Consider the following 72,089-nt stretch of genomic DNA (forward strand, 5'->3'; position numbering starts at 1 on the left):
CCCATCCCTTTTAGCCAGTAGTTCAATAATTGCAGCATCTTCTGATATACAGAAGACTGGGTTCAGTTATTGCTTTTCCTGTGGGAAGTCAGGTAAGTCTCCTGCACTTCCCAGGATAACGTCCTACCAAGGAATAGCAGCAGGAGAAGGGTTTTTTTTGTTGCATCATTAGGGAAAGAAAGAGGGGAGCAGTTCACTGGCTACCCTCAGGGCCTCATGGCACCAGTTTCTGCAGGTCTCACTGAGACTGGGTTCATCAGCAGCATGGCAGTAAGACAAGAGGGACACAGAGTGCAAGGCCGTGGTGTGGTTGAACCTGTGGGAAGCAAGATGCACCTGGCTGTAAGGATTAGTTTTCCTTTTCACATTAAACACTCTTGAAGGAAATGTATGTCCCCCTTTGGGATGCATCACCCAGGCTTCCACTTGCAATGCTATGAACAGAAGGAAAGACCCTCCCCGGGCTGTTCTTGGAGGAAAGAAGCCTCCAAACTGTGAAGGGAGGAAGGTGTTTCCTTGCAGCTCAGGCTAAAACTTGGGATTTCAAATCCACCTCCATGTTGGTTACTACTTCCCAGCTAGCAGGGCTTCTCTACTGACACAGCGAAACGGGTGTAGGGCAGGAGTTAGGAGGCAGGAGGCCTGGTGGTTTCCTCGGCACTTGCCCTTTCCCTTGTTTATCTTCCATCCTTTGCTAGCACCACATTTGCCAGTGTAGTGGCTTTGCCTGCCTTTTTGTGATAGGAATGTCTATTCCAAATGCTAAAGGTTGTGGATTCCAAAGGAATCTTGCTCCATGTGGACACAGGGCCAGGGTTAGGCCGGTGCTTGTGGAGAGGCTGCAGGAGTTGAGCTGCTCTGCAGTGTCAGGGTGCCAAGATGAGGGAGCTGAAGCAGCCTGGACATTGTACCATGCCGTGCTGTGTTGTGTTGTGCCTTTCTGTGCCATGCCATGCTGTGCCATGCCGTGCCACCTCCCAGCTGCCTACCCCTTCCCAGCCAACAATTCCCTTCCAGTGGCCGCCTCAACCCTAACTTTGTATCTGTTAAACCTCAGGTAATTGCTTTTAGATGGGTGTAATTAAGAAGCCATTAGTGTAAAGTTTCATTTCAGTTTATGCTTTGGTCTCCATTTGAGCAGAGAAATATGAAATTAAGGTATTAGCTCCTTTCAGAGAGATGAGTCATGAGCTAATAAGTTTCAAGAGCTGTTTCTCAGCTGTAATGATTCTGCTTTTCTCTTTCCAAATCTTCTCCTCCTAAATTCTTGTTTCTGGAGAATTCATTTTTTTTAAAAATAAAAGGGGGAGGGAAGACGTGGAGTGAGGGATCACTACCATGCTGGCAGCTGGAGAGACAGCAGCATTTCCCTGTGGAATCTCCCCGCCACAGCCGGGGATGCACGTGGGGGCAGCACGTAGGCAGGGCTGTGACATACCAAGCGTGCAGGGGACACGGGGCACACACCATGCAGGGTCAACCTCTGCTTTTGGCTGGGAAGGAGGGAAGCAATGAGTGGCCAAAATGTCCAAGGAGAGAACATGGAAGGCGTCTGGGCTTTCCGAAGTAGAATATAGAAATAGAGAAGGGGAACATGAGTTTGCCCAGGAAAACTAAAGGTCCTTGGGGGATGAGGCCAGCCAAGTGCTGGCGTGCACAGCTCCCAAGGAGAGCGATGTGCCCCCAGGGCTGCAAGCTGGGAAGTTCATGATGGGCTGAGCACTGACCCAAACCCATGGGTTATTTGGGAACATTTTTCCTGTCACTGGCCTGAGCCAGCAGCTGGTGGCCCTGCTCACCTCCTCTCCCTGCAGCCTCAGGCCCTTTGAAGCTGAAGAAATGCCTCCTTTTCTCTGCTCTCTGCTTGCTGCCTGCCTCATCCCTGCTCTCCCCTGTGGAGCACCAGCTGGGCACGTCCATCCAGCTGTGCAGCAGCACTCGAGCTGCCCAGACAGATGGATCCCAGCGAAAAACAGCAGGACAGATGTGCACTGGCCTGACAGATGTGCACTGGCCAGACAGATGCGCCCCAGCAAGCACCACGAGCTCGCAGCCACGGTGTTTGCACAACGAAATCAGTGGCAGTCAGAATTGCATATACAGCTAATCACGGCTTAATTAGACTGTTCAGACTGCGCGAAGGGTGCTGCATACAAGGAAGGGAGAAAGGGGAGAGGTGTCCTTAGTTTGAGACTGTGAAATGCTACTGAGCATCAATAATGCATCGCAGTAATGTTCCTGTATGAATTGGAAATGCCAAGCAATCAAAGGCCATATGTATTTAGCTTAGATCCACATGATGTCCATGTATTTTTAATAGTGTGGCATCTTTGAAGTGTGTTTATGAAGCACAGCGTTCCTCTCTGTAGCCGTGGAGGAAAGAAATGGCCCCTGGCTGGCAGGCACACGCTTCCTCCCCTCCGCGGGCTGCCCGGACTCCCAGGCAGGGATGTTCCTTCCTCCTGACAATATTCTGGCTTGGTAGGAGCAGGTGTAAAATTAGCAGGCAAGGGGGAAAGGATGGATGATTTCTAATAACCTAATCTAATCCAACCTCTGTCTTCTGTCGGCTTTGTCATTTCCAGTGTGTTTTCAGAGTGGGTTTTGTACCCTTGTTTTGTATCTGGCAGGGAGATGGGTGGCTGGGGATCGGAATCTGAGTCCAGGAGCGTTCATCTGCAGGTGGGCGTCCTGGGCTGGCAGCTGCACTTACCCGCACTGAAACTGGGAAGGAGAGGGGAAAAAAAAGGAAAAGAAATGAAAAGAAAAAGCAAGTCACATGCTTGGTTAGCAGGGCTCTTAAAACATTAGGCCGGCTAAGAAGGGAAGTGGTGGGATGCTGAAGCTTTTAAATGAAGTCTAAAGGCCTTTTTTAAAAGATGTGTTCTCATTCATCTGGGAATTTTTGCAGCATTGCCAGCTTGTGTCTTTAAAATGAAGAACTAAATGCTTTAAGTTTATGTGAGAGCTGGCAAGTTTGGGATGAAACTGAAATCCACACGGTTCCCGCAGCTGGCTTGTTTTCTACTTTGCTTGTTTGTTTTGTGCTGCTGGTGTTGTGTTGTTGTCAGCTTGTTGTAGGTATTGCTGGGGAAAGCCTTAACCTTTGCTGAGAGGTGTATTTGATTATCCTGCGATCTTTTAAAATCCCTCGGTGTTTCTGGGAGTGTGTCTGCCTGGCTCTGGGATGCAGGAAAGGTGCAGACACGGAGCGGTCCCAGTTCTCCCCGCTCCGTGGTCCTGCACCCAGCTCTGCTGCTCTGGGGGGCACCCAGTGGCTCCAGCAGAACTCAGGGCTATGCCAAAGGCAGAGAAACTCCCAAAGACTGCAGATCCCTAATTCTAGCAGAGGCTTTTGAGGATGTTGATAAAAGCCAGGCTGTCTTTGTAAAGCAGAAAGCATTCTCTCACCTTGATTAAGGCCCCGTGCCCTGCCCAGCCCTGCAAGGCACAAAGGGGCAGGATGCTCCGGGGGCCCAGCCAAACATAAAGGGGATGGCAGAGGGGGGGTGGAGAGAAGGTGCGCTGACACAAAACTAATTCTCCTTCCATTTTAGTTTGTGAACCCGCTGAATTGCCTGTTGGGTTACATAAGGGAAATCATCGTGCTGGTGCTGAAAGGGCAGCCTTGGGGATGCAGCATGAATGCTGAGCGGCTGGCGAGAGGCAGGAGGAGGCACCCAGTCGAGCACCCCGTGCGACTTCCCTGCACATGGGTGCAGTGTGGGGGGACACAGGTCTCCAACCAGGGCTGTGCTGGTGCCCGCATCCCCCCCTCTTATCCTCCCATCCCATCCCTTACCTCCGAATCGCGCACACCCTTGCTGCCGGCGCTAGGGGAAAATTAGCAAACAGGCTATAAATTTTGCATGAGTTCCTGAGACCAGAGAGAAATTAATTTGATGTTGTCTTTTGATAAAGATGTAACCCCCTTTCTCTGACTTCAATTTGTTGTCTTCCCCCCCCCGCCCCCAGCTTCGCAAACACTTTTTCTTGAAGGTTGCCATTTGGTTCTTGTGATAATAGAAGTGCATAAATAAATGAATAACCCACTTCAAATAACCCCCAGCTTGTAAGTAGGAGCCGATAGAACACCACCCACGGAAAAACAAAACAGGAAAAATAATAGTAATCAAATCAAGTCAAATCACAGGCCGGTCGCTTCTGGTTTGGATTAGCTGGGTTTATTGTGTGCACAAGCCTCGGTCGGTCCCGTGCGAGTGCCCCAAGCCCTCGGTTTGCTCGACGCAGCGCAGGGGCATGAAGGACGGAGCAAACACGGGGACCTCTGAGAGCATCACAGCTGCCTTCGGAAGGGGGAGGCCAAGCTGTTGAGGAGAGAGCTTGAGGCCATCACCTGGTGTTTTGTGCAGAGAAGTGCTACCTGAGGTTTCGTTTCTTTCCTAAAGAGGCAGGGGATGGTATTTAAATCTGCCTTTAAATCCGCGCTGGAGTTTGGGAGATCACGTGCAGGGTGTGCAGACAGGGTTGAGAATTGAGGTCTGCTGTGAACTGGTTGTAGTGCTTGGGTGGAAGCTCACATAAGAATTCATCCCTCAGACTTACCCAGGCCCTTTGGCCATTTTGTTAATGGTGTCTCAGCTGTTTCAAGTCCTGTACAAACAATGGTTAGCACCGTATATTTTTCCAGGAGCTATCAGTGGTTAGAGCTGAGTTAAGAATGTTTCTTTTTAGATTAAAAAAAAAGCTAAAAAAAAGTGTTACAGGTCAAAACCCATTTCAAATCAAATAATTTAGAGTTTGAAAATATATTTGAAAGGAGAATGAAAAGAAAAGAAACAATTGAAAGAAAACTCCAAGCCCATGTTTAATCTGGAGCATTACATTTGCTTAAGAAATGAAGTTCTCTTCTCAAAAGTATTTAACCTCTTCACCTATTTTTCCCTTAAGCTGATTTTTAAAATTAAAATTCTCAATATGAAACAAAGAAAAGCTTAGTATAAGAAAAACTTCTGAAAAAGCTTTTAACAAAAGTTCTAAATTGCTTAATTCAAAAAAATCCCTTCAGCTCCCCTGTTTTGGTCCAAAACTCCTCACCAAATTTGATCCCAATTCACACAGAATTTTAGTTCATTGAAACCAAATGTTCCCGTTGATGTTTCCGTCATTTTTCAAAGTGTGCCTAGGTCATGCCAAGGCTTTCTATGGCAGTGGTGGGCTATGCTCTGTCTCTGCCATTTTAGCACACATGCAACTTCCACCAACAGGTTTTCTTCTTTTCTTATTTTTTTCACTTACCCCTTCTCTCTACATACCACGTGTTCACAGATTTTGCCAAATGGATGTTCTTGTGTCTTCTCTCCTTACATGCCTCCATTCTGTGTTTTGTGTTTTGTTTTGTTTTTCCATGGTGCCTGAACTTGTGGCACCAGAACTAAGTCCTTGGATCCAGCTTTAAGGGACTTGGTCATGGATGTTGGATGGACTTTGCTGCTCTCAGGATTTCCTCTGGCAAAGAGGTCCCAGTCCAGAAGCTGCCCCTCCAAATATTACACTTCGTATATAGTTTTCTTCTCGAGACAGCCACATAACCACTGTAAATCAGGTTTTGTAGATATTTTTAGGAGCAGAGTTTAGAGGCCACTTTGCAAGGCGAGAAAAGATAAGAGCGTGTAACAGAATCGTGTGACATCTGCCTCTCTCTTGGAGACTTTGCTTTGATTTTTCTTGAATTGTTTTTTGTCTGAATTTTTAATGGAAGGAGTTAGGCAGCTTGTCACTCTTCATGTATGGAAAACATAATGCTCTTTGATGTTCTCAGTTACTGTGTCATGTTTATGTGCTCTGACAGTCTTTGAACCGTGGCTCACTGCAGACAATGGGAAGGGAGCCTCGGAGTGAGGAAAGGACTTTGAAAGAGCCCCGTCTTCTCCTCCAGAAATGGCAGCGTTTCACCACCATCCACACTGGTGTCCAGCGCCTTCAAAACATGAAAATTTTAGACTGGAAAAGCTGCATGACTGAGCCAACAGTGTGCGATATCTCTCTGGGCTATGTCAACACTGAGAGGTTTTAGGAAGCTTTAGAGCTTTTCAGAAACTTCCAATAATTTGACATAAAGACAAACTTCTGGAGCTTTGTAGAATTATTTTTAGTTTTATAGAAATAAAATTCAATGAAACTAAAAATTCATATTTCATCCAAGCACTGATCACACTGACAGGAACTGCTAGTAAAATAAATACATCCTTTCTGTAAGTTTTTCGTAGCTATCCAAGAACATAAAAGTGACAGGCAGTTGTTGCGAGGAAATTAGGTGCGAACAAGCCCAGATCTATTCCAGCTGCATACTAAATAAACACCTGAGATCCCTGATGATGCTGCCCAGAAGCTGCCCTCTTTACTTCTGATCAGCACGATGACACTTAAAAAGAAAAATCACAGTGCAGTGTTCTGTAGATCACTTTGCATGGCTTAGCGCGTTATTTAATGAGCTTCAGGGCACAATGCAAAGTGTGTTAGTTCACACAGGTCTTTCATTAAAAACTACAGCCAGACCTTTTATTTAGTCATTTAAATGGGCTGCTTCTCTTCAGAGATTCTTTTAAGGTTTGTTTTAAAAACTGCCCAGATTCAGCTGCAAAGCAAACGGATCAAAACACACATTATGTTGTTATTCCAGGAACAGCAGCAGGTAGAAGACACCGCCGCAGTCATGGCACTGCCGTGCTGGATGCCAGGAACAGGGAGCAGCACGAGGCAGAAAAGCTTGCTGCTTCGCATGCACCAGCACGCCGAGACACAGCAACACACATGAAATTTGTCTTTTTCCTCCCCTTACCATGTTTTTGGGACTCTGTGATCACCTGGGGTCGCTACTCCTGAGCATCCCTGGCCCTGTTGGTTTGGGAGAGAAGTGGAGGTGAATTGGGTTCTGATCCCAGGGGTGGCAAGCAGCGATGCCTTCCTCTCTGTCCCCGTCCTTGCCATCTCCCCTGCTCTACACCGCGTGGCAGAGACCCTCCAGGTCCTCCTCAAAAGCCAATTTAGAAACCTGGCAGGGAGACCAAGCAGTCAATTCCATTTTCTTCTCCTTCTTCTTCCGAGCACGAAGCCTAGCAGACCCCTTCAGAAAAGACTCCCTGTCACAGGAAAGGGCTCCTTTGTATGCGAGTTGCAGCGTCTATTTTTCAAGATAACCTTTATTTCATGTAGTGAGTGTTAGCTTTGCTGAAAAAGAGAAAAGCCAAGATAACTCCTTCACCTGTGGAACATTATTACGCTTTCTGGAAAAAAGAAGAATGAGTCGTTCTGGTGCATGATAATGGAGGTGGAACAAATCAGGCAGAAACAGGTGCCGAATGGCACCTCTCTCTATTTCTCCCCACCCGTCTATCTTTGCAATCTCACTCTCTTTTCTCTGTCTGTCTTCCCGTCTCCAACACAGGCTGACTTTTCTCTCTCCCTTCTCTCATTACCTACAAATTCTCCATTTTTCTTATGCACAATATAAGAGCCTCCGGGACTCATCAGCAAAAGCTGCGACCGACAGCTCTATTATTTGGGCTGTCTGTTGAGGTGGTGGCTGGGCTCCTGCCCTGCTGTGCTCGGTGCTGTACAACCGAAGCACAAAGTACTGGCTTCTGCAGCAAAAGGTTTCCAGCCTAAAAATTTTGCGGTTTGCATTTGGCTGCAAATTGGTCTGTGGGAACATTTTCCCCTGGGGAAAAGGCTGTTCTTTGGGTAATAGGTAAAATGTGAATGCTTCATTGGAGTACTCTAATTCCAATGACATTTCAAAGGCAAAATATTGAATCAATTTGAAATCAAAATGGATTTTAAATTTTTTATTATTTTGGCTGCTTCCTGCTCCATTTCCCACTTGTTTTCACTTCTATATTAGAATCTTAATTTTATTCTGTTGCATATCTATATAGCATCCAGTATTGCAATACTAAACTGAGCCTCAATAATATCAAAATGAAGCATTTCAGTAGGTGGTGGCATAACTTCTGAAGAGACATACTTCAAAACCGCATTTTCTGACTTGGTCCTGTCTGAGACATAAAGAAATGTTTAGTTGCTAGATTTCTCTGGAGACAGAATGCCTGTTTTCTCATCAACTTTAATGATGAGCCCTAAGAAAACCTGGGTTTGATCAGACAGAACAAGGCACATTCGAACGCGTCTTCGGAATTGGATGCTGATATTGCAGTGTGACAGTGATGTATGGAAGAGGTTTCCCTGTCCCTCAGCGTACCCCATCCTCCCTGTGAAAACGTGAATCATGCCTTCAGCTCCCAGCTGTCTGCTTAACTCCTGATTTGAGCAATGATTGCAGTAGAGGAAGGAGGCTGGTTGTGCCTCGGCTCCAAACCGGACAGCAGCCAGTGTACGTCCCCCAGTCCCAGCATCCCCACGGAAAGCCATCGCCACGGGGTGCAAGAGTCAGGGTCTGCTGCATGCACCTTGAAAGGGAAGGAGGACATCCCACCTGGGATTAGAATTTTAAATGAAAACCAGAAATAAAATTAATGATGTGGGAAGAGCATCTTAGTCATTTATCCTATTGCTATGGAGCAGGGCCGGTGGGAAGCCCGGCTGGCTTTATGCTCTAATCAGGGCAATGTGTTTGCAGAGCTGGCGATTTCGCATCGGCTGGATCCTACTGGCAGGGGAAAAGTTCTGCAGCACACGCCTGGGTGAGCTCCGTGCACATATAGCAGCTCTAAAAGTTGCTACACAGAGTCCGTGCTGCACCATAAATTACAGGGTAGTTATTTCTTAGTTATTTAGCAGTTACAGTGTAATTAGTTCCACTTAATGTCAACTTTTGTCAATACGTCTTCCATTAGCCAGAAAATTATAGCTGGGTTTGAAAGCAATGGCAATACATGAGTTTCTCTGAGCATGGAGTCGGAGAGGGGAGGAGGAAATGTGCTGCGGGGAGGGACAGGGCTGCTGGGTGAACGCCGAGCCAGTCTCATCTCTGCATTCCTACAGGCGCGCTCGTCCTCGCATCCCCACGCACACAAAGCACACATCTCCTCTCCAGGATCGATATTCCAGCCCAGGCTGCAGAGAGGAATCAAACAGGTCCCTGGAGAAGTTTGCTTTGGCTGCTCAGAAACAAACAGGCAAGCAGGCAAGCAAATAAAACCCAAGATCTGCCTTAAGATAGCATTTGTTGCCTGTATTTCATGGGAGAATCTAATTAAGAAGTATGCCTTCGATTTTGGGGATCCCAAAATCTTTCGTTCAAAGAGGGCTTAATTTCCAGCTGCTCTATTCTTGGTCATTGCAGGAAGTCCATCTGTTCCCACACCCAGAAATTTAAAAAAAGGAAAAAAATAAAAGTGTTGACTCCTTTTTATTTGTTTGTTTTGCTTTTGAAACTGTAGATGTCATGAAAGGGTTGAGATATCTGAGTTTTGCCATTGCTTTGAATAGGGCCAGTATTCTGGTCCTTAGTCCAAAAATGGTGAAAACTGGGGAACTCGGCTTTAGGAAAAGCGTTATCTTATAAAAGATATTATAGTGTGTCACAATAGTCTGCATGGTGAAGGGTGAGGCAAGCTATCCGTCCTCCTACAAGAGCTTCCACTTTAGGGCGTCATCAGCATTTGGGAGCACTTTTAGTATGAAACAGTCTTTTACCTGTTTCACATTTCAAAACCACGTGGCAGCAGATTGCACAATGTGACTATTGACTGAAGTGCTAATGATGGAATGATTGGAAAATATCAAAACAAAATCTATTAAGATTACTTTGTAATGAAGCAGATCCATATAATTCTCTCTTTGTTTGTGTGACTAAACCAGGTCTCCTGTTATATGCCTAGAAGCAGAAAAGAGTCAGCATGGGTCCTTTTTTTTTTTTCTAATAGCTTTCATAATTCCAGCCTCCAATAGTCCCCTCCATATAATTTTCCTCTATGAGTATGCTGTGTTGATTTCACACAGGGCCCTGCATATGCTAAATCTGGTCCTTGAAGAAGAATTAAGTATTCAGTTCAGGAAAAAAATATCAGTCAGAAGGAATGTAACGGTACTGTTGGTATTAATACATCCTCCAAACATATAATGAAGTTCCTTCAGTTGTCTTGCACCCCTCTGTGTCCACCAGGAGGCCAGGGACAATGGGGCTCCTCCTGCTATTATAGAATAAACAATAATAACAACAACAGCAATAAACATTTGCACCACAGATTTTTTTTTCCTGACAAATATGAATTTCAAAATTAATGTGCACAGCTATACAGTGGTGATTGCAACTTCCTACTATTATCGATAATAAGACCGGGGCATGTAAGTCAACGAGCCCATTGCAGCTGAAGCACTGAGACCAACTAAAAGCTCTTCTGAGAAATCCTTGGAGATTTATGTATACATATATATATATACATATATATATACAAAAATCCCCAACCATGTTTGCATAATGAAGTACTGTAAGAAAGAATCATGATCTGAGAAATTCCATAAGCAAAAATAGAAGGTGAATTCCTCTGATAAATAATGCACTGTAGAATACTCACTGAGCTGAGTCCATTCCACCTTGCAGTTTCCCATCCATATGGAGTTTCCTTCTCTCTGTGGGCAACCTCATCCTGAATACACTTAAATGCAATATATGCAGACATTTATGTCTGTTCTCTTGAATATTTCAGGCCACGTTAGATAATTCTGCCCCACAAAACTCCCTTGCTTTAGCAATCCAGGGAAAAAGAATAGGCTGTGTTAATGGTCAATACTAATATCCTAAAGTACCGCAGAAGCAGCAGGGGTTGGAACCTGTGGAATTTTGACTTATGGGTCAGGTGTTGGTTGGGAAACTGCACAGAGGTGAGCTGAGCCTCAGTCCTCATGGGGAAGAGAGGATCTCAAACAAGGCAGAAGGGCTGGTGCTTCTGTCCAGCTCTAGGGTCATGGTGGTCACTTTAGCAGAAGTCAGACTGAGGAAGCAGAGCAGAGGAGGGCCTGGTCAGCACCAGCTGTGGGGGCTCTGATGTTTGACATAGCCTGGGGGAAGAGGTCCCCTAAAACCTGCTCCAAGGCTGACTGGGGTTGGCCATGTCCCACCCAACCTTCCTCACGAGGACGAGGGTACCCAGCTGGGGCTGGGGGCTGCGAGACATGGCACCCAGGCCCAGCCTCGCCTCCCACCACACCAGGGCACTCATTCAGTGCCTCGAACCCCCTGGCTTAGCACACTCAGTGCCTGTATGGGAGGTGATTATTATGGGATGCCACCACTTCTGCAAAGAGCCCTGCTGCCCACACTGCTTCCTCTCATTGACTGCTGAGGTATTTTTGCCTGGGGTGAAGCCTGAGGGCCTGCCAGCCCTGCCCCAGCCTCCTGCCACCCTGAGCCCCACCGGCCAAGCAGCAGGAGGGAGGATGAAGGGAATGACAAAGTTATGACAAGCACTTTGACAAGTGTTGACATGGGAAGGAGAAACCATCACAAACAACTGTGGGCCTGAGATAATTTCAGCCTCAGGGCAGAGTCTGGAAGGTCCTCAATGACGTCAGGAGAGTTTCTAATGGCATCAAGTATTTGTCATCTCCTTTTGCCTCTCTCCTACACATACCCGTGTCTACCAATATTGAACCTACATCCGAGCTTTGCTGTTCCAAATCTGGAAGGTGTTGGCTGATCAAGGGGAGGATGCACTGAGTCAGGTGCCCCATGTTGCATCCGTAACTTCTGGAGCTCCGTGATGGAGACAAAAAACAGCTACCACCCACAAAAGCCATGTGGCGGATGCTAGAGAGTCACAGCCCAGGCCTGTCTGTGAGGCTGGTGGGCTGTGAAACACTCCACAGCCTCCTCATTGCTTGGAAATGCAGTTTGGCCATGAGGGGTTGGAAGTCAGTTCGGTGGGAGTGGGGACATCTTGGCTGGTTGGCAGGGAGCTCACTGGGGACAGTCTTCCAGGGTTACTCAGAAATACATTTTGCTTCATCCACATACGTGGCCCAACAGATTCAGTGTCTGCTCTTTTGCCAAACATGCAGCTGAATAAGTTTTGCAGGCTGGCCAAATAGGAAGTTTCTGGTAACTGCAGATCTCTGCTGTAGCCATAATTTGGGACTCTGGAAAGGATAGGGAAGACCTGCCACCTCTGATTGTATAAGAAAGAGAGAAGAGGTAGGAGAGAGCAAGATGCAATAGAGAAGATCAGCAAAAATGGGGAGCAGAGACTGTGTGCTCTTAAAGAATCAACAATACGCATAGAAAAGGGAATTACCCAGGGGAGTGAAGTGTGTGTGCGGAGCTGTGAGAAATGTTATGGAAGAAAGATATTAAGGCGAAGCAACTGATATTTGAAATGTTATTTGAAGAGAAGTTTTAATCTGATAGGGCGCAGACAGAGAATTAATGGATTTTCAATGAGTTGCATAGCGCTTTGGGACAGTGTAGGGAACAAAGCGAAGTTCCGCTGCTGGAGGTCAATGCCACATCCCTGGCACAGAGCAAGCCGTCAGAGAAGAAATCAAAAAAGCAATTGAGAAATAAAGTCTGCTGAATTCCTCTGAGATGAGCAGGAGTTTAAAAAAACAAAACCAAAGCCCATAACTCCCATATCTGCTTTCCTTTTAATTACCCAAGAGTTCAGGTTGGATGGCTAGAATCAGCGATAGGTATGTAAGCAGAGAAAAACAGGTAACTGTGAGGCTTCTTACAAGTCCTTCAGAGTAAGAATAGCTCACAGAGAAGATTTGTGCATCAGCAGGCGTGTGGGAGGGCCACGGAGGGACTGGCTGGGGTGCCAGCAGGAACAGTACTGGGGAAAACTCATCACAATCCACAGCCTGATTGTCAACGTTGGGCTCGAACCACTGGATCTCCCTTTCACCCCCAGGCCTGCATGACTCAGTAGCCCTTCTGGAGGGCAGGAGACCTCATTTTGAAGGCATTGCTTCAAAATGTCTTTTGGAAGGGAAAAAAGAGGAAGTAGAGCCAAGAAAAAGAAGGGATGAAAAACGGTGCTCTTGGATGACAGAGCAGGAAGATCCTTATTCAGATAAACACCAGTGTCTTGGGTCTGAAAGAAACTCCCTGGGCAATCTAGAAATCTTATCAGCTCTACAGCTCTTCTTTTTTTTTTTTTTTTTTTTTTTTCTCATCTGTTTTAGTCTATCTTGATTTCTCCTTATTTCTTCATCTCTATTTCTTATTCCATTATTCCATTCTTCTAATATGATCAGAGGCTGTAGATATCTTGTGTTTCCCAGAATCCCAGTTTAGGTCTTGTTGGCATCTGGAGGGCAGAAAGTGGTGGGGGTCATGAAGGCAATGAAGCAGCAAGTTGAATCATTGCTATTATTTAAGTATTTCTAGGAAATGCAGACCATTTGTGTTGGTCTTTCTGTTTTTTTTTTAGCCCCCAAATTTCTTTTCACCTAGGGAGATTGGGTTTAGGTCAAATCCCTGAAAAGAAAATGATCGCAGTTTGCTTCGTTTTTCTGGAGTCAGGCAGCTGGATAGAATTGAGAGACTCTGAAGATCCTTCTGAAAAGGGAAGCTGCAGCGTGAGGTCCAGGACTTTCACAGAAGAAAAACTCTATAGGGAAAGAGCTATTTTAGAAAAGCCCCATCAACCAGCCATTCAACTGGTATTTGCAATCAGTCATGAGACACAAATGCATCAAAAAGAGGCGTCCTTATTTCTTAATTCTTGTTTCATATATTGATGCCATCAGTAATATTATGTATAACCAATTAAAAAGAATAATGGCTCTCAGCAGCAGGCTGAATTCTTCACTGCATCTGATTCAGTACTAAACCATCCCAAGAATTCTTCTGAGGCTGCATTTCTCTCAGTGTATTATGGAAATGCAGTGCACCTTTTAATCAGGAGGGACATCTCTACTTAGGCGGCAGACTGGAAAATTTCTTCTGTGCAAAATGCTGTGTTCTTACCTGACTGAAACCTGAGATTAAACTCCAGCTGATGTCATGGTTTCGGGAACAAGCAGATAATGCACTTCTAAAACTTGGAACTGAGTAATGCATTTTCTTTGCATTTAGATTTTTTTACCCATTTTCTTATAAACGGAACTACACCCCTCCTCCCCCCAGTTAACAAATGGAAATTGGTTATGTCTGGAGGATGGCATTAGGACTAAAGTACTCTGCTGGGACACTCCACTGGGGATTTCCTGGCTCCTCTGCAGCTGTGATCAGTCTTGTAGAGCTGCAAGTCAGCGTCCTTGGGAGCTGAGCTGGGGTCAAGAGGAGCACCACGGCCTCAGGGTACTGACGTGCCCAAAGGAGACCATACATTTTTTCAGGATTGCCATTTGTGCCTCTGAACTAGGTACCTAAAAATGGGAAATGGACAGGGACAGGTTATCCAATGGCTCAACCACCCACACTCAAAGTAGTCATCTAAAATAGCCACATCCCTTACAGTCAGTGCAAAGACTGCCCCCTCCAGTGTACAATTTGGAAGCCGAAGAAATAATAGCTTTATTGAAATTGTCACAATATGAGCACTAATTCTAATGTGTCCCTGATTCGTGGTTCCTCATATGCAGAAAGCAATCTTCCTTTTTTACTACCTTTTCTAATCAGAGTATATGTTCTTTCAAGGCAGAAATCTCATCTTTCATTTTGCCAATGTGCAGCATCTTAACACATTTTCATCATAGCTGGGCCCCAAAGACTCTCTCTCGGTATAAATGACCGATACCAATGAGCTCTTATCATATTACAGTAATGCAAAAGCAAAGAAGGAGCTTCAGCTTAGATGCAAATTTCAGTCCTGCCCAAACAAACCACCTTGATTTAATGATGCAGAGCATGGAAGAATTACATATACATCATCCCATCAGGATGAGCTTCACCTTCCTCCTCTGCTGCTTATTCCTGTTTCAGGAAGGAGATTGAATTTAAGTCATGGAGAAAGGTGGATCTGTTCTGCAGTGCAAAGAATATGTAAAGCCCCAAATCTGGAAATAATAGCAATTCCCATTTCTGTATCTTTTCTGAAAAAAGACATTTACAAGTAGCTTTTCTTGGAATAGTAAAGATTTTTCTCTTTTTCTTCTTCTTTTTTTATTTTACTATAGTGAAATCTTTAACAAATAATCATTTCACACTGTACAGTTCATCAATAGAAGCAATAACACCAGGTTATGTAATAAATTAAATATGATTTGCAGTTGAAAGTAATCGTGCTTTCAGGCATCAGCTTCTTGTCACATTAAGGGCTCTGGCAAACAGGTTTAATATTCGAGGAATGAACAGAATTATTGACAAGCAGAGGAGGAACTAGACAGCAAGTGAGCATCGTATTAATTTTTCAGAGACCGATATTGCTTTTCCTGCTGACATTGCAACAAACTTTCAGGGCTGGCTTTTGCTGTGGAGGGTTTTGGTAGCGGTAGTCATGGCTCGTTTTTTCTTGAATTTTTTTTCTGCCATTCTGTTCATGCCTGTTTGGGAGGCAGAAGGAAACAGGGAGAAAAATAGCGGTGGCTCACGGACAGCAAGGGCAGCTTTACTTCTGGGTTTATTCTCCCAGAAAACTCAATTCAAGGTTAACTGAGATTAGCTCCAGTTCTGCCTTTCATTATACCAATGGGCATCTCTCTTGCTTTTGAACAATGGCATACAATTCCCATCATGTTTCTAGAACATACAAAGATTTAGGGACTTCCACTGTTTTTTGGCTTAGAGGGAGATTCTGATGGTTGAAATATTGGAGCTCATCTAGGACAGAGTTTCTCAGTATAACAGTGAAATTAAAGTCCAAGCTACAAAGCCTGGCTGGAGTATCTGAGTTTCCTGGTATTTGTAACTTCTGGGTGTCACAATGGAATGGAAATTGAAAAGCCAAACTTCCACATGTCCAACCGGTCCAGTTTCCCAGAGATGAGTGTTGAAAGTGATGACAATTCACCTTTTTACCTATGTTTCCAAAGTGCTACAGACACAGCTGAAGGGGGAAAAAAAAAGTAAGAAAAAGTGTGAATGGCCACTCTGAGGCTTGTGTTTTGTCTAAGGCAGAGGTAAAAATAGCCACTGACATTTTTCTTGTCTCAGATTTGAACTCTAAGCACCACACCCTTCCTCTATATGTCTCATGCAATTTGTCACTCCAGGAAGATGGAAAAAATGTGTTAAATAAAAATAACTAAAGTGCCTTTCAGTTGATGCAATATGGAGAGGCAGAAGAGAAGATTTGTGTGGTGTCGTGGTCAGTGGCTGTTCAGATCAGAGGTATCTGATAGGAATTGTCATTGGAGGTCCTCACAGAGAGCAAGTGTCTAGAGATTTCTGTATCCCTAGGAGAAAAGCTGCCCAAAGCAGCTCCCTGCACTGCATTTACATTGTGGAAGGGATGGATTCATGTCCGTCTTTGGCATTTGTGAGACAATGGATGGGATATCCAATCCCTTAGGCATTTAAACACAAGAATCCTCACAGGAGGTAGTTTGGGAATACTCCCCCTCGTCTACCCCACGGTGGTCAACCCTGTGCTTTTGAGCCTTTTTCACATTCCTTGGAACATGGGGAGGAGAGGATGAGGGCAAGAGACAGCTCTAGGCTGGTTGGTGATGCTTTCACGGGCTCTGTTCAACCCTTTCTCTCCACTCTCTCATCACTGCCCAAAGCTCTGAGCGCATTAATATGGCTGGCAAGGCAGGCAGTGCTGCAATGAGCCGGGCAGGCTTTGCAGGTTGGCAGCACCATCACTTGGTGGGCCAGAAAACAGCTATTTTAGAAGGGGAACTGTATTGCAGGCCCCATCAAGTAACACTCAGGTCTGGCTTGTTCGTCACGTTAAGCTTTCATAGGCTGACCTTGGCATATGTGGCCAAATTTTCAGTAATGACCTTGGGTCTCTGTGAAAATCCATATAACTGGAGATGGCCCTGGCCATGGTCTCCATTCAGCCATGAAATGTGCCGGCTACCTTACTCCAAAATACCCCGGAATGACCTCATTTCTCCAAATAAACGTCAGAGTGCAAGAGAGCCAAGAGAGGAGAGGGGAGAGAGGAGAGCTGTTTGTCCTAATCAGGATCAGACCCAGCCTCCCCACCCAGTCCAACAGATGAAATCAAATCAAGACTCTGATAAGAGCAGGATTTTCTTTTTCAATGAAAGGTGATGGAAAATGCAGGCTTCAGATCTCATGTCTCTTACTGGAAAGCTGGTAAACTGATGAATGTCGTCAGCTTTCAGATTTGCCTTTGTGGTGTTCCTTACTGCTGTCCTGGGACTTGTTTTAAGGACTTATTTGATTGTGTGCAAGACTGGATAGACCACTGGGCTGAGCAAGTCTGCCTAAAAATTAGAGTGGGGTGGTCTCAAGAATAATAAAGACAACACCCCTTTGAGGTTATGAGCAAATTTGACTGTTTTATCCCCTCTATGTGGAAAAAGAACCAGAAGTGAGAGATATTAAAGCACCATTGAAGAGGTATTGAGTTGCACCTGGAGGTCTGGGACAAAAGTGTGAGAAAGAGGCAAAGTTTCAAGAGAAATGCTAGCGTATGAGCACCCTTCTTGTAATAAGCTGTTTCTCAAAATGTGGAAAATGTTAAAATTTTGAGCCTCAGCTGCATGTCCTAATGGTGTATTAACAACCTAATATACCTTGGAAAATGTTGTTAGAGGCAAGTAGCAGAATAAATACAGGAGAAGCATGAAGCCATTTGTACCCGAGGCAGAACCTGTCTGCAAAGTGCTACAGGGTTGGAAAAGGGATCTGGATAAGGATTGCAGCATCCAGGACAGGAACTTGTGCTCACATCCAGGCCATTTCTTAAGAGAAGGTGGGAAGGAAATTTCCTGTCCTTATAGTGAGAGAAAGCAGAAAGCACCCTGATGAATGTGGTGACCCTGTGGGACTGCCACAGCACAGCAAAAGCTAGTTGATTCAGAAGAGCTCTGTGTTCTTCAGAATAGGGCTGAGAGAGTCAAAGTAGTAGCTGCAAGGGGAGTCTTCAAAATCCAGTCTCAAATACTGATCATGAGGATTGCAAATAAGGTCTCTGAATTATTGTGGATGGCGACCCTGCCCCAACAAGCGCCTGTCTTGGCCCAACATGCGCCCATCTCCCTCCCTGCAATGAGAGTCAGGGGGACAAAGTCAAAAGCCTGGATTGTCGTGGGGGAAAAGTAGAGAGACTTGGCTGTGGGGTTGGTTGTTTGTTGTGTGTTTTTTTTTTTGTTGTTGTTGTTGTTTCTGTTCCCAAGCTTCTTCAAAGCTAGTGTTTACACCAGTCTTTGAAGCTTCTCTGATTTCCGTCAGTCCTCTGTCTAAGCATTTCACTGGCCCTTTTTCCATGGGAGCTGAGGAAATCCTGCCATCCCTGTTGTACAGATAAAGACCAGTGATGCAGAGGGAGAAATACGTGCAAAGAAATGTGAGTGCGGCTGCCAGGCTCTGAAGTACATCTGAGAGTCCCATCCTACGTGCCTAACTACCCATAAAGAGCTGAGACTATTTGATTGCCCCAGAAGTCAAGGGAAGATAAGAACGGGAGCTGGGTTCCTGATGTCACTGGGCATCCTCTTTAAGATCCATTCTCTCTGACTGGTGAATGGAAAGGAGCTGCGCTCTTTCTCTTACAGAGATTAGAATTAGAAATAGATTTGTTAAAGCAAAGCAAAACAAAGCACAATCCTTTGTGTTAAGTCTTGCACAAGAAGTACTTCTGGGTTTCTTCCAGATTTAGATATATTATTGTTAAAATAAAGTAATATTTATTCTTATCCTCACACTTCGCCCTTTCTATTTAACCAAGTTGCTATTTTTGAGTTGAAAGCATACACACAAAAAAATGCAAATCCCAAATTTCAAAGGCACCTTCCACTTGGAATTGGATCTATTTTCATCCCTGTGACTATCTTGAACAGCTCTAATTGTCATGCCCCACTCTGAAATCCACAGTGTGCTCCTCTCACCAGCATATTTTTGGATTATTGTTCATTGTGATCAGCCTTTTGTGTTCCTTTTGATATGGGCCAAATTTCGACATGAGGTACTGAGTCATGCATAATGTGGATCTTATTTGTGTCTCAAAGAAACCTTCCTTTTTCTATTCCCATGTACCTGGGCCAACACCTGGCAGAGTTTCCTGCATTTCCCAGACAGACAAGGAAAAAAGCACCTGAAACCCAGCAAAGCGCAGAGCATTCAAAACAATTCATTTAATTATTATTACAAAATGTTGGGAGTGCCAACTTTGTATTGTAGTTTCTGCGCTCCTGTGTTTTGTCCAAAAACTGAACAGTGACAAAATGTCCCAAAGAGAAAAGGAAGAAAAAAAAGTTCTGTTGCAACCAAAGACTTGGTGGTGACAAATTTAGTTTCTGTACACCAGAACTAAAATCAAAAAGGAGTGAACAAAAGTGACTAGGAGATTATGATTGATTTTCTAAAGGCAAATTATGTGTTTTAAGCACTTTTAGGGAGTAATGAAGAAGTGGAAGGGCACTTGGTGTAATGGTGTGGAAAATCCAAATATTCCCATTTGTGCTGTTTTTTGTGGAGTGCTTTCCCCACGTCCATACTGCTTTGTGGCACTTGTACTACAGGCTGCCCGCACGCCTATGTAGCATCACCGCTATGGACTGGGCTTCCCTGGATCCTTTTAAGTCCCCTGCAGCTTTTTCTGTCTCTTTTAGTTTCTTCCCTGATGCCTAGTCAACATATATAAGCACCATTTGATGTGTTACCAAAAGGAGGGATGCTTTTTCACTGGGTAATGCAGAAAAAAGATTGCAGGCAGAATCTGCAACAGTCTCTGCAATAAATAGCATCCTTAATGTTGCGTGCCCTCCCTTTCTCTGCACGCACCTCTGTGAGTGGCTTTTCTCATCCTGAATCTTGGGATGCTGAGTTCAACATGCCTGATATTGGTGCTACTGCTTTATGTCCCAGCTCTCTGCCCAGAAAATTCCCCTGACCTTCATGCCTAGGTTTGTTGAGGCAGGTGAACCAAGCAGGGGCTCCTCCTTGCCTGCACTGTAACCCGCAAGCCAGGCTGCCCAGGGAACCCATGCAGAACAAGCTCCAGCGGATTTCTGTTTGCTGCTTGCGCTGACCAGCTGCTTCACAAATGGTTGGGCTATTTTAGTTTTGTTGCCATAATCACTTGGCTCCCTTGGTGCTATCCGTCACTTGCAGATGAAAATGAAAAGCCTTGAAAGTCAGGTGACAATAACCCAGCGTGTCCAGGAATCGGGGGGTGGAGGGTGGGAGCACAGAGCAAGGCAAGCTGTTGTAAGTAAATTGTTAAGCACCCTAGAAATGGAGTGCTTGACACTGGAGAGAGGGAGCGTGTTTGTGAGGGAAGTGGAGAAACACAGGAAAATGTATGTTTTTATAACTGGAGACCACATCCCCTTGAAGGTTGGAATTTGATTGTTCAGTGGTCAGGGCTCAAGACACGCTGTTTGTGTCTCAGCTGCATGCCCTGTGCCATCACGCGCGATGCTCGAGGAGGAATTATTGGGCTAAAATAAGCAATTTGCCTGCAGTTCTCAGCCTTGTCTGTGCAAGATGAAAATTGTTATTCTGGATATAAGAACTCATAATTGCAGGGAAAATCCTTAAAGCCATGGTAAGGGAGGTGATACCCCGAAGGTCGTATCCCCAACTCCATGTTTCCTCCACGTGCAGATGGAAGAGGCACGAGCAGCCCATGCAGAAGCTGGAAGCATAGACCTTGGGATCAAAAGGGATGGCACATCCCTTTTTTTTGTGTGCTGCTAATGGAGCTGTGTTTGGTTTCCATCAGCACACACGGGACTGTGACAGGAGACCTGATGAGGGCATGCAGGTAGGGGGCAATGCCCATATTTCTATCCTGCTGAGGATCTGTGTGTTGGCTGCCTCGCTGACTGACCTGCATGGCGCTAACCTTGATTTATCCTGGTGGAGGAGAGGGGAAAAGTGAGCACAACGAGCTGAATCCTAGAATAGAAAAAGGCCACTGGAGAGGGAGACAGAGTGCAAGGAGGAAAAGTTAACGCCATGGCCTCTGTGATTCCATCTTTGCAGGTCCCTCAGGCAACATAACCGTAAACAGTCTCTTCAAAAAATGTGAATATTATGCTCCTTTCTGACAGGTTTTTTCCCAATTTCCTTCTGTCTTTACAAGTAGCTGAAGAAAATAAATATTTAATGACCTATTTCAATATTTTAATGTAGGTTTCTTGGTTAAAGCATCACAAATCTCTCCATGAAAGGGAGACAATAGAATTACTAAAGTAATGAGCACTGCAGCAAGTGGGAAGCGGGCTGGAAGGGAGAGGGCCAGAAATGAGGCAAAGCTGCAGAACCCAGGGGCACATCGCTGTCGGATCCCTGACTCGCTTCAAATGCTGCTTTCCAGAGCTTCCTGGGGAAGAAAGCCACAGCCTGTCTGCTGCTATGTCCTTCACCACTCCTGTGGGTAAAAGCACAGCTGAGTTTTCCTCCTCAGAGCCCCGGCCGGGCCATGTTGCTTTGTGTAGGCCGCGTCAGGGCCCTGGCTGTTGGCCAGAGGCTCAGTGGGGCATCTGAAGCTCGTGGCTGGCTCCTCAGGGACATGGGTCCCCACGCTGCCACGGGCACATGGTGACAGCCCTACGGGACCTGCTGTGCAGCCCGTGGTGGTGACTTTCCACGCCCGATATATGGTGGGGTGCTGGCAGGCCTGAGCAGCTCCACCGCCTCTTCAGGTCACTGCTCCTGCTGCTTCTCTCTCTACAGTTCTTAGTACCGAGATGGGTTATTCATGTTCACTCACACATGAAGTCCTTCATGTGGCGTGTTAGTGAAGGCTGTGCTCTCACTCATCTTGATCTACATTTGGGGTTGTTCTCTTGCACAGGAGAGTGGTACAGCGCACCCAGTGTAGGATCTTGGTGGCACCTGTACAAAGAGAAGCCACAAAACATTGCTACGGACCTCAGACCACCCTGTGTGTCCTCACACAGCCACTGCAACAACTAACACACATTCCTGGTGCTGGGCCAAGGCTGCATCATTAAACGGCGTTCATCATGCAGACAGGGTGTGTGCACAGCGTGGCAGCCTTGTTCTCCTGAGACAGAGGTGGGCTGCAGCCCAGGAACGCGGCCGTGAGAAGGCTCCGTGCAGAGACAACCTAGGAGCAAAGTCTTGGACCGGTAACTGCGGTGAATATTTTATACCTCTCTCTCTCTCCTTCCTCTCTCTGATCTCGGCGGCAGTCTCTAGCCAACATAATTCTTTGTGAGTTACTTTCGTTAGCAAAACCTTTCACCCTATGAAGATGTTCTACTTAATTAGTAAAAGTTCAATTTTTTTTGTCACTGACAGAGCCCCATACATCACCATGTCTGGAGAGTCATTAGCTGTAAAATTAATCAGGGTGGATAACGGCTGAATAGAGTCAGAGCCCTTTGTGTTCCTTCCCACATCTCTGCCTTCGACGTGAGAACCTTTTCAAGAAGGGGAATCCTAAAAGCATCTCCAGATATCCAGGAGACCGGTTTCTAGGGTAGCACTGAAGTAGGGGGTATCCCTGAGCCTGAAGCAGAGGGGGACGAAGCAGGGGTTAGCAAGCCAGGAGACCGTCACCCATGTCTGACCCCTGAAGCACTGCAGCTGAGGAACTCTGCCAGGATGCTGGGTGGCTGGGATTTTCCTTTCACCCACCACTGGTCACATATCAATGGCACCCTCTTGTTCACTTCTTCATGGGCAAGTTTGGTGCCAGTTTGGGATGCGAAGGAAGCAGGGTCGGGTTAAATAGGAGGCTTAGGACATTCCACAGCTTCAGGAATGTGTGCTACAAGAGGGCAACGGAGGATATCTAGGAGCATGGGAGAAATTTAGACAAGCAGAGGACAAAGAATATAAACCAGGCGGTTTCTGCACTGCACTGAAGGAGCCGTGGCACAGTGCTCTGCCCCCTGGCAGATGATCTGCCTGGGTGTTTTCGCAGCACACCAACCCCTTGGGCATGCCTGCAGAGCCAAAGTGCCTTGAGAGCAGCCTGAGATCTGCCTCCAGCAGGGGTGGTGGAGATGAAACCAAGGTGCCTTTGCTCCCCTACACTGCACTGGTATGCCCATTGCTCAGCAGTGATGCTGTCGGAGTGTTCTGCAGTCCATTGTAGCCCGGTGTTGGACTCCATCCCAGCTGTGTACTTATTGCTTCTCAGGAGGTCTCCGCTTCAAGGCAACTACTGCAATTTCCTACAGGCTCACCTATTTCCAAGTGGGTCAATAGACACAAGAAGACCACATGACATGCTTGGGTTCACAGCATGGCTCAGCATGGATTTGCAGGTCAGCTTCTTCCTGGCTGTTCTTTATCTTTTCACCAATTTGCTCCCTGGGTATGGAGTCTCAGATTTTCTGCTGGCAGATGGAGCCCATCTGTGTCTACAAGCAGGTGGGGAATGTTGCAGGAAGTTGTGCTGAGGATGTCGGATGCTTTGCAGGAAATTTTGGACAGGTACATTAGCTTAAGAGGCTTTTTATAATGAGAAAAATGTTTTGTGTTGTTCTTACATCCTCAGCCCAGGACAGTGTATATAAGTCAGTGTTGCATTATCTCTTCCTGCTCTGGCACTTCTTAAAATTAGCAGGGAGGTGCTGCTGGCAAGTTGTGATGAAGAGCACTCATATCATTGTTTATTACTTTTATTGTTGTTGTTAAGGGAGGCCTTACTGTTTGATTTGTAGCAAAGGGAAATTGTTAGAGATAACACAAACAAATGCAAGCAAGTTGATATCGCTTTTAATTTTGCATAACTGATCACAGGGCCTCCTTAAAAGCAAACTCTTATTTATCACGGTATACTTCATTTTGATACGGAGCAAGACCAGACAGGGGGAGAAAGCAAATATTTCACCTGCATAGAAATCTGCCTTCCCACTTGGCAATCTTCCTCCTCGGAAAGCATCTGAAGAGCAGACCTCCTGGGGGGGACTTGCCTGGGCTGCTGCGCTCCCTCCAGGCCTTGCCACTTCTCTGCTGCTGCGGCTGATGCTCATAACACTGAAACATTTTGGAGTCTTCTTTGACTAACAAGTGGCTCAAGGCCTCCAGCTCTGTCCTCACACTCCTGTCGACTGGAGTTAAGTAAGTGTCTTAACAAATGGAAAGTGATTTCTCTGCCACATCCCTTCTGGGTACGAGTCCCACCCAACCAGAATCACGAACACTGAGGCCTTGTCCCTAAGGATGAAGCATGTGTATCTCAGTAAACAATTTTGTCCTTGGCATCTGATTGATTTATAAAGCTTGTTTTCAGTGTGCTTGTGCAGGGATAAAGCAGAAAAAATTGGAGCTTCCTGCCTCAAAACTCAATATCATTCCTTGCAGTAGGAGATCCTTGTCTTTGCAAGGCTACAGATCGTTTTTGATTGCTTCGCTGGGCAGAGCAATGGGGTAAAGCAAAGGTCAAAATTACCCCAACCCAGTATGGATTATGCATTTTTCCCCCTTTGCCTTTCTTTGTGAAAATAAAAGAAAAGGAGAATTTTTCTTAGGCTGAACTGAAAAATTCTGTTTTCCAGTAAACATATTTTTTTTTTAATCTTTGTGAATCTTTATGCTTAAGACAAATATAATTTGGTTAACAGAAAACCCTGTTTTCTTTTGAAAAGAGACTTCATTTTGAAAATGCCAAAGTGGGATATTATCTTTCTTATTTGCTCTTGTTTTCTGATTAGTTATTTGAGGGAGCCAAAACAAATTTGTGAAAAGCTTTATGCGCTCTGAAATTACTTTTTCAGTGAACAAAAAAAAAATTGACCTGTAACTTTATACCCAGCTATAGTTATCAAGCTCTGTTCCAGGCTTTTCTTAAGCATCTTTCCCTCTTAAGCTTTTATTAGCAAGGACTGAAAACCTCAACCTCCAGACTAAGTGGACTTTCAGGCCACAGGATGGCTTCACAGTGTCTGTAACATACCGGATCCTACTGGGCGGGCTGCTGATGTGTGGATAATGTCGCACATACAGGCAGAAAGATGCCCCAATCCCACATCAGGGTCCCATCTTTAATGTACGCAACAGGAGGACTATTAGCACATTAAATGGTAGCACTGATCATCACTGCTGATTTAGACATAAGAACGAAACAATATTGATTCAGGATTATGGCCAGGTAAAGACACAATCATGCTATTTGCTTTGTGCTTGATGTTCTGTAAATGAACTAATTTATAGACAGGATTAGTGTGATCTATAGAATAGAGGATGAGGATAGAAAGCAGTGCCCTGCACTTCATTCATGAACCGAAGACTGGATTAGAATTTAGGGGAGGAAAACAAAAAAAAAAAAAAAAAACAAAAAAAAAAACAGGAATATAGGTAACCTAAGTGAAAGGAAAGACATAAATTGGTCTGAATTCTACTGCAGTCAGAAAAAGAAGAGTTCTCTCAAGAGCTGCTCTAGCTGGGCTTACGCTGCTTTGCACTTCATTCTCATGAGCATAAATACATAAATACACAACCTCATGCTGCCAAGTTGAGACTGGATAGATGAAGAGAAGGCTCAGGTACAGAGCTATAACCTGCTTCCCTTCTGCTTTCATAAATTAGCCCCAAATGGCCTTAGGGTGCCTGTTTTGCTGATCTGGAACACAACCCATAGCAGCTTTCTCCCAGAGGTGCCCTGCGAGGGTGGAGGGAGTGCATCTGGGCTAGTCACGAATTTTCTCCCCTAAGAACCAAAATTTAGCAATTTGTTTGATATTTACTTGGGGAGCTGATGAGAACATTTTGCAAATGTCTGTGTCTCCGTGGAAAAAGGGAGCTTCATATATATGTATACATAAACGCTGGAAAATGATTTGCAGATGCTCTTCCTTTCTCCCACCCTTTTGCAGCCAGTACCCCTTTCTGGCAGGGGGAGTCCATGGTGTGTTGATAGGAGCAGACCTCGACAGCCCCAAAACCAGTGCAGAGACTACTGGGGGCTTAAAAAACAACATGTGCCTCGGGAGATTTATTTTCAGCCCCCTTGTGATGGCAGCCTTGGTGACTTCAGGTAAACCGTTCCTCTGCTGCTCTTGCCCTGATCTTGAGAGGTGTAAGGGTGCTAATGTAATACCAGTAAGGAAAACAAAGGTGCTGCCTCCCTCTCCTCATCTGAAGCTGGGCAAGGAGTGAGCTGGTGTCCCTATAAGAGGCTTGGAAGCCTTAGTGTTCAGTTAAGTGCTGAACTTTACACCATGAAATAGGCAGGCAAACACAGGGGCCTGCTTGCCTAGTTAACATCCAACATAAGAAGCAAAATGGGTGCTAGCAAAACTTCACTAGGAAACGTAGAATAACCTAGTTATTAATTAAGAAACATCAGCAAAGGATGGTATCTAGAGAAAAAGGCTCCCTTCGCTCCATCTCACTGCCCGGCATCGTGCAGATCTCAGAGAGGGGAAGCAGTTTTTCCCAGTGTTTTCCAGCTTCATTGCAGCACTTGCCCCAGGCGCAGAGTACCCAGACAATTTGGTCCAATTTGTAATCAAGATGCATCAGACTTCCCCGTAGTCTCTTCAGTCTCCCAAGTTCCAGGCTGAAAAAACCTCTAAGTGCAATACTAGAACGAAAATGGCTCCAAGGCACCTAGGTTAGGATGAATGTGCTTTAAAAGCATCTGTTAACTCTGTATCTCTTTCCAGCAATAAAAATTATTTCATGCACTGTCTGCAATCACCAGTTTTAGGGCTTCAGTACCTTGGTGGGTGGACAGAAGGAAGCCTGGAACATGGCAGAAGGGAAGACAGCACAGAGCACTACACGTAGCCTAAGACATTTTGTAGTAATCAATTAATCTGATAGTCTTCTCACACTTCTCCCTAGAGTGATCTCTATGCAATCTTGCCCTTCCAGCTCCAAGTATTTTCAATTGATTTCCTCAATTGATTGTTCCCGGTGTTCCCCCCCACCCCAGACCAACCAACCAACTAAGCAAACCCACCCAAAACAGCTCCAGCCACTTTATAATCTGTTTTTCCTATTGCCGCAATTCCCCCCGTTCTCCCTTGTAATGTAAAAACAAAAACAAATAAATAAATCCCATCTTAATTATACACCAGCACACGAGCAGCACAAAGGAGCCGTTAGTGTAAGCAGCAAAAAACCCTAATTCCAACAAGTTTTCCCAGGGCCCTCCATGGCGTGATGCTGCCTCAACGTGCTGCCTCTCCCCTGTCCTCCCTCTGTCCCCTGCATCCCCTGGCTTGTCCCCAGCACCCAAGGGTGGCGTTGGCTCTCCAGGCCACCCATGGTCCTGCAGATTTGGGTGCTCGGGGTGGAGCGGGCACCGCCGGCTGGAGGTGGTGGGGGCTCAACTGTTGCCATTGGAGATGGCGACAGATGCTTCCTGGTGGAGGCTGCGGCAGCTAATTCAGGGCTTTGTGGTTTGAGACAATCCCAATTATTTCCAATTAGGAGATCGCAGTGACAGCTGCTCTGAACAGGGCCCTCTCTCGTGGCGGAGAAACCTACCTCTGCTTTCAGCTGGGCCTGGGTACCTGCGTTTCGAGGACGGGGCTCCCCGCGTTTGTTTTTAATAACCTCTTTTTCCTCCACCCCTCGCTAAGCAATTCTTCCTCTCTCCCACACAATGCCACCTCTCATGAGAAATTTGGAGGCAGAACCATCCTTATCTCTCCCCTACCAAAACCCATTCGTTTCCTCTTTTCTATATGCAGAGTTTCATTTTCCTGCTGTGCTGTCCAGCTCCTCCATCACCTCTCCCTGCCCTGTGATGTATGGGCTTTCGCAGGCAGTTTTGGCCTGACCCAGCCAGCCAAAATCAGAGGAAAATCTGGTTTTATATTGCCTGGGGAGCATTCATCACAGAAAGTGTCTCATTTAGGGAAATTAAGAATGAAGGAAAGGGAGAACTAGAAATTTATTCTGGTTTAGCATTAACAATATATCTATCTACTGCTGTGTAAAGAGCTGATATTTTCTCTCCACTTTTCTCTTCCCTCTCTCTTGTCCAACCATATCACATAGTCTGGCTTGAAACTGCTGGCTGTGGTAGAGGAGTACATAGGACAGGAAGGAAATGCTGACGAACGACACACGTCGCTCTCCATTTTATTCCATAGCTACTCAATGGAGGCAGATCTAATCCTGAAAATACAAACCAGGCAAATCCTTTGGAAGGAGAAAGGGGAGTTTGCGGGTGCTGGCTTTGTTTATGATTTAGCTAAATCCTTGTTTGTTTGGTTACTGAGTCTGTTGAATTACAGCAGGGCTAAGCAAAGCAGAGGAAAACCCTGAAGTGCTCCACGCAGAGCCCTGGAGAACCTCTTCAAGAGGCAGTGGCTCAGCCTGCTGTTTGCACGCTCCCTGAGCAGAGGGGTAGGGATCTGTCACCCTCTCCCTCGTCTCCCTTTTTTGTCTCCCTGCCCAAGATGCAATAAAAAGTTTGTGGCTTCCTCGAGGAATATTTCTGTGTGACCTGGCAGCTGAGAAGGCGCTGTCTCTTTTCAGGGAAGGTTTTGTTCGACTGGTTTGCACTGTGAGCACCACGCAGCTGCAGGGAGGTGTAAGGCATCTGTAGGACAGATTGGCAGCTGGGATTTCTTCCCCCACTGGAGGAAACCCCTGCTGGAGCAGCCCAGGGCCACTCTCAAGAAGCAGCTGTCCTGCAAGTGTGCGTGCACCCAGCGGGGACAGCACGGGGACACTACCTGTGCTGAGATGGTGACAGCAAGGGGAGGCCAGGCCATATTCATACAGGTGTTGTAAACCATGGTACTGAGCACAGACCTCTGCTGTACCAGCCCAATTCATTACCCAGCTTAAAATCTGCTGGCTTCCTATCCACTGGCATCAATAAGACCATTGCCAGCAGATTTTGGCCCATAGTGTTTTTGCCAATCCCTGCCTGAGCATGGTCCTCATCATGCCTGCTATTCTCCCTGGGATCCAAGAGGCAAGATTTTAGCCCACGAGATTTTTCAGTGGGATGCAAAGTACTGAAACAATGCTGTATTTGGATGACAGTGTTGTCTATTTATCTATGTGGAGCACTTAGATACTACAGTAGATAAGTGCCTTGTAAATACAGATAAATAGATTAGATTAGACCTTGACAGTGGTTCATGCAAAAGGCATTTTTATGTGCAAAAATAGTAACATTGTAGAAAAATAGCTATTATTTGGAACCTTGGGCTACAGCTTCCATAATTGATATTGTTGAAGGAAAGAGGAAGCTAATGGAGAAGAGCTGCTGTGACTGCTCTTTTGTCATTGACTAATTCTTCCAGCAACCGAAGCAGCATTACCCAGCTCCCATTTAGGCCCCGATGTGAGTGGCCGCATTTTTCAAGAGAGCACAGCTCGATGAGCCCCGAGTCCTTTAGAAACTCTCCATGCATATACTGCAAGGCACGGACAAGGGATGGAGAGTGCTTTGGAAAAACATCCTATCTTCTACATGCTGGCTTCTTGTAATACGGGCTACTGCATAGCTCAGGGAGCAGCCCCCAGATCTGTCACCACCGAGGGTCTGGACTTGGATGTGTCCCCAGTGGAGACATCCCAGTACCTGGCAGTTCCTCCAGTGGTGTAGATTCACATCTTTCTGTGCTACATAGCCCTGGTGTACTGCAAGTGTAGGAAGCCCTGCACCCCAAATTCTCCACACGAAAATTAAAGATTAAAACGCAGAAAATAAACATCGAATGATCTTGGAAAACCTGAAACAAGCAGCAGTTTTGTTTCTCAAACAAATCACAATTAAGTAACAGCACTACTCCCTCAGCACCACTTGCCCCCGTTGCATTAGGTACCAAACCCAAGTGCTTAAAAGCCAGGAGATTAATAATTAAAAACATCATACATCTTTTATTGCCTATAGAAAACATGTAAAGGTTGAAAACCTGGCCCATCTGAAGACAATGTCAAAATTCTCCTTGACTTATAGATTAATTTGGATTTTACCTAAATTGTTTTGACAAATACAGTGAAATGTGTGTCATAAGACACCTCAATAATCTTTACAGTGACCCAAGAGAGATGTGTATTTCTAGAATTTAACAGAAACCAAAGCTTGTCTTAAAATAAATAAATAAATGAATGAATGAATACACATGCAAAAGTAATGTCGATTAGCAAAAGAATAGTGTTATGGAAATTTATTCTTTTCTGTAAAAATGTGCACGTATTTGCCTATCACAAATGCAGTATTACCCCATACTAATGGTACTTGGAATTACTTAAACTAACTAATCATATTTTCTACTTATGAATATTCCTTAAATGAAAATGTTTGTACATCAATTTTAACACAATAAAAATTTCAAATAAAAGAGGAGGGAAAAAAAAAAAGGAAATAAATCACAGGTTAAGCATACAGTTGTTTCGCCAAAATAAAAAGTGCACTTCTTTGTACTCAACTTAAAAATAAATTTTTATTATGTGGGCAGTATAGGGTTTCAGGAGTCCTTAATCATTCATTTCCTTGCTTTTAAGTGTGAGGGTTTTGCAAATGATGTGATAAGTAAGTACATTGTTGTCACTTAGCAACCTTAACTCGTTTCTGAAGTGAGTTGTTTGTTTCTATAATAAATGAGACTCTCAGATACCATGGTGATGAGCATAGGAGACCTTGTATAGGAGACTCTTAGATAGAGTGCTGTCTCCATAAATATTGCATGGCTCGGAGGTAGAAGGCCCTCACAGCAGAGGAGTAGCTCTTCCCTCTGGTCCACAGCATGGAAACCCCATCGCTGGCTCTTTGTGCTACCTTCTGAGGAGCACCTGAAGGTTGTCCTGAAGACAAGAGTCGTGATTCTTTCAGGCGGAAGATCTGGGATTTGGGCTTTGGATGTAGCTGGAGGTCACCTCTACAGAATGCAAGATCCTAAATGTCCAAGAATGCCTTGATGAGTGTGCAGCCAGCTCTGAGATGTGTTCATCGCTGTCAGCAGACCTCAACATACAACCTCGTGCTTTGCATTCAGCTCCACACTCTGCAAACAGTTTTCTCCTCTCCAGGCATCCTGCTAGACCTGCACTGGGCCTTCTCTTGGCCCCTAATTACTCCTTTACGCACTTCTTCCAATGTAACACCGCTATAAAGTCGGCTTAACCAGCTGGGGGAAGATTGCTGGCCTCTGGGAAGCCTGCTGTGATAAAGAACCTCCAGAACGGTTCCTGCAGCTGGGAACCGATGCCAGACCTTGAGGGCTGTGTCGGGGGAAAACAGGAAAAAGACAAATAGTATGGCTGGGACAGAGCGAAATCCCCGACATCCTCAGCTTTTGGGATCTCTGTCTGGAGCACCAGGTTTCTGGGAGTGACTTGAAGCATAAGGGTTAATAACAGAAGTCATAATATATTCTAGACAACAATTTTGCATCCTAAAACTGCATTTACTATGCAAGGCTACAAAAAAATCCCTGGACGTAGTCTATCCTACTTGATTTTGAGAAAAATCCTCCTGATTTTGCTTGTTTTTCTCTTTCCTCACACTCGGTTCCTTCCTTTTTGTATTTCCCGATCTTACACGCGATATATTTGTGTTGTTGCTAATGCTCCTTGAGTTTAAATTAATCTTTTAAAGAAAGATGAACCGCATGAACTTTCTTTTGTTTTTAAAAATCACATCCATATTCATAATCCACTAATCATGTTTGATAAATCAGAATCCGTTGTGAAACATACTAACCCTTCATGTTGCTGCAGTTTTTAATCTTGTAGGAAAAGGGATCATCTGTGTAGTGCGTTTGAAGGGGCTGGGCTGGGCTGTCTGGGGCGTCTCATTGAGTCAGCTTCCCTGTTTGTACAACACAGCTTGCGCTCCTGAATCTAAGCTATCATCTAAAAACATAACAAAGTCTTCAGTAAAAAGAGGAATCTTCACAGTGCGGACCAGACACCATCTCTGTGATGCTGGCCTGAATCTGCAGCTGGTCTGAAAGAGCAGCTCTGGGCTCTGCCCTCATTTTGGTGGCAGAGCCACGCTGCAGCCTCAAACTCATATTCTTGCAGGTCAAAAATGACACGTATTTCACTTGCAATCAGAGAATCCACAGCGGGATGACTGTAGAGATCCATGGGGACCATCATAAGCCTTGACTTGTTTAACCTGGGTACAAGTTGTGTGTAAAAGTGGGAAGATGACTTTTGCCCCTCCATCATTTGCACAGGAGCGTGCACGTTTGGTTGTTTTCTGTTTACAAACTGGGAATTTTTGGCAACACCTGGATAAGTGTGAGATTACCTCCATTGCATTTTTTCTTTTTTTTTTTTTTTTTTTTTTTGCATCAGTGCATTTATCCTTATCTTTGCTTTAGAGGAAGAAGAGTCCAGACTCTCTCGTCTATTCTGCCTGCTACAAGAGCGCAGCATTTTCCCCACTGCCGTGGGGCAGCCAGGCTGAGACAAGAAGCTGTGGGGAAGGACAGTGACAAAGTGCAGAACTCAGGATCATGGACCACCTCCCACGGGTGGTGTAAAGGTGGCTGGCACCAGTCCGTGTTGGTGGAGTTGCTCTGCTTTCCACCCAGCCCCGAGGTTTGGGCTCCCGTGCTCTCCCAAAGAAATATAGCTGTTATTTGCTGAAGCAGATTCTAAGCCTGCCACGCTTAATAATTCAGTGGTGAACTTTAGAGCTGAGCGCAGGCTGAAAAATAACTTGCTTTAGTAAGTACAAAATCTCCATTTCTGCTGCCTTCGCTTCTCCCTCCGATTCTCACCCCTGGCCCAGGCAGCCCCTGCAATCCAAACCCTCGCCGTGAGCACGCGACGGAGCCAAAAGGAAAAGCTCCAAAAATCCCCCTCCGAAAGGGAGGGAGATTCATTTCCTCTCTGCAGGATGTTCATTGTTTTTTCCTGCTCTCAGCGGCCCAGGGTCTCTGTCGTTTTACATGGAGTTTTATAAGGGAAACGGTTCTCGTAGGCACCGATGAGTTCATCCGCAGAGACACGCGGAGCCTGGAGATTTAAATTTATACCTCCCCGACGCCGCGGTAATTGGGGCTCCCAGGAGAGGAAACCCTGACAAGTGACACAAATAAACTCTGCCAGACCCCTCTGCAGACCTGTAGCAGCAGTAACCTCAGGAGGGTTCCCATGATCGAATTACCCTTAAACAAATGCTTCTGCAGTAACTGAGGAGGCAACTGCTGAAGGTCAGCCAGGTGTTTATAGACCGTGCTTACCAGGTTTATTTCCCAGTCCATGAGTTGCAACACTGGCAAAATGGAGCTGGAAGAAGCTAAAAACCTAATTAAAACTTGTTACTCCAATTGTCTACGAATGCATTTATTTAGGCCTTCCCTAGCCCTGTAGCTATTCAGGCATAATTACACAAGTGCTGTTTCCCAGAATATAAATGAATAGGATAAAGTGCACACATTTTCTCCCCTGTGAATTGAAATTTGGCAATCTCTGTGGCACTTGTTTGGGGAGCTGATGAAAACATCCCGAAGATGTCTACATCTCAGTGGAGAAGAGGGAGGTATGCCACTGATAGGCAGGTAGGTATGGATGTATGGATATATCAACAGACAGAGAAATAGAAAAATGAGGTATAGATTTTCTTCCTTTCTCCTAACCCTTTGGAGTCAGAACCTTTTTTTTTTTTTTTTGGAGGGGAAGAAATGTGGTACATGGGTGCAACCAGGTCTCGACAGCCGAAGGAACAGTGATCCTGAAATTTGGGAAGACCAGAAATTCAGAAAGAAATTCAGCAATCCTCAGCAGACCCATTTGCAGCCCCCCTCGTGATGCCAGCTTGTGTGATGCTGGGGCAGCCCCTCAGCCACTTGCTCCCAGCTATTTTTTTCTTTTTTTCACCTTTTGCCTGATGAGATTTCAAGCTTCTTAGGGAAATGACCTATTGTATAAATATGTTATCTCCATGTAGGAGGGAAAATAATTAATACTGATGTGTCATTTAAACAGCTGGGAGGGAATGCGTTTCAGGTGCTGCACTGCTTCAACTGCTGATTAAAAGACAAAAAGTCCCCACGGCTGACTCACAGGCTGCTGGTGTACCTGTTCTGGGTTGACCATGCACAGAAGACAGACAGCTCCTTCTGGTGAAAATGGTGAGGAAGCCAGAAGTTACGGATGTAATACAAAAATCATGGAATTAAATTCTCAGATTGGATCATGTAGGAGGTTCAAACCTGAAGAGCAAGGGGCTCTTTGGTGTCTTTCATTCTGGATTTCCTCCCAGAGGCTGCTGGTTTTGAGCTAAACAGCAGCAAAACAGAAGTGTTGGCTTGCACAGAGCTCTGCTGTAAGCCCAGTGCCTGATAGGATCTATAAGCTTGATGGGACCCTGGAAATTCAGAGAGGTTTTTATTAGAAAGAATTAGTCATGGTGTCAAGGGACTCTTTCACTCCTTGCTTGTTTAACTGTACGTAAATTGTTTATCACTTAGTCATTACCAGCTCACATTCCTGGATCTAGCCCTGTTGACAACTCGTCCCCTGGGGTTTTGTTGCAGTGCAGACCTCATCCTGGCCCTGGATCTCCCTGCCATATCCTTTTCACATTGCTATTTGTGAGCTGAACTCTTCCATGCAGCTGGAGGAAGAGCTTGGTCAGGGGGAGGCTTTCCCAGGAGCAGGAGATGTCCCGTTGACCACTCAGCCCCAGCGGCTGTTCGCATCCTCCCCTTGAATGCTGGCTCTGCACGCCAGCAGACAGGACAAAGATCTGCTCCAAGCCATCTGTGCCTGGACCCAGTCTCCCAAAGACACCCATTGAGTTTTGGGGCAGTCTGAGCTCCCCCCACAGAGGTACCCATGGTAGCAGCACGTGGGCAGCCCAGCAGCTCGCCAGCTCCAGCGCTTCCCAACGTCCCAAAGTTTTCCTAACGCGCCAGTTACTCGGTGCCCCAGGTCATCACCGCGCTGGTGGTAAAATCTGCAGTCACAGAGCTGGACTTTTCTATGTTTCCCTCGGCTCACAATCACCAGAAGATGATTTAATTGCATGAGAAAATGTTCTCTTTAATCTCTTAGAATTAGTCATCTCTTCCTCACTCATCTCTCTGTATTTTTGGTTAGAGAGACTGAAAATCTTAATATATCAGTGACATTTATAACACATGTTAATATTATAAAACGTCAGCGCTCTATTTGCAGAAATGAATACTGATGTGATGGGAGTGTTTTATTATGTCAATGACTTTTATTATAAATATGATAAAACTGTGTCATCTTTTTTTTTTTTTTCCAAATAAAAAATAAAACCACCTAATCATTTATCTCAAGGTTACTGCTCCGCTACCTGTTTAATTTATTCAGTGGCGCTGTTAAAAAAAAGCACACCCTGCAATGGATTTTCATGTTGTGTGGTCATTTGATGGATGTTAGCATTTACCTGCATGTTTATTTAGGATTAGAGTGTGATTATGAGCACAGAAATGGGGCTAACATAGAGGCTTCCTATGGACACAAAGCCAGGAGACAAAACCTAGTTTTGAGTGACTAATTAATTATTGCCAGAGGGTGAAAGGGGGCTTGATATCATGGTGTCCACCTTGCTTTCTCTAGGGTTGCTGGCTCCTGACACTGCCATGCCTTAATCCTGTCGACCCTGTAAAATGAGGCTTGTGAGATGCTGACCCCCTCCTGCTAGTGCCCTGCCTGAAGATCTCCTGGCCCTCGTGTTCACTGCCAGGCCCACGGAGATCGAGAGGCTCTGGGAGGTGTCTTGGACAAGCCCATTGTTTGGGCTGTGACACCGTCCTGCCATTTAATCTTAATTAATTACTTAATCAAAGCTAGTATTTACTGTTGTGAGTAAGCTCAACTGTTCGCAATAGGTAGTTGCACCGCCAGCCCCAATAATCAGGTGGCAGATTCACCAAAATCAAGAGCTCATTGTAAGGATGATGATATTTTATGGAAAGGATTAGTAATGAATGGGTGTTTGTGTACATTTCTGCTTTGTCTCCTTGACTGTTTAAATTTCCTTACAATTTTTGTTTTTCAAATTGCAGACCCCTAAGAATCGTATTTACAAGAAATGAAATACTAATATATTTAGAAGAGAAAAATTGATTTGATCCGTACAAACTATTGTGACTGCAAGGGCTGGGATTTTTCAGAGTACCAGGAAATGCCATGGAAGTCCCTCCAAAGTTGGAAGCAGCCACAGCGAGCTGGCACACGAGCGGTCCTGAACTCACACGGCACCGTGAGGGATCCGTTCCCCTGGGGAGGAAGCGAAGGGAGGAGGACAAAGATTGCAGCGTTAAGATCATGCCGTTGCTATGGTTAGTAGCATGAAAGTCTTGAGATTATTTTTTTTTTATGTATATATGCTTTTTTCTTCCCCCCATTCTGTCTGTGTGCTGGCGTTCCTGCAAAGGGAAGCCCGGGACTGCAGTCCCTGTAAGAAGGCCATCTGTTTTGGTTAGCGACTTGAAGGAGGTCAGGAATGGGCTGTGGAAGCCGACTGTCACAAAACGTCACGCAGCAGATAATAAACCCACAGCGAAATTTAATGTGTGGGTGTTTTTCATGGAAAGCATCTCGAATCTCTAGAGAGACACCCGGTCTGATGCGCTGCTGCTGCTGCTGAGACCTGGCAGAGTCGTCACGATCGGTGCAGGATCTGGCCAGGGGGCTGCGGGGAAGCAATGACAAGCCAAGGAGCTTCCCCTGGTGCCACCAAACCTAATGGCAGCACGGGGCAGGGAAGCTCCCTTGCCTGCTGCCTGAATGCAAAATATCTGCAAGGTGGCTCTGCTCGAGGGCTTGCTAATTTGTGCTGCGGGGAAGGAGAAATAACTTTCTGCTGGTGTCCAGTTCGGAGATTTCCCGGAGGGGAGGACAAGAAGTGACCTCCCTGGGGCAGTGGCAGTGGGACACAGTGTGCTTCATCCCAGCAGTGCCTGTCCCATCCCCTTGCCAGGCAGCACGAGGGCTGCTGAGAGGCTGCCTGGGTTATTAGGCTGTCTCAATAGCATGTTTGTGATGGTTCCCCAAGGACTCCAGTCTGAAGTAGCGGAGTCGCACAACCAGAGAAGGCTTCTGCCTCCCAGAAGTGAGCTACAACAGCACTTTAGCTGGAGACAGAACAGCTCTTTAAAAAGAAAATGCCGCGACTCCTCTTTTAAATGTTCCACTGGGCTCTCGAGGAGCTTTGCAGCCATCCACAAGGCTCTGAATGTTAAGGATGCAGAAACGAGCCCTGCTAAATCACAGCGGTGCCTGGCTGGTCTCCTACCAGCAGCAAGAGAGCGCAAGGTGTCCTGTGGTGGCAGGCAGGACACAGGGATCAGCTCATTTCACACATTTCTTCACTATGTCTTTATTTTCTTTACTGTTTTCTTTACTTTCTTTCCCTGTTCTCAATCCTTAAGGGTGAAAGCTCACACCTCTTTCTGCTCCCCTCCCCGTACCAGGGGCTATGGGGAAACACAAAGTAAGGAAATCATGGCAGGTTATTTACCCCTTGGGGAAACGCCCCGCTGGAGAAATATAAATCAGATTTTAAGCAGGAGAATTCCTAATTAAATCTACAGGAAGCCCTGATCCTCTTCCATGTACTCTGGTCTCAAACAAGCTGCTACTGATTTTATATTGGTGTGAGATAATTGCTCTCACTATAGACTTTCATAGAGGTCTTATTAGTGACATTCAATATACTCCTAATGAGCAAGGTCTATCGAAACACCCTTCTGTATAGCAACCTATTGCACTCAGGGGGTTAGAGATCCATAGGAAAGGAGAGTGGAGATGAAGCTCCTGAAGCACAGGTGGGCTTGTGAGCCTTTGGAGAGCTCTGGCACGGGCTGCTGAGATGTTGCCGCAGCTCTGGCTGCAGATGCACAGCCCTTCCCAACCCCCAGACAAAAAAATAAATAAATAAAAAATGTATTGACGCAAAATGTGGGAGAAAGGAAGAGAATCTGCAAATCATTTTTATTTATCTGAATCTATTGATGTGTCTGTATATCCATATCTAGCTGCCTACCCGCCCGTCAGCGCATTTCTTCGCCATCCTCCCACGGACGCTCGTCTGACTCCTGCCCCTGCAGCTGGTGCATGCCAGGCATCTCCTGACCTGGGCTGGCTTTTGCCTGCAGATCTCCTGCAGGTGAGTTTTTAGAGCTTCCACCTCCTCTACTCTCATCCTTCAGGAGCTGGCTGAAGGAAGAAATTCCCTTCTGCATGTGCCGGGGCCGCAGGCACAGCCTGGGTGGTGCCTGGGAGAGCAAAGGTGGACACGGGTTGTCCAGGAGGTGCTTTCAGTGAGATCTGGAGGGAGAAGCTGGGTGATGGTGCACGTAATGCCAGCAAACCCTGGGGAACCTGAAGCAGGAGAGTGTCTCCGAGCTGATGTTACTCTGGAGTATAGAAAAGTCCACGGCTGAATGGCTAAAAGGGGAAAGCTCCAGCAAAGGGAGGAGACGGGCTCAAGGGGAAGGGCTGCTGTGTGAGACATCAGTAGGGATGAAACAGTTATAGGGAGAGAAAAGGGAGTTTGGGGATTAAAGGAGCAATTAGAGTGAATGTCTGAGGGGCCTGGCTGCAAAGGCAAAACCGCCTAACTCATGGCTGGTAAACAGAAAAGGGGTGGGTAGGGAATAGGGCACCACAGGGGCTCAGAGAAGTGTTGGCAGTGAGGCTCTGGAAGGAGGAAAAGCTGCACAGAGATGCCAGAGAGAGGCAGAAGCAGTGGCCTGAGGCAGAGAAGGGTGAGGGATGTAGGACCGAAGCTCTGGGGTGCAGGATTGATTTACAGAGCGAGGAGCAGCCAGACAAGAGGAAACACTGGCACGAAGAATTCCCATGAGGGGGGAGCAATGCCATGGGCAGGGACAGCGGCCAGGCCTTGGTGCTCTCTTCCTGTCACTTTGACACTTTGCTCTAATTTCACCTCCATCCGTTCCTTCCACAGCCACCTTTCTGAGTTCCTTAAGGATGACTCATTAAAACAACAAGGAAAAAAAAAAAAGCCAAAGAAAAGCAACAGCCACCTATTTCTGATCTAAAATGAAAGGGCAAGCTGTGTTTTCTATTTGGTCTAGAAAATGCCTTTCAGAGCTCAGCTGGCATTTAATTTGTTTATTCTTCCTCAGGACTCTTGCTCGCCTCTCCCTGCTCCTGTTTTTCACAGTTGCTCCTAAATGGAAGGCAAAGCCAATAATGGCCAGGCTGGAGGTGAGCTTTCAAACCCACAACATTGGAGCAGGTTCAGAAGGAAACAAATGGAGGCTGCTCGGGCATCATTTAGGAAATGGCTGGAGACAGATGGGCATTTGGAGCTGAAACAAGAGCAGGAGAACTGCAGACCTTGGGGCAGCGGGAGGGTTTTGTGCTGCTGCAGGGCAGCTGGCAGTGCTGGCTGGGGGTGGGAGGGGTGCTAGCAGCAGCCCCAGCTGCCCAGGGGAAAGCTGCCTTCCTCCTCATCATCATCATCATAACCTGGGCACTGTGATGGCAGGAGGTGGCAGTTCACGGTGACAGCTTTATGTGCAGATCTGTGCACTGCGGTGATGAGGCTTAGCTCCTGAAGAGCTCCAAATGGGACTTTTAGAGGCTCTTAAACCAGCTGTGCGGTGTTTTCTGTTTCACAAGACCAGGTCCAGTCCAATTTCCAGTGTGAGGACCTGCCTGTGAGTACGCCTGTGTGCGTGCCAGTACTGGAAGGGCTGCAGTGCGCTAATGATGAGGTTGTTAAGTGGAGACTGCTAGGGCTGAGGTGGCAGCGGAAGGTCGGGGCTGTGTCCTAACACTTATCTCACCACGGGAGGTGTTCAGCTTCCTGTATCCCAGAGCAAGTCAGCAGAAAGGCAGGCGTGTGTATTTTGCTACAATTTCCAGGTGCTGAAAAATACAGACAATAAATAAGATGCTGGAGACCTCCATCCTCTTGCATATATACCTGTAGTACGTGACCTTCAGCGCTAGAGCAGATCACTTAGAGGTGGCAAATAAATGCAAAATATCTTCCTGCTTCACCTGGCCAAATTTTATTCAAGAAAGGATTTATCTGGAGAAACCAAAGGCATGCAGTCGGTGTTTGGCTCCTGGGGGCACTTTGCAAGCCAGCCGTTTCTGATATCCCATCCGTCTGCACCCCAGTGTTAATTCTGGGAGTCACCCATCACTTAGCCAAGCTAAGCTGTGCTGCAGCTCCAGCCTGTCCCCGCTGGCAGGACGCTCAGCTCTCTGTCTTGTCCTTGTCTTGCCTCTGCCTGCCTCGTGGCACGGATCTCTGCAGAGCGGCCAGGCCGCCAGCAGCTCTTTCTCTTTGGGTTTGCACAGCCTTTTCCTTGGGATCCAGGGGACTTGTTTGTATTAACGTAATTGGCAAACACATTGTTCAAATATTAGCAGTGGCAGCAAAACCATTGTGCGGGAGTAGTCGAGGCAAGCAGCCCCTCCGCTCGCAACAGTTAAAACCTGGATGCTGTTGCCAGGCATGTTAGGCGCTGAACACGATCCAGAAAAGCCGTCCAGCTCTGGAGCTGGCTGAGCAGCTCCAGTCTTAGTCATTATTAATGTGACTGGGGATAAAACTACACAGAAAGCCACTTTCTGCAACCGAAAGCATGTGATGAAGCACTTGGCGTTACGTTCAGCCGCCCCTGGAGCGCGGCGCGAGTGAGCAGGATGACGGGGGCTGTGCTGAGCCTCTTCAAAACCAGAAGAAAGTCATAAAGGAAAATGTCCTAATGGCTTTGCCACTACCCCACAGTTGTGTAAGATGTGCGGAAGGAGGTTTTCCAGGCACTTGTTGAACAGGACTTCGTGGGAAAGGTTTATAGTGATGAGCTGAATTCCACGACCCCACTGAATCAATGGCATTTTATGCCAGGTACAAATTGGGTCAGTATTTTTATGATGATGGCCTCCACTGATATACTGCTTGACTAAAAAAAAATAAAGGATATAAAGTGATCATAAAGCTCGGTTTATGCTTAAACATATGGACATGTGAATAATGCAGTTCCTATATGACAATAAAAAGGATGGGAGGAAGGTCTTTTGAATTCTTTATTGATGAATTTAATGTAGTGGGACAATACCAAATCAACGGCATGATGAAGGGGTTGGGGTTGCCAGGCCCACCTCTCTGATTTGGGCCAGTGCTACGGCTGATGAAAGTGAGGATTTTGGTCATTAAATATCCATCTCCCTCCTGAGACTGTGAGAAAGAAAAGTGCCAATAGGATCACAGAGATCTCCAACTTGCAGTCATTTGCAATGGAGTGCCAGTGAGAGGCAGCTGAGGAAAGCTGATGGATGAGGGTGCTGAGGATTAATAGGAATGTTCTTGCATATCAGTGCCCCCTATAAAAAATCCTGACTACCTCCTCCTTCACCCCACTATCCACCAATACTAGCTTTCTTTGGTCTTTCAGGTAAATCCCTATTTCTTAGAAATGTGAGTTAAGGGAGAATCATTTCTGTGTAAGAAAACATGCAGTGTTTTTTGTTGTTTTTTTTTTTCTGCAGGTGAAGCTGAAAAACACACCCCAGCATAGCCTGAAGATGTAAAAGAGAGAAGACACATAAACAAGAATTCAGAATGTATTTATAAAAACCTCATGCATTTTTTTCAGCTATTCTCATGCTGTTTGAACATGTAAAGCTGGGCACGCTCTGGCTGCAGTCAGAGTATCTCCTACGATAACTCTGTTGGAGTTGAGATGAGCTACATAAGCAGACAATTTGGCCCATAATTTTTCCTCATGATCGGCAATTTAAAAAATAATCTCTGAAGGCAGTGGGTGTTTGAACGCTGTTGTCTCTGCTCATGCTGTTGCTTTCCCTTACTGCTCCTGAACCCAGCCGGGTGCTGCTTGAAGCCCTGGCACTATTGCAGCCTAGAGCCTTGTCAAAGCACCCTGACCGCACTTCTGCTTGACTTGGCCGAAACTGGAGTACAACACGAATAAATGCCTGTCCTCTCACTTTTCCAAACCCACAAGGAATCAAATCTACCCAAAGTCACCTCTGCTTCAGGTGTGTAACAGCAGTGCCATGTCCTCCCTTCTACTATGGGGAAACCGATGCTCAAAGGGGATTTTGTTTTGGCAAACAAACAAAAAACTGATCTATAAGAGGGTTAGAGATGTGAGCCCCAAACCATATATCCTGCCCATTCAATTAATTTTCTTCTAAACACCAATCTCAGGCTTTAACCAAAAGCCTGTCCTTAAATGAGAAGCGAGCAAACTCTGTGGTTTCAGCAAAGTGTTTCTGTTCAAACCAAAAAGCCTGGAGCTTTTGGTACATTATTGCATTCATTTAAAAACTGTTAAAATTAATGGGAAAGTGTAAGAAAACAAAAATCATTTAGGGAAGCTTTTTCTTTTAATATGTATAAACTCAAAGAGATTGATGTACTGATATTTTTTCTACACAACCGTTTTGTTAATGAAGTATTTTGTTGCTTATTTACCTTTACAAATATCCAAGGACAGCTTCACCGCAGGGTTTATGTTATTCCCCAGCAAGCAGGAAGTTTGTGGTTTTAGGGAAATGCTTTTATTTAACGTTTAAAACAGAATGCAGATCTGATTCACTTGCAGCATTTCACTCCAGTATGATATTTCAATAGATCAATAGGATTGATAGCATGAAAAGTTAAATATAAACTCAATTTTGTTGCAAAATAGTTGAAGGATAGTGTGAAAATGCTCCAAATTTTGTTTTAAGTCAAGATCCCCCAGATTTGGCAATTCATTTCATGATAATGATATTTTGGGGCACATTATTCTCTCCCACGGGCTTCAGAGTAGGGCTTATACCTGTCTACACCGAAGGAAAATTTGAAACAATTTCTGCAGCATCGATATTTTCCAGCTGATTTTTTTTTTTTTTTGAATGCTGCTTTGCAAATATTTTGATGGAAAATCCCTAACAATCTCCCACAATTCAATGAACTCAATTGGATTCCTTAAGTGATAAATTCAGAGAATTGCAGCACCACAGAATGGCAGGGGTTGGAAGGGACCCTAAAGGCCACCCAGTCCCAGCCCCGTGCCGTGGCAGGGACGCCACCCACTAGGTGAGCTTGCCCAGGGCCTTATCCAGCCTGGCCTTGGACACCTCCAGAAATGGGGCATCCACAGCTTCTCTGGGCACCCTGCTTGCACCTGTGCCCAAGGGAAATCTTTGCATTTCGTAGCGTTCTTATTCAGTTTGGGTCTTCCTTGGTTGTGGCCCTGCGTCAACTCCCAGTTGTGCAGTTCTCACAGGTGACTGGTCGAACACAAGTGTCATTTTGGCTGCTCCCTGTTCATATCTTGGCTGCTTAATTATGTCCTGCAGGTGGTGCCCTGGAGCGGTGCAGGGAGAGGAGAGGAGGGAACCTTCCAAGGAGCATCAGTTCGGGTTGGGTGTCCATCCAGCCTAAGAATGGCGATTGTCACCTCCTTCCCCACCCTTAGACAACAAGTGAGAGCTGTCACATTCGCTGCCAGCACGCTGCCACTTACCCTTTCAGCCTGTAAGTACTGATATAACTGTGACAAATGCATAGTTACAGGAACAGGAGATGTAAGGATGCAGCTGCAGATCCTGGACCATTACAGATGTTTCCAACAGGCTCCTTCTGTTCTCCCTACAACCTTTCTTCTTCGCTCCCAACCAACCGTGACATAGCGGATTCAGCCACATGGAATTAAACACATCTCACTCCCACTTCCTCTCCCCCCCTTTTTTTTCCCCATTAATTGTATTTCATACTGAGTTCTGATGAGCTTTAGGTATCTGTCCTTATATGAGCCAAAGGTAATATAATAACAACAAGATCCCCAAAGTACTAATAGGGTAATATGTGGTGAGAGGAAGGTACCAAGTGGAAAAAGAAGCAAGGCATAATATAAAGAAAAGGTAGAAAGAAAAAGGAATGATAAACAGAGTGATAAGAGCAGGGAAAAAAAAAAAAAAAGAAAAAAAAAGAAAGCAATGTAAAATCAGAAATAGGGGAAAGGCTAAAAGGCAAAAGGGCAGATGGAAGAGAGAAAGAGGAGAAGATGAATGGGTGGGCTGAAGGAAGGCAAAGGAAGGGAAAAGCTGAGTAAGGAGGGATGAAAGAACTCCAGAGTGATCGGTTCTGCAGGTGCATCTCAGCAGGTTGCCTCTGATCGGCTCTCTCAGGGACACAGCATGTTACCTGGACTAATTTATAAAGGAAATGAAAAGGAAATGGACTTGTTATAATGAACACCATTAATTCACCTCTTCAGACTTCACTGTTTGAACAGAGAGTATCAAACTACTCAATTGTCATTTGTCTATTCCATTCTTCTCTGTTGCCTGTTAGAAGTGACTGGTGAGCACATACGCCCCCGAATGGCTGCACAGCCACTAATTAGCATATATATTGTTTGTCCTGGTACAAATTTATAGCAAACAGCAATATTTTACACTCCAGTAAAGTTAATAAATGAGGCTTTAGGCTATAAAAATTTCATGTTCTTTTGTGCAAAGGTCAATTATAAATAGTTAAGCACATATTCATCCAAAAGCTTTGGGCTCCGGCACTGGAAGAATAAAATATATTTTGATCAGTCCACTTGCCAGCTGGACCCATGCCTCTCGTGCGGCCTCTGAGACACCTTTCTCCAAATGGCCATTCAGTTGTAGAGTGCTTTTGGCCATGAGATGACTGAGGTCATGCTTTAGCTTACAGGAGGAAGATGCTGTGAAATGTTAGAGGTACGCTAGGATCACGCTGAGCCAGGCTAGTGGAGATTTTAATGGTTCGAGTTGTCCTCTCTGAGAAGCTCTGGGGCTGCAAAATCAGATGCGTACACTCAACGGTGCCGCTGATGCTGTTAAGGACAAAAAGTCCTTAGGGAGAAGCTAAAACTAAGGAATATGAAAGCCCTTCCTCATTTTCCATATGCAAAAAATGTGGGTTTAAAGATATCTTTTATTTGTATTACGGGAACACGTAGGAGCTGCATTGTGCTCGACGCTATAAATATATAGAAGAGAGGTGGCCTGTGTTTTAAAGGGCATCATCTGCATATGAGTGATGGAAGGAGAGGTTCTGCAGTCACATGCGTTATTACTAATATAATTCCTTTATATTACAGCTTCAACAACAAGACTATGCTGTTATATGGGGTCATATGTGAACACAGATAAAGACAGACGTGTCTCCTTGGGACTGAGAGCTTATAAGACAGGGATCAATGAACTGGATGTATCTTCTTTCCATTGCAGGTGGAGAGGAAATGCACTGGCATTTCCTGCAACAGCCTTCTTGAGGCTGGAGCTATTAAATCACAGAAAAATTTTGAGGGATTGTGGTGAAGCTGGCCTGTGACAATGTGACAAGGAAATTCAATCAGAGGACATGGAGATTATAGGATAGACTAGACTGAGCAGGGGATGCAAGCAGCTGCTTACTGGAAAGAGACACCGTGAACAAGAGCATCTGAAGACTTGACACCGCAGGAGGTAAGGAATGGAGAAGTCTGGAGCCCAGATCACGGAGGAAGCAGTGTTAAACAAACTGTCACCCAGCATTTGTCATCAGTGTTAACCTGGTAACCAGGCAACTGAGAGATATGTAAGAAGCTCACTGCTTCATCCAGAGTGAAGGGATGTGTTTGGAGGGGATGAGAAAGGGCTTAAGAGCTCTGTGATTCACGGGATCAGCAACCCATCATCAGGGGCTGTCGGGCTGGCAGGCAGGACACACTCACACACATGCTGACTTTATAGGATAGATTAAGGGCGAGGCAGGAAAGCATGGAAATGAAGGGAAGAAATCAGCACAAATGGGAACTGTACCAAAGAGCTGAAGCTTCAATTATTGCTGTCATTAGTTACTTCTCAACAATTCCTGTAGTTGTCCCAACTGCAGTATTTCATGTTGGTTTACTGCCTTCCCTCTACCTCTCCAGGGCTGTGCATCCAGCGTGTCTCTGTGAAGCTTTGTTCTCAGCTACAGGACATATTCAGCCCCACGTATCATCCCTCCACTGCCCAGAGACCACATCAGACACCACCAGCTTCAACAGAGAGAAGGAAAGCCACCGGACACCAAACAGCAGCAGGTGGGGATGGGGGAATAAAGATGTTGAAAAGGACTGTTGACATCCAGAGACCGGCTTGTCTTTGCAGACAGGAGAGCTTTTAGTTGGACTGGTTTCATACAGGGAATGGTTTGAAGGTCCTGTACAAGAGAAGAGAAGTTTGGCAGGGAACAGAAAGCTACGTAGAGGTGAGATGAAATCAGGAATGCTTGGCACATGGAGAGACGTGGAAGGGTCTGGGGACAGAGGAAGAAGGGGTAGGGTGAAGGGGGAGATGAAAGGGTTGTTACCACTCTGCGTGTATCCTAAAAGGAGAACACAGCACACAAAGCTTGACTTTCCCACTCACCCGGCCATGTGAACAGAGGGTGTGCAGAGTTCCTCGCTCTCAGCTCTCTGTGTGGAGCAGGAAGGAGGCACTCTGCACACCATGGCCTTCTGTTATGGACTTAATGCTAAAGTTGGCTGAAGCTAAACTATTTTCATTATAACAGCCTGCAAAATCATTTCCCTGCATTTCAGCCCAATCCATTTTTTCTGCTTGACATTAAGGAAGCTCTGCTGCAGCAGGCAATCCAGTAGAGAGCGATAACAGGATTGGAAAGGAGAGGCAGTCACCCAAGGTCAGCAGAAGCCTTTGGCTGCCAGTGCCAGGGTGGCTCAGCAAAGGTCACCACAAACAGGCAGAGATGTCTGGTTTGCAAAAGGCTGCTCAGCATACACAGCGGGCCCGGCCCGAGTCGTGGGGGGGATTCAGGGATGCATCTGGCACCCAGAGAGGTAAGGGATGCTGATGTCTGCACTTGGTCAGGAGGAGACAAAGCTCAGCAAAGAAGACAGTGCAGCTGTGGCTGTCATGTTGGCTTTGCTTCATTTACGGTGCCTGTTAATTACACGAGGCTTGTGTTGGGAACAGCTGGCAAGTTCCCTCCTTCTGTCCCGCTTCTGCATGCGCTGGGTCAGTTGTGTTCTTCTTGGGATTTCAGTGCCAGGACTGGGAGGGATTTGTTAACTGACTCTTTGCCTCAAAGGTGACCCAAGTCAGACCCAGGAGGTCCACGGAGCTGGATGCCAATCAGCTGGTCCTGACCTTTCTTCTTCATTCCTCTCTTTGTGTGTCCAGGCACCAGTTCTAATTCTGCTTCTGGTTGTGCCACTCCCCAGTTTTAGACTGAGCTGTGAAACAATTTCATCGCAAACCATACAAGCTGACCAAAGGAAAAAAAGGAAAAAAAATAATTTCAGATACAGCTGCTACAAACCTAGATCCTCCGCATTGCATGTAGTTTAGGTTTTAAAGGTTTGGAATTGCTAGAGCTGGGGGGGAAACAATTCAAAAGTTTAAGGCACAGAACTTTTGTTACTCCCTCTAACTCAGGAGAGGTTATATTTGTTAGGCAGTGGTGCATTAGTTACAGGAGGGCTCACTCTCAGAAAATGTCTACACAGCTGTTTTCAGACATAACTCTTAGGATTTAAAAAAATTTAAATAAAGTTTGCTGAAGACTTTGAATGCAGCCTGGATCTTATTGTATAAGAGCAAAGGCTTGCATTCCCCCACCTGAGAACAAAATCTAGTCTGGAAGTGCTGTTCTCGAACAAAAATGACAAGCCTTGTGACAGCACATCTCCTTCACAAGGGAAGTTAGCAGAAGTCCTGCCAGTTTGCTATTCTAGCAAAATGAGCGGAAATCTGCCTGACGAAATCCAGGAAAAATGGATATAGTAATACCTTGCATTAAAAAGAGGTTTGGATGAACGTGGCCACTGATTGAAAAGAAAACAGCTATAGGGCTGCCCTTTAGTGAGACAAAGCCATAGTTCTTGGTGTCAGCCAAGGTGTCTTGAAACTTGCCAGTGATGCTGTGGGTCAAAGCCCTCTCCTGACATTGCAGAAAGCAGCTGGACACCAAAATGCTGAGGGCTGGACACTGCTGTAGCAAGGGCGCGACGAGAGAGGCACCAGCCCTGGCACCCTAGGGCAGGAGGAGATACCAGGGAAGGACAGCGCTGCCAGAGCACCCCCAGCTCTGCTGCTGCCATTTCACCCTGAAGCGGGGCTGCAGGACCACAGAGGGGGCTGGAAGGAGCCTGAGGAGTGTGAGAGGGGTGTCCTGTGACCCACAACATCTCCTGTAGCTCCGACTATGGCGGTCGGACTGGCTGATACAGGTTAGCTGTCCACTCTCTCACCTGGCTATATTAACCCCTCAGGAGTTCAAAATCTCATATAGATTCAGAAATTTGGAAGCTCAGACTGTTCTCATCGAAGCTTTCAATGTTATTATCTCTGCTACTCAGCGGTAGATTCCAAACACCCTCAGGAATTCACTTTTAATAAATGGTTGTGGGGCAAAGAGGTGGAGAGCATCCAGCACGGCCCCTGTTATTATACTTTCCCCTTGCTCAGTGCAGCTCTTACTCAAATATTGGAGCCATAGGGGGCTGCTGGTGGTGATGGGGAGCTTATTACAGTTCATTTCTCATCCAAATTAAAATCAGCACATTTGGTTCAACTTGCTGTGCTGACTGAGCGCTTTTGCTGGAGCAGAGCAAGACCAGTGGTCCTTGGCAGGGATAAATATGGGAGGTGGACACTGGAGACTCACTACCTGAGAAGACAGAGGATCACTGACTGCAGAATTAAAGCTAGCACAAATTACCCCCTCCTGTTCCCACCAAAGTCAGTAGTCAGCTTGGAAAGCAACAGGACTGCCTTCAGACTGCAGGCTTGTGAGGAGGTGATGTAGCGAGTGCCATCTACATCTGGAGAAGGCTGAAGCAGAAAAAAAGAAGAAAAACAAAGAAACAGAAAAAAAAAAAAAAAAACTACTAGTCCTAAGTCAGTTGGCAATAGGCACGGCCACCTGAGTGCCACAGCTCAGCTGGATGGCTGAAATGTTGGTCAAACCATCTCTCTCCTGGCAGCACACCTCCCCTGAGGCCTGGGCTGCTCCCAGGCTCTGCTGGGCCCCCTCAGGTGTGCTGTATGAGAAGCAGTGACCCAGCTGTCTGCCCCAGCCACAGATCCCTTTCGGTGGACAACAGCAACAGCTGAAGACAGTTTCCTCACTGCGGCAGGATCTGGCCTCTCCAGGCAATGTGAGGAGAAGGTGGGAGGCAGCCGGGTGGTAAAGCCCTGATCTGAGTCATTGGAGTGACTTGCAGAATTCATTTGACTAAGCAGCTGAAGGCGCTTGGAGAGTTGTTTTCTTCTTGTTGGTTTTTCTCCCAGCTCTGCTATCTGTAACAAAGATTTCCCATGTTTCACCTGCCCAGCCTTTCAAATCATACAGGCGATGTGCATGCACACACACAGGCTGATGTTTTCAACATCTTAACCCTTTCTCCCATGAGCATCCTCAGCTGTCAGTCTCCAGGTAAATTTAACTTGCCTGTGTCCTTGACCACACCAAGGAGTGAGATGCAAATGGCCCATGTGGCTAATTCCCAAGTCAGAATATGGTCTCAGCCTCTTCAGTGGGAACGAGTCAGTAGTGGCGCTCCTCTTCACTGCTGTTCAGAAATCTGAATTACAGATGTTTCCCTTTGAAATCTCCTTTCACCTGGGAGTAGAGCCGTGGGCTCCAAGGTTTATTTTATATTTTACTATTTTATTCCAATTCTTTCTTTCTTGTCTTCAAAAGGTACTTCTCACAATGCAGAGGGAGGATCTATTTCTTAGTTTAAGAGGGAAAAAAGTAAATGTGGAACAATACTTGACAAAATAAGCCTATAAGGGAAAATCTTCCTGCAGTTTTACTTTTTATTGCAAGTTATTATGTACACCTCCAGCTCTGACATTATTTTATAATCCAAAATACTGCCACTCAGTTAAAAATAAATAAATAAATAAATACAAATATGTTATTACCTCTTTGCCTTGCTTAATAATGGACACCTTAGGTACGGTTCTCCATAAGGTCTAAGCAGCTGGTGTCCCTGCTGAATTCTACAGCTGCTCTTGTCCCCTGCTCCGCTCACATCTATATGCTGCAGCACCTATTTACTTGGCCAAGAGCCAGAGATCCCAGCTGAGGGGGAATTTTAAGCCTATGAAACTATTTATTGCCATCTATGTACAGCCTCTGACATCAATTTAATTTCCAGTTTTTATTGACCCATTTCGCGCTTCTGAAGTCAATTTGCAAAGCCCGTTAGGGACAGGTGTGCTCCCATATCCTACCTAAATGTCCATGCTAAATGTCCACAATGCTCCCAAAGAGCACAACCGAGAGGCATCGCCTTGGGCCAGGGCTCCAGCTTATGGCATCGGCTGTGGCACACCTTGTCCCCAGAGCCCAGCAGTGGGCAGCCTTGGGGACAGGCAGTGGCAGGGATGAGGAGGAAGGACAAGGACAGACCCACGAAGAAAAATAAGGTGTGATCTGCCCTGACGGATCAGGATGGAAAAACAGGATGGAAGAACAGGAGACTAAGATGGGGCTAACATAAAGAGTGATGGAGCCAGAAAGTGCAAAGATCTGGGAGAGGAAAAGAAAATCAAGAAAGAAAGAAAAAATGAGTCTGAGGAAGACAAAGGAAGAAAGAAATGCGTAACAGAAATAGCTTGTACTGGAGCTGCAGGGTTTGGTTTGCAGATAAGGGTTCTAGAACCGCCTCTGGAGGCTTTTCTTACTCCATACACTTTCCATACACAGTCCATAGACTTTGGGGCTCTCTCTGCTGTTGATGGTCTGTTTGGAAGACACTACATCAGCTGCAGTGTTCCTCACTGGAGAAGATCATTTACTCTGAGAGAGGGCTCCTCATTTTCTGGGCATGTCAGGAGGTGGCTCTGAGTTTAGGAAAGCCATCTTGGGCTTTTCTACACTGCCAGCAACACTCCTGCCTTAGGGCAAACACCCAGCTTCAGCCTGGGGCCTTGCTGGCTGGTTCATCCTGCCCAGGCCCAGCCATCCCTGCTGCAGGCCCACATGGCGCCGCTCAAGGCAAGGCCCCTGGCAGGGCGCTCATGGCTGAGCAGGCCCTGAACACCGCGCTGAGCAGGCTGCCACATGCCATCCAGCCCTACCAAGCAACGGCTTATGTTTTCAGGTTCTAGCTTACAGCAGGGGTTTGTCTGTTGTGGATGTCACATATGCAACAAAAATGCAGTCAATGAGGCAGCAGGGGTGAAGGGAGAGTCTGTACAAATTTTTAGTGAAATTCTGCCATTATTACTTTATGACTGAAACACAGATCTCCAAGGAGGCTTCCAAGGAAAGTAAATCAATCTATTTAACTGTCTTTTAACAGACTTGGGTCTGCAAATACACCCATTCTTGGGCCTGGAGAGCTTGAAGCCACATGAATCTGGGCAGAGATAACAACCTTTTGCTGCTTTGCTTGGAGTTGCAGCCACCCACGGTACCTGCTGAAATATGCTCTCCCCCACTCCTCCAAGCTCCCCACTGTCACAAACCTCCTTGGATTTCCAATTTAACTCCTCCAGGGAGAGTGCACTGGGAAGGAAGGACCATAAGCTCACTAAATGAATCTCTTAATCACTGTCATTTTAGTCCTGAAAAAAAAAAAAAAAAGAAAGAAAAAAAAGAGAAAGAAAAAAAAGAGCCAAAACAGCGGTATGATTTTTTTTTCAGACAAATGGAAGTCCAGAAGTGAACTCCTTCTTCCTTCATTGCATCACATTCCTCTTGAGAAATCTTGGTTGCTGAGACGATTATGTACATATATATATGTGTGTTTTTTGTTTTTTTATAAAGCATTTTTCCTTTCTGTGATATTTTTTCATATTCAGCAAGGTGAAAATGTTAGTCAAGAATGTTTTAGAGGAGAGGGAGAAAAATATTGTGTGTGCCGGGTGTTTAAACCTTCTTGGCTCAATATACCTGCAGTGTGCTCACAGAGACCCAAGCCCAGGACATGGTTTGATAGCCCAGGATGTCACCCTCTATCAGCTCGGGCAAAAATGAAGAGGGCTTTTGTCTGTCACCAGTGCTGTGTGCAGAATAAGACCAGACTCAGGTTTCCATATCTCTACTGACTCAGCCATACTTACATTGGCATCAGTCAGATGCCCCAATTCCCAGCTGGTCAAAATGTAAGGAAAACTGGGTGTCATCAGCAAACTTCACCCATTATGAAGTATCATAGTTGGATGAATGGATAAATGGATGTGGTCTAAGTTATTCTCCATGTTAAACTGTCATAACACATTCAGGGTCCAGAGGGCAGAATTAACCCATCTTGCTGCTTGCTGTGAAGTTCTCAGCATTTAATGATGTTCAAGCTTGGCCTGGTGATCCTGTGCACTCCTTCTGAGTGGACTGCCTGCAGATTTCTCGTGGCTCATCTGAGATTTTGGACACACAGTTTATAAAGATGTTTTCTTCTTGCTGTTAACTGTCCTAGGGTATTTCACCAAGGGGAAAAAGCTCTGCCTGGGAGAAAATAATCTTTGAAGAAAATACTAAAGTAAAATGGCAGAAAGCTCAGCAGCTGCAGTGACATTACCTGCACACCATGCCCAAAGAGAAGGAAGGTATGGGTGAAAAGCTGATCCCTACCGTTCATCCTTGCAGTGGGCTTCCTACATCTGAGGAAGGTTTTCCCAGATTTCTGAAATAAAAGAAATGCAGAGAAGTCCCTCCATCCTGTGCTTCCTCCCCCATCTGGATTGAAATTGTGCATTCAGAATGCAAGCTGAAATGGATTCTGTTTAATAAATTCTCTTTGAAAGCTGGAAAGAGTTTTGCAGCCAGCAGAGGAGGGAAGCTCTGGAACAGCCTTCCAGCAGGAGGAGTGGGTGGCAAGCAGCAGCCTGACTGGTTTTATGATGAAGCTTGATCAGTTTATGAGTGGGATTGTGTGGTGCAGTTGCCTGAGATAGCAGGGGACTGGATGTAATGACCTTCGAGATCTCTTTCCGTCATGTGTTCTTCGACTGCAATGAAGTCACAGAATATAATAGACACAGCTCTTTTTTGTTGTTGTTGTTCAAGCTGCTTGAGCTTGCACCAGCTGAGAATCTGCCCTAGCGTGGCCAAAGTCAAGGCTGGCAACCTTTAATCCTTGTAATGTGTGATAACACCTCGGCCCTCTTTGCCCGCACCTGGTTTCCTGATAATACCAATGATATCTTTATTCCACAATGTCTTTTTCTATTATAGAGACGTTAGCAATGGCCTATCTGGTGGTCACATTCAAATATGTATTTTTTCCCTTTGTCTGGGCAATAAAAGATACCTTGAAAGAGCAAGGATGGTGGTGAGAGTGTCAGGTGGGGTCACGAGGCGCAGGCGTTCCACAAAAGGGAGCAAAATAACAATGAGAAAATACCTCAAAACACTTTCCAGAAATAACAGCCTAATTAATATCGCTGTTGTTTGCTCCGTGGCTGAACCTCCTTTTCCCATGCTTGGGAATAACTACAGGGGAATATGAGAGGGAACTCAGCTTTGTTTCTGAGCTTCAGCCCTAACAACCTGCTTTGATAGAGAAATGTATATGAAATCAGGGGGACAGATACACAGCATGTGAACTCTGGGTTGTGTCAGAACTAACCAGCGCAACATGAACATTGGATTCAGAGTACTAACAATGCACTGCCTGTTATATATATATATATATATATCTCACAGAGGGACAGTGTGCCCCCAATCAAAGTGCTAGATGGACTACAAACAGAACACAAAAAAAAAAAAAAAAAAAAAAAAAGGCAACCTGTAGAAGCTAACAATTCAAGTAAGTTAAGACACAGAAAAATAATTCCAGGAAAAAAATATATTTGGCAAAGAAATCCAACGAATTAATGATCTCAGTTGTGGGAAGATAATTCACAGGAAAGCAAAATGAGTCTAATAAATTAGAAAGCAGCAAAATTAGCCTAATAAACCTTTGGCTAGAAGTTAATCACTGCAGCGCACAGGTGCGATGTAACTTCCCTGTGGGTGACCCTGAGCATGGAGAGTGACGCAGCGTGGATGTACCAGTCTGAATGCGGCAGAGCTGGGAGGAAAGTGGGAATTAAGGCTTTATTTCACTCCGTTGTGAAACTCTTGCAACCCATTGCTCATCAGCTAACAGATGTCTCAGTGTGTGCCCAGCCCGTTCCTGGTAGGAGACGGACACCGCGTTTGTAGATCTAGCTGTTAAGCTTTGTACGACTTCCAGCTTAGTAGGGCTTTTTTCCCAGTTTCTGTGGTCAGCCAAAATGGCATCTGTTCTGCTCTTGTTTCTCTAGAGGTCTTTAGGGATCTGCTGTGCATGCGCTGCTGGTCTACAATGGCAGTGCTGGACCCGTCCCTATGCGCTTGAGGATACCAAAAGCAGGATCTCATTTTATCACCCCATAAAATGAACTTGTCCAAGCTGCACAGGAAAGCAAATCCAGTTGCACTTTTTTTTTGGCTCAATTGTTGCTATGTGCAGCAATCCAAGGGTACAAAAGGTCGTGGTTTCTCCTATTGCCCTGCATAGCTGAGGAGCACCTCTATGTTTGGCATGGGAATGGCAGCAAGGTGACCCTCCATCTGCCCCTGTGAAGTGACAGGTTAGGACAGGGAGCTATAACAGGTCAGCAGCAGGACTCTGCAGCTGCAAAGTGTGGCATTGGAGGAGGGAGTGGAGTCCCCAGACAAGCGTCTTGCTCTTGCCAGCACTTACAGTAGCGTGTTCTCTGTGCATCCCCACTGCTAGTGAAGAAAGACTTGAAGTGCAGTCTAAAACTCCACTTTTCCTAAACCTCAGCAGCTGCCCAAGGACACTGGTTCACTTAATTGCTGTATCAGTGCATTCAGAGATACTCACTATCTCGCTATCGGCCCCAGCGAAACATGTATTATCCATTTGTCCTTGAAACCAGCCATCCCTTCGCAAAGTGATTAAAGTAGTCGTGTGTCGGATGAACCATGCACATCTTTTTTTTTCTTTTTTCTTTTTATTTTCTGCCCTCCCCAGTAGAAATCTTCCCCCCCCCCCCCCCCCCCACTTCACACCAGTCACGACAGAGCTTCTTCCTTGCAATTTATTATGTTTGCGCTCGTTTGTTTTCCTTCAGACAGTCTTTGAGACATTGCATCCACTGACCTCTGGCAAAGGAACGGGAACAGCACACACTTTTATCCTGGCACTAGGCAGCAGCAGTGACAAATTGGCTTACTTTTCTGCCTGACACTGGGGGGTGTGAGTAGGGAGAGGGGGTTTTATCAGCCCAGAGTTACTTATGCATCTAAAATGGGCTTTGTAATCTCCCTTCTCTGATGTTATTTAAAGTACATATTTGGGTTTCTCTATTACTGTCTGGGAATGAAGAAAGTTTTGCCCAAACGGATGGAACCTTCTGGTGGGAAATAAACTTGCTATCATGATATGCTGAGACTTTTAATTTTTTTAACATCTATATATACATGTTCAGTTGTGTATGGATGTACTCAGCTATGCTAGAAACAGGAACAGCAGACACATCCACAACCACACTTTCCAAGCACAAAAATATCGAGCCATCTACCAGTGAAAAGAGATTAGGCGGTGTGGTGTGCTCAGCCACAAACACTTCCCAAACCTACGGGAACATTTTGGAAAGAAAGTACTTTCCCCGCTTCACTTCTAAACTGAGCACAAACAGCCCAGTCCATGGAGGACTCTTGATGCTTGAAAGTGCAAAGAGGTAATAGTGATGATTTTGGTTTTGCTACAGCCTATTTTGTTAGCAGCCCTCCTGTCCCTGCCATGGCACTTCCATCTCTGTAGGGGATTGCTGGCAGAATGGCACAGGAACTACACCAAGAGAGTCAACTTGTGTGCAATTCAGAACTGACCTCTGCAAAGCCTTTGAGATCTACTGAGGAAGAGCACTCTGACAGCTACGTGGAGTTGCCTTTCCTGTATTCCTCACTGATTTAAAAACTCTAGGGAAAGGTTATAACACTTGAGGTCTTCTCTGTAAGAGTCTGCATAGCTGCATAGCCATTTCTGAAGGGACACCTTTGCACTTGACCATCCATCTTCTGTTCTGGCTGGGCTAGCTGCTGTTGTTCTGAGGATGATCCATGCCAAAAACTGTTCATCTCAGTTTAGTGCGCCCTCAGAATAACATTTTCACTGTTCCCATGTTGCAGCTATGTCCCGACCTCAAAGGGGTGATCTCAATGCGTCCTCCTCATAAATCTGCTGTTGTGTTCCCTCCTCCGCTTTCTTTTTTGTGGCTGATGTTATCTTCTGTTATCTTAATTACATGCTTTAAGGATGCCTGCTGCACAGATCATTGATGGAGTTTGATGTTTGTTAATATCACGTTGCGTTATGGAAATCTGGTACATTAAGACCTTGGTGTCTTTCCAAATTATTCTGAAGATATAAAAAACTTAATAAGCAACCCACTTAAACTAATACAGACTAATAGGCTGAGAAGGGAGGAGGTGAGCTTGGGAACCTGATTGTTTGGGGGGTTGTAAGTAAAATGATTTGAAGAGCTCTTGATTGAGACTTGCTGTTTAAGGTCACGATTTGGCATCAGAATTAAGGTTAGTGCTGGTGGGGATAGTAGATACCAGTTTGTGGTCAAATCAAGTCAACCTTCATACTTGTATTTAATTTTTCCCCAACCAGCAATTTGTCTTTAAATGCAAACACTTAGCTAAATCAGGTGCAGATGGTTGTTTTTATCAAATGAATGCTGTTTTATCACTTTAAAAGCTTTTGTTTTTAGTCAAGTGAAGGAAGTGGGCAGCACTCCCTTGTTTTTGAAAGAAGAAGAGCATATGCTTTTTAATTTGAAATGTAGCACTAATAGCATTATCCACAGGGGGATAGGCTGTGCTATTGTGGATTGTGGATAATGCATTTATGCTCAAATATCCTTTATTCCCTCCTGAGTGAAAGAATTTAACAGCATATTGTATTACCATGCCACAGAGAATATAGTTTACTCTTAGAATGAATTTTTTGACAATCTCAACTCTGTTTTTGTTTTGGTTTTGTTAATTTTTTAAGGAAAATTCTTGATGAATGTTCTTATAACACCGTGCTGAAAAACACCCTCAGCCTACCATGAACAATGAAAAAAATACTGTTGGGGGGAGATGTGGAGATAATGCAGTCAAGAGCCAGGGACAGTTTCAAAAATAGCTTTTCCGACACATCCCTTTTTGCATTTGTCAGTCTCTGCTCTCTTCTCACCAGAAGTTGGTGCTCATGCTACAATGGTGCCAAACTGGGGATGCTGTGAAGCGGAGAGAAGGAAGCTTGAGACGAGGAAACTCAGTCCATTTGTGACTTACTGTAGCAAACTCCTTCTCCCCAGGGCGGTAAGACAAATGGTTTAATAACCCAGAATGCTGTGCTCTTTGCTTCGGCAAAGTTGACTCTCTGCATTCAGCCTTACCCACAGGTATCTCCAGCAACCTCCTGGGAAAATGCTGAACAAACGGAGATCGCGGCTTGGAGGCCCGGGGCTGGCCTTGCATTGTTTGCTTTTTATTGTAAGGCTTATCTCGCTGTGTCATATGGTTAAAAACTGGAGCCTTGCCTCCAAGATAGCAGTGGGAAGGCAAGAAAGCTTGTGCGCATTTGTCTTCAGGTCAGTTTTATAAATGAATGTACTGACGCAGCCCTCAACAAAATGCGAGGGAGAAACTATGAGCAAGAGAGAGCGAGAACAAGTCCTAACTTCTTTCCTGTCATGTGGCTTTCTGAAAATGAAAAATGTGAACGCTGCTCTCAGGCTTTCTCACCAGAGAATTGGCCGTGCTCCAGAAATGCTGTGGAGCTCCAGGCTGGGAGCTCCAGCCCAACACGGTGAGGGCAACCCCAGCTAGCCGAGCGGCAGCTGCAGCTGGGGAATGAAACGGGGTCCTGTGCTCAGCTCTCATCAGCCCACAGGGTCTCGGGATGTCCTGGTGGTGTCAGAGACACCGAGCCAAGCCTGCCGGAGACAGTGGACTAAGGATGAGGAGCTCGGTGGGAAGAACGCATCGTGATGACCAAGTGGAGTGACAGAGGAGCAGGAGGGGGCTCTGGGTGCTCGCCCACTACCCAATAGCAGGAAGCACAGACAGAATTGCTGCTGTCTCCCAGGAGAGTTCAGCTGAGACTACAGTCTGAGGCTGGGACAACTGATGGATGTGCAGCAAGTACTGAATTCAGACCTAGTTAGGGCCAGTCGTCCATCCTGCAGCTCCACTTGGAGGATCACACAACAATGGCTTGATGTCCATCATCAAACTTTGCAGGACTGCAAGGCACGGTAATATCTGTGTCCTCTTCAGCAAAGAAAGGATTACTTTTAACTAGTTTTAGCTGAGTAAAATTTACATGTCTAAGCCAGTGATGCAGGCTTCATGTACAGGCTGCAAAGAGAAAGGGAGGCATCTCCAGTGAATGAGTCACCTCTTCTAATGTGCGGTGTCTGAAGTGGGTGGGATGACTCATCCGAAGGTAACAGCCTCCCTTTCTATGGCTTAAATGACTAGTTCCAACCAGAAGCCTGACTTTTTGGCAGAAATTAGCCAACTTCACTCTTACCTACATTTGTCTCAAGTTGCTTTGAAATTTCAGAGCTAGGTGAGAAAGTTTACTCCTCAGTAGAAAACCCCTTCAAAGGACCATTTTGTGCTTCCTCCTGGGATCTGCAGGTCTTTGTCCTTCAGAATGGGGCTCAAATGGTTTGCTTAGCTTCATAGAGTCAGAGAAACTAAAGCCTATTGGGAGCACAAAGAGAAGTCATTTAACCTATCCCCAAACCCCAGGCAGAAAGCTTCAGATAAGTTTTGTTATCCTTAATGTTTCCTCCTTTCAATAATGTCTTCCAGCAGTCAGTAAGAAAATTCCAGTTGTCTTCAATGGGCTTTCATCCAAGCCTGCGGAGAGAGCAATACAGAAAATTCTGTTGCAGAGGCAAATCAACAGAGGAGAAAGGTAATGGCACAAGAGAGCTAAAAGATGTAATCATGAGAGGGGGGAGAGGGAAACATCACGGCTCATCTTTAAAGATTGAGCAGCAGAAGAACACAGAGGCAATGCAAAGCTCAGTGGAGAGGAGATCTGGGCAGGGGGAGAGGGACAAGCTCATACCCTTGAAATACGCCTCTCTCCACTGCTGCAGCGTCACTTCCATTTGAAAATGCCTAACTGCTCTTCAGTTTAATCATAGCTGCACTTTTGGGTATAAGATGAATAATTAAGCCTGGGAGTAGAATACAGCAAGTGTTAATAGGGCTAAAGGTACTGCAAAGTCCTTATAAAAAGCTGTGCTTGCAGCACAGAGTGGCTGCTGTTCTCTGCGTCCCCAATCATGAAGTGAGGAGCATGAAAGTACTAAATTAAATGAAGTGCATCTGTATCTATTCTGCTGGACTTTTATTTTTTTTCCCTGCATTTGATACCATTGCTTGCTAAATAATACCCTGTTTCCAGCAAAGGCTGAATGGTGTAATTCTAAATCTTCCCTCTAAATCAAAAGAGGACAGGCATCCTGTACATCCATCCCTCCATGCCTACCCCTGTGGGCTCCCACAAACGCAGCCTTCTCCCTTGCATAAGCTAATGTTTAAAAAATAAGAAATAAAAATCTGTTGGCTTAAAGAAACAATTCAGAATGAAGTGGCAGTGTTATGGAGTTTGTTCTCCTTGCTGAGGTTCAAGGTTGCTTCCCGTTGCTGTCAGAAGACCAGCAAGGAAGAAATACATTCCCACTTGAGTCTGCAAGAGGCAACAATTAAACAATGGCCTCGAAGGCACTGGCCCAGCCACACTGGCCAGGCAGCTGGAGGGCTGGTCCTTTCCTGTAACCGTACGAGAGAAGGCACAGAAAGGAAAAGCTGCAACTGAAAAAAGATGCAGCTGTTAATCTATGCACAGTGCAAGCCATTGCAGTTTACTCTCTGCCTCTATTTTCCCCCTCCTGCCATGACCATGCTTCTTCCTGAGACTGTGGACTTCCAGGGCAACAAGGCAGGAGCTCAGAAGAGCTTGCAGTTTGTGTTTGCACCACCCAAAATGTATTTGGGGACAGCGTGAGAGGAGTTTGGTTCGCTCCTGTGAGGAGAAATCAGTCTGAGTGTCATGGCAAATAGCGAATGGAAAGCTCCTCCTTTAGGTCCTCGTTTTCCGCTTGCACCCAATTAAACAGAGCTGCATGAACTAATCAAATTAGGTTGGCAAGGAAGAAAAGACAGATTGTTATTTTTAAATCCTTGAGAGATGTTTGGGAATGGGAGGTCATACAGGTAAAGAAGGAGGTCAATAAATAGAAAGAAGGAAATTATTTTTAACCATTGCAGATAAGGTATTTTTAGAGCAATCACCTGAAAGCTCCCTGAACTACACAGGATGATAAGCACCACTCAACACAGCAGCAGTAATGGGAGCTGCAGCCTGGCGCAGACCCATGTTCCCCTGCTTATTTCAAGTGAGTTTTCAGCGTAATGATTTCTGTCCCCTTGTCTCCTACCTCCTGTCCTTATGGCTGTCACTGAGGGAACCTCACAGAGCCTGCCTAACACGTCGTCATCGAGGGGGATTTCAGTTGTTGCTAAGTGGGCATTTTTCCTCTTCTCTGGTTTGTTTTTCATCCTTTTCTTTTGACTGCTCTCCTCTCACCTCTGTGCTAAGTAGGAGATGAAAAGCCAAGCCTCCACAGGTAGGCAGGTGGGAAAAGGAGCCAGAATTTGCCTTCCAAAGGGACCAGGGGACCTAGGGACTGGTGTGTACTTTTCTGCCAGAGGAGCAGCCCTCCGGCTGAGCCAGAGGTGGGGAAGGGTGCTGTGCATGAGGCAAGGGTGCTGTGCATGAGGCAGAAGGGCTGCCAGAGCAGCACTGCCCCATCAGAGTCCTATCCAACAGGTCCCTGTGCTGGAGGCAGCAGGCACAGGTAGAGCTTGCTGGGGAGCCGTGTGATGTGATGGATTTTTATTTTCACTTTTGGCCTTTTGCATGCTATCCCACATCATTTCACCAATTATCTACTTCATCAGCAAGGAGACAGGACCATCACCTTCATTTTTCATAATAAATTTAGGTGAAGGCAAAAGCCTTTAGATGAATCTAACCTTAGAACTTTCCTCTCGCAGCCATTCCCCACTGATGTAGCAGACAAGACCATGGGATGCACTGACCTTACTGTGTAGAGAACACTTTTTGATCTCTAGCCTTCTTAAAAAAGGCCAAATCCTCAAGGTGATTCAGCCTGAATCATGCTGTGCCATAATGGTAAGCTGGGAATTTAGCATAGATGCTTTCATAGGTAAGGGAAGATGCCTGAGTGTCTCCTTCAACCTGAATTTGAGGTTGCCAGGCTTCTGAGCAATTCAGGATGTTGACGTATTGCCAGTTTGGGTAAAACAGCTGTTTGAGAGTCATTTTCCTATCTTGCATTATATCTGCAATCTTCAGCTGAACATTTTGCTGCATCTTCCCCGGCCACTCCACTGAAGGTGGTGCTGCCTCTGCCTCTGTGGTTTTCCAAAGTGAGGGCAACGAGAAGGGATTTTTCTTTCAAGGATCACAGAAAAACATAGAAGATGCCAATTGATAAATATTTGACTTTCAAAGATGAAAAAGAAGAGCAAGAGCAGCATCAAGGGAATAAATCGCTTGGGATGTCCTGCGGTCTGAATGTACTTTTCATGCTAAGACAGGAATTGCGGATGCAGTGTGTAAAGATGCAGCTTTTACAAGAAAATAGAATCAACCAGAAGACCTCTGGGAAATCACAGAATGTGTGTACACTTTATGGTTTGTATAAAATTAAATGTTCAGGGTTTTTTTTAGAGATATTGATCCTTGTTCTTTTATTATTATTATTATTACAATTATTTTTTGCTCGTTTCATTCTCCATACCCCTGACTTTCAGATCCCTTGTTTGAATTGGTCCTATTTATCTGAAACAGGTTGATAACTCTCATCTCTTTTCTCTTTTGCTCTCAATAATTATAGGTCTCTTAGGAAAGCTGGGCTTCAGTAGAAACTTTGTAAAGGTTTTGAAAGATTTTATTAGAAAAGATTTGGATCCTGCACAATTATCAGTTCTGAGAGGTGCTTTGCCCACCTCCTCCAGTGGAAGTGCTATTGATCATCTCACAAAAGGAAGGCATGTACTTACAGAGAGAAAAGTTGAGGTCTGGTTGCCTTTTCAACATCAACGATAAAATTGCATCTAATGTTCACCTCATTCACCTTAACTCCACTGGTCTGCACTAATTAAGGTGGAGCAAGCCGTGCCAGTTAATAAAGAACACTGTAATTCAGCTTGTGCTGGTCCATGATTGCAACAAGAGGAAAAACCCAATAACTGATTTAAAAGACAGGCTTTGATTAATAGAAATATCTGGGGCTTTTGTTCGCTGATTGTACAGCACACACTGCAAAACCCTGCCACTATCAATGGCTTAGATGTGAGACTTAAAATACCATCTCTCCCTTTAAAGTTGGGCTCTAACTTGCAAAGTCCTGCTGTAAAATATTGCAGATGATTTTCATAAATCTGCCTTCTTTTTCGCAACAACATTGGTCTCCTTGGCCGTATGTGCCACGGTTCTGCTCCAAGGTCTTGTACCCAGGGCAATCCCATCCCACGCGATAGCTGACTCCTTTTGGAGCCATCACCTTGCTCCCTGCAAGTTGAATACCAGAGGAACTTACAGGCTATTCTGCTCATGGGTTTATATTAGATGTCCACACATGTATCAGCCTCAGTTCTCTGTCCAGGGCAGCTTTTCACCACCATCAGACCAGGCTTTGCTTCCTCGCATCACCAGCACGCGCCCCCCTGCATGTCCCCTGTGCAGAGCATCACTCTTGTGGGCTGTAGCACAGCTCCCTGCCACCTCAGCACTTTTTGCTGAAAATATATCCACAAAAAAAACAATTTCCCGGGACAGTGGGAGGCCACGCAAGGCCAAGAGCCAAGCTGGGTGCCGTATGATGCCTCGCAGGCTCAGCCTTGGGAGGTGTGAGTGACACCAGCGTTTGCAGAGGGGGCTGAAGGCCAGGGTGTGGGTTGCAAGCACAAGGAGCAAACCCCCGAGCTTCACACTCCCCAGCCCTCTCTGGATCAGCACATTATAGCTGCGCAGGCAGGAGACAGAGCAATCAGGGATCGCTGCTTCCTCCTGGCAGCTCCTCAGGCCTCTCAGGGGCAGTAAGAGAGGTCTACGTGCGCTCAGCAAGGCCAACTTTTCACACCCCATTAGGCCAGATGTGATGAACCTCGCTTCCCACAGCCAGCTCTGCTGATAGAGCTGACCAATTTTTTTTCCCCAGCTGAACAGTTTTCGCTTAAAGAAATGCAAATTCAGCAAAATATATTTTTTTTGTTGACATTTTTTTATGGGAAATTATTGAAACACTTCACTTCCATTCTAGCATTTGGCCAGTTCTGTCTCATCTGGCATGAAGTAATCAAGATCCAGCAGAGAAGCCCTCTCTGGAATAGCCTCTTTCAATCATTTACCACAGTTTCCCATCAAGAAGGCTGTCCTGAGATTCCTGGGCTGAAATATGATGGGATGCTGCCTTTCACCCTAAACTTTGAGAACAACGCTTTGCATTTAGCTTTCGAACTTTCCCCCAGAAAATAAAAACATTGCTCTAGACAGCTGCATTGCTAGGGAGGAAAGGTGCCTTGTTTCAGCTGAATCATAGGAAGGAGGGTTGGACTTGAGGCTTTTAAAAAATTAACAGTTGCCACAGCAGGGCTCCCTCTCATGCAGCCAAGGCAATGAGGAGAGGAGCCGGCGCAGGGAGCCCCGTGTGATTTTTATAGTGACAGATTTCTTTGCATAATGCATTTTGGGTGAAGTTTCAGGTTTATTTTGTACTTATCTGATGTCAGAAAAGAACATATTAAGTCTTCAAAAAAAAAAAAAGGAAGGTTTTTTAATCAGCTTATTGCAGCCTTCCATGTATAATAAAGCAGTTATATGGCAGTAAACCTGGAATCCTACAGGAGTTTGTTGTAAAGTGACAGATTCAGGTCAAAGCTGTTAATGAGCAGCCAGATTGATGTGTGATGCATAATGATGGGGGAAATGGCATTCTTGTTTTACAGGAGAGCGCAGAAAGGTAGGATATGCCAGGTCCATCAGAACAACTGGCTACCCTGGGGTTTAATACTTTGCCTCTGGCCAGTACCTGATATTTCAGAGCAATTTGAGCTATTTTACAGCTGATGACTGAAGTAGCCACATGGTAGACACATGTTTTTGGCTCCTTAGCTCCTTCGACCCTGGCAACAAACCCTGAATATCCCAGCTGAGTCTTCTGTAGGTAAGATTTCGAAGAAGAAATTTTTCAATGTCTGCTCCTGCCTTCCTTCTTGTCTGAAATGAACACTTTTTGGAGCATGAGTATCTCATGCCCATGTCATCCAGTTGGCTTTTGTTGTTGTTGTTGTTCTTTTTTTTTATTATTGATTTTTCTCTACATTTTCTGGTCTTTATTTTCATTAACTGGAGCCTATAATAAATGTGTAAGTTATACTGGCCTGAAAGAAACACTGCTCACCCCATTAGGAGTATCAGGGAAGTAAAAAGGCAAGTGGGAAGAATGCAAAAGCAATCACTTCTGTCTGACATTTCCTGGGAAGAGAGGGCAGCAAACAGATACCCTTAAAAACCAATGACAGACTGATCCACCTTTATGGGACTGACCCTTGAAAGATGGTTGGGAACTTCAGATGGTGTCACATGCGTTTTCTTCTTAATTAGTGGCCCTCCTGAGAAGTTTCTCGAAACCAGGTCTCCTCTTTGTTATGTCTCAGTAAAATGCCAGCCACTCTGGTGTCTTGGTGCACGACTGAGGTCCCCCAGTGCCACATCAGAGATATTAATTCTCATTAAGAAGTGATGCAATTTGTGTTCATTTGGACACACGCTGTACACTTCACTGGCTGCTCCAGGGTGCAATGTAAGTGTTCATCTCAGTCTAAAAGGCACTGTGCATGCTCCATGACTGCTGCCTAGGCTCACTGAACCCAACCCAAGCACTGAAATTAAAGAAGTAATTCAGGCTAGCAGCTTGCTTTTTGATCTCATAGCTCCTGGGCCTTTACATCCATGAGATCTGGGATTACCCCAGAGCTCAGCTCATTCTACCAGTTATTGAGAGCTCTGAATTTGAGCCAGAAAAATATATGATCATGATCTTAACCCATATGGTTTTGAATGATCCCTTTGACTTTCATGCATCTGCCAGCACACATGCACGCAGTATTGCAATCCACAGCGCTCAGCACCTTGCAGGACTGAGCCCCTCGCTAATCCTTCTAAACCCAAGTCTATTGACTTTCAAAGCAAACCACGAGGGTTTCTTATCTGCATTTTCTGAGCAAGCTGCTTGCTTAGGCTGAGCCTTTTGCATTAGTCTTCACCAGAGTTGATTTTGGGCAATGAACATGATTAGATTTTTATATCAGGAGAGAATGAAAGCATGGAGATAGTTCCTGAGTATCCAGGAGTAAATCAGGAGTAAACTCCCTTCATTGAGTAGCATATAAAACCACAGAAACATCAGAATGAGTGCCTAATTCCAGCCCAGCCTAATTCCAACCCAGGTTTTGCTTTCTCATCCTGGAATGAATCTTCACAGAACCCTGAGTTTAAATGTCTTAGGGAAGTTTGAAAAGCATATCTCAGTAGTTAGATGCATGACATTTGTATAACATAATCCTGTCATCACGTTGTAGAACAAGATTCAGTCCTAAATTACACCACAACCCAACTCAGAGAGAGATGCAGCATGCTGTCGAGAAGCTGCCCCAGAAAACAGGCTGAAAGGATTGTTTCACCTCTAGAATATTTCTATTATTGGCTTCTCTTTCCACCAAACTCAGGCAAAGGCAATTCTTTCAGGCTTGACCTGAGCATTTGGGATGTCACAAGACTGAAACAAGATCTGCATCATGGTAGCACATCACCGTGCATCTTTCTCAAGGTCACTGGCAATATATGTGAGAGTGGGATACTCAGACACCAGAACTGTCAGGGAAAATAAATGCATACCTGGAACAACAGTTCCTGCCCTGTTGTCTCTCCTTTTGCTGATACAGTGGTCAAACTTATGACTGAGACTGCAGACAGACGTGGGTCACAGTTCTGTGCAGATTTTGTCATAGCAGGCCAGTCTCTGTCTGTCTCAGGCTTCCCTTTCACACCTATAAAATAAGGGTAGCCCCAGACTGGTCATTTCTATGTAGATGACAGCCTAGAGCTAACTGTGTGCATGCCCAGCACCAAACACACTAAGACATGAACTGTTCACAAGACCTCTAGATAAATTAGATAAATTAACATATAGCTCATATATATATATATACACTAAAAACTAAATATATACACGTGTCTAGAAATGACATACATCTGTTGTGTTTCTGTCTTCAAGGTATCATAGAAGTCTCTTGCTTTCCTCCCTTGAATTGAACAGCACCAGAATCCAGGGGCTCTTCTCCTAGCAGCATCTTTGAGAACTCTTGACCTTCGGCTCCCCATGGCACACCCTGTTGCAAATCTGCAAGCACTTTGCCAAATCCTCACGAATGAGCTCCGTTTTCCTATTCAGGCAAACCTATGTTCTAGACAAGCTGAATGACAGATGGAGGTATTAAAAAACAGGGTAGCTCAGATACTTGAGGACTAGCACGTACCCCACCTGTTTCAATCAGAACATCTTGAATTTAAATTGCTTATGTTTTTAGACCTCCTTTAAAATCCCAGTCAAAATAACTCAGATGGCCATTGTCAGCTGGATGTTGTTGTGCCGTTAAAGCCCAAAGTATCTCACAGCAATGCATCACTGGCAAAGAAGTGGCTAATAAGCAGAACAAGTCTTTGTGCTTTTCCCCATTTCATTTTGCTTCTTTGTTCAATTAGTTTTGTTGTTGGTTCTTTTCATGTCATTAAAGTGTTATTTTAAGCTGTACTTACATGATGTATGTTACATATAATAGCTAATGGACTGTTTTTGTTCATTATTGAGCCAAAGCTGATAAGAGGGAAGGGTGAGAGACAGGATGGGTTTGGAGAGTAGAAGGAGTCCTCCCTGAGCAGGGAGGTCAGTAATCCAATTTCTTTTGTGCCTACCTCTATCTCTTCAGGGTCACCTAACCAGATCTTTTTCCTCCGCAGGCTCTACTGCGGTGATTATTTTTTCTAGCAATACCTTTCGTAGTTCTCCTGGGGAGGGACCCATGGCCTGTTTTTTCTAGGTCTCTCCACAAGGTCAGATTTCCTTCACGTCTGCATTAGGACAAAAGCAAGCACTGGAGGCCAACAGGAACCACCCAGAGATTGCACGGCTCTGCAGCTAAACACGAATAATGAGGGCACAAAACGGTGTGGTTGGGGCTGTTCCTGCACAGCAGCACTCGAGTCTCAGCTCCATTGCGGTGGTGTCACTAGGACAGCCCTCTGCTGCCCGCCTCAGTCACGTTGCACATTCCCAGGCACTTTCTGCTGTACCAATTAAGAGGTGTAAGGAAGAGGCTGTTGAGTACTAAAGCGAGTGTCTGAAAATGCTGAAGAAGAGCTAAGAGGCCAACTGCTTGTATATTTCCATTTCCCAGGTACCACGGGAAGGATTTGGCTAAAAGAGGGCATCCCATGGTGTGTGAGGTGCCTGAGCCTATCCCAGCTACGTACACTCCAGCTGCTGCACCAGCAGGGCAGCTTTGTTACGGGTCCCACCTCACCCCTGCCAGCCCCAGGGAGACGTCTTTAATGGCACTAGGCACCACTAGGATGTTCAGCTAACTACATCCCACCTTGTGTGTCCTGCTAAGCTTCATCCAGCACAGACTGGAAAGCTACCTGTATCGTGAGACCCTTTCATGCAGTGCCTGGTGCTACAGCTGTTAGTACAGCCACAGAAGCATGAGAGGCTAAAGATTGGGAAGACTGGGAAAGACCACCGCTCCCCTCTTTCTGGTGGTCAGTATTAATACTGGCAGTCCTGCACGTGAGAAGGTTTGTTTTGCATAGCCAAGGTGTACAGATTACACTGGATATTTTTTTTCTGTCTTCTATCAGAAAAAGAAAGTCATCTTTGCTCAACCAATGGACTTGTACCAAACATCTTCCATCAGGAAAAGTCACAAGTTGAAAATTAAAGAGGAGGGGCTCAGATTTCCAACAAGATGTTTTGTTCGTTTGTTTTTAGAGAGCTTATAGTCCTCATTGTTTTTCATATTTATTTAATTTACAGAAAAATAATAATCCTGATGACATTAAGATAAGGCAGTTTTAGACTATGGAAAGAAAGATTTCTGGGAGAAGTTGCAGAGAAAATATGAGGGGCTGTTATTGGATACATGGAATTGAAAAGGGATCTGGGACAAGGACCATACTCTGACTGGGCCCAGCAGGTCTCATGTGCTGTTGCAAACTCTCCAGGTTAGAAGGAAGGTAGAAATGTTTCCCTCGTGACCTCTTTACGCCTCCATCTGTCTCCCTTGTGCATCTCCCATAACACACAGCACCATCTCCGCCTTCCTCTGCCTCTGCTCTCAGACAAGAAACTGCAACACCTAATCCTTGTGCCATTTTTTCTTTCCTTTCAGCACATACCGGATTTTGCTCATCAAGGAAAGCACTTTAGCCAGCAACAGGAGCCCACTGTTTGGGTTGCCGCTCAGCACTTCTCCTCCAGCACTGGGAGCTGAGCAGCCAGGCTGGGGATCCTGCTACCCCCTTGGTGCAGGAGATGCCATCTGCCAAATGTCCCCGAGTGGTGTTTTCGCAAGTGGGCTAAAAAGAACATCCTGTGCACGGTAGCTGAAGTCCATCACAGCTGTCACAGGAACATACGCACACAGCCTGGGCTGGAGGTGGATGCTGGCTCGGGAGGGAAGCTGGGCAGGTGGCCAACAAACCTCCCTTACTTGCCGATGCTTCCTTTTGGGGAAAGGAGATCCTGGCTTAGTATGGCCTGAGATGGCCCAGGGGAACAGGACAGCTCCAGGGAGCACCAGCATTGACAGGACAGCTCACCCAGGCAGACACCAACACCACTGACTGAGCTCCCCAGGGCCTTGTGGCCAACCTTGACTTCATCAAGGTCACAGGCCTGAGCCCTGTAGGCCCCCAAAGCAGCAGATCATGCGTTCTTTTACGCAACAGGCTTTGTGCAAAGGGGAAAATCAAAGGGGGAACAACACCCATCCTTTGTTTACTTCCCTGCCTTGTGCCCCCTCACTCGTTCGTGCCCACCCACCTCCTGCATGAAGTCACGGCTCCGGGACATGGCGGTGGCTGGAGCTGCAGAGGGGAGGCCGCGGGGTCACCGGGGCTGCGCCCTTGGCCTCCTCCTCTGAGGGCGAGGCTGCCATGGTCCAGATTCCTCCCGATCATTTCATGTGATAGCTAATTAATGGCCTCCCCGCGTTTCCATGGCGACACCATGCTGTGCTCTTAGCCCTGATCCAAATGGGCATTCTGCACACTTGTGAAGCCGGAGCATCAGCATATTAATAAGACTTGCTGACGTCCGTTGCTTTCTGCCACATCGGCTGGTAACTCTAAATAAATGTAGAAAAGCACAATTCTTAACAAGCTCCTAGCGCGTTCTCTCATGTGGCTTGAAGCAACCGATCCCAAAAGTTCTTCATTTGGAGACAGGGAGCAGGGAGTCTGCTCTACCTGCTGGTCTTTGCCTTGCTTAGCCTTTGGGACACCTGGCATCTGGCTTTTCTTTCTTCCTCTGATTTATTCAGAAGCTTCAGCTTTCATAGAGTCTCCCTAACTTAACTGTAACAAGGGATGAGCATCTGTTACGACTCAGTAGGACCATCTCTGTGTTAGCTGAGCTGGATGCTCTTAGAGATCGCTCCCCAGCTCCCTTTCGCCCAGGTGAAGGGAGCTGAGTTTCATTCTCGTACAGAAAACGACTGCTCAAACCTCAAAGTCTGAAGATCCTTTTTAACATTGAACTACGTAGCACTACCTACTGACCATACAGCTTAGTGATTCTAGTTTTATGTGTCAAAGTGCTCTCTGGGCCCCAGCTAATTCTCCCCTATTAATTACCCTCCATTCTTGCATTGTCTTGTAAAACCTTTTTCTGGCCAAGTGAAGGACTTGGACATAATTCCCTCAGAAATCCATTAACACCACTGCAGCACTGGTGTGGTCTCTCTAGGGTGATGTGAGCTAATTTGTCTTTGCCAAAAATATTTGGTCTTCTACCTCCTGCAGAACAAATACCCTAAACCAAACCTGCATCACCTTGTTCTAGATTTGGATGTCACTGGTCAGGAACCAGGAGAAGTGCTTATGGGACTGAGCAGAGACTGGGTGCCCTGTTTGTGGTATTGTGAACATTTCACATTTGAAAGGTAGGGCACAAAAATGTTCTCACTGTGTAATTTTCTTGCAGAGTGATTTTCCCACTCTGTGTCTGGACCCAGACATCTCTTGTTCCAGCATCAAAAGTAGAGTGTAGTGCGGTCCGAGACACAGTTGATTGGGTTGTTTGGTTTTATTTTTCTTTTTTTTTCTCTTTGACATAAATTTTGAGCCCAAAAAGCTGTCTGGACTGCCAGATAGCTGCACTTTCCTCTACCCTGAAGGACAAAAGAATTGATCCGTGACATTTTGTCTTCATTCCATCCCCAAAATGTCATTCAGCCATGCTGCAACAACATCTCTGCATGGATACAACACATCACTGTTGTAATGTGCCATCGTATCCCCATGGCATGTCGTGACATCAGGACAATGCATGTCTGCACCTCTCTGCTCTCTACCACTGCTTTGGCCTGGACTGGACAGTGGTGGTTTAAAGTTCTGCTGGCTTCCAATGTCTTGTGTAAAGTCCCTGGTGTTGCACTCCTTGCTGAAGCCCAGATTAGCTTGAGGCTGATCATCCCAGGGCATCATTAAGAATACATGAGAGTAATCATTTTGATCACTAATAGTCCCACAAACACAGGACAAGATTTAGCTAACGTGTTGTTAGTTACCCACAAGATCTGAGGTTTACTTGCAACTTCTCTGGCTGCTACTCACTGGAGTTGGATGCTTATCTTGTAGGAAAGCAATTTATCAAATTCATTTCACTTCGTGTTAGCACATTCACTATTTCCAGCCACGAATAGATCCCATCATCGAATGCGGACTGCATCTCAGGCTATAGGTTGCTCATAAGCAGTATTCAGTATTTTTAGAGCAATAACTGTAGTTCTTTTCAGTGTCAGCTCTTCGGGTCATACATGTAAATTAAACAGTATATTTCTATTCCATTCTTGGATGGATGAAACTGTCAGGAACATTATTTTCACTCATAATTACAAATCTGACATTCATTTCCCATGAATACTCTCAACTATTTGCTTAAAACTAGCTTCCATGCATACCATTGCCAGTAAATTTTCTCTTATTGGAAAGCTGACACAGAAATGTCACAACTATAAAGTAACTTGTTTGAATGGTGGGGTCTATAAGCACGAACCTCTACTATGCAGACAAAGACCCAATCAAACAATGACAAAAAGAAAAAACAAATGAACAAACTAAGAAGCAGGCAACCTTGCAACCTTTTCCAGGGACTGACGAGTAAAGATAGAAAGAGATCTCAGCATAAGCTAGGGAAAAGACAAAGTCAAAGTTACTACCAACTGGAATGGATGAATGTCCCTAGAAACATCTTTGTTTAATTTACCCAGATCTTCTTCAGGCTCATGCACGTGCCCTCCTCTGGGGGGGGACAGACAAGGATTGATGTGTGCTTTGTGACGAGGACTCCTTTTTGTTTTCTCACTAACTAGGCAGATAGTTTCTCTTATGCTCTTAATTATTAGTTCAGCAGGAGAGTTCAGTGAATGTTTATTTTCCTCAAGCTATCTAAGTCATTCTCAGCTTTGATTTGCATCAACCAAAACCTCTCAAATTAAACAAAACCTGAAGCCAGACTTAATTGTCTGAGTCCCTGGAGTCACATGAATAACACCACAATGCATTTAGCTCTTTCCAGAAGAACTAATGTTATTCTAAGAATCTACAAAGAAGGTCAAAACACATACAAGACTATTTTGAACTTGATTGAACCAACAGGTTAAGTCTTGAGCCAGGTCTGAATCTTGGGTTTTGGATCAAAACTGTCCCTCCTGCTGTGCCCTGCTTTTCCACAGGACACTCCTCCAGCTCTACAAGTGGGTAGGATGAGAGACCTGTTGCTCCCTTCTAAAAGGGCAGAACGTCTGGTCTCGCTCTGGCAGTTT

General features: G+C 45.5%; 1 long non-coding RNA gene across 2 annotated transcripts; it reads left to right on the forward strand.

Annotated features, from left to right (window-relative positions):
• The first annotated feature begins 35,717 nt into the window (after positions 1-35,717).
• On the forward strand, positions 35,718-45,924 carry LOC137842668 (uncharacterized). Of its 2 annotated transcripts, XR_011089156.1 has the most exons (5): positions 35,718-36,177; positions 37,876-38,006; positions 38,992-39,073; positions 41,375-45,337; positions 45,787-45,924. It is a non-coding gene; the product is annotated as an uncharacterized lncRNA (long non-coding RNA). The 2 variants fall into 2 exon arrangements; XR_011089155.1 differs by having other exon boundaries at positions 38,992-45,337.
• The last annotated feature ends 26,165 nt before the right edge of the window (positions 45,925-72,089 follow it).

This window comes from Anas acuta, chromosome 20 (assembly GCF_963932015.1).
Source record: "Anas acuta chromosome 20, bAnaAcu1.1, whole genome shotgun sequence".
NCBI classification, from domain to species: Eukaryota; Metazoa; Chordata; class Aves; order Anseriformes; family Anatidae; genus Anas; species Anas acuta.